At 48.6% G+C, this 71,625-nt stretch overlaps 1 protein-coding gene and 1 long non-coding RNA gene across 2 annotated transcripts; both read left to right on the forward strand.

Moving 5' to 3' along the window:
* Nucleotides 1-4,568: 4,568 nt before the first annotated feature.
* On the forward strand, nucleotides 4,569-50,049 carry LOC101427453 (cell adhesion molecule CEACAM7-like). Its single transcript, XM_071209282.1, has 8 exons — nucleotides 4,569-4,739; nucleotides 39,364-39,723; nucleotides 44,124-44,402; nucleotides 47,567-47,699; nucleotides 48,580-48,632; nucleotides 48,975-49,006; nucleotides 49,445-49,486; nucleotides 49,707-50,049. Exons 1-8 carry the CDS (start codon nucleotides 4,676-4,678, stop codon nucleotides 49,839-49,841), a joined length of 1,098 nt encoding a protein of 365 aa, XP_071065383.1. The 5' UTR covers nucleotides 4,569-4,675; the 3' UTR covers nucleotides 49,842-50,049.
* On the forward strand, nucleotides 13,931-15,362 carry LOC101427887 (uncharacterized). Its single transcript, XR_009181604.1, has 3 exons — nucleotides 13,931-14,271; nucleotides 14,714-14,755; nucleotides 14,977-15,362. It is a non-coding gene; the product is annotated as an uncharacterized lncRNA (long non-coding RNA).
* Nucleotides 50,050-71,625: the final 21,576 nt, after the last annotated feature.

Here is a 71,625-nt window from a genome sequence, read left to right on the forward strand (position 1 = left end):
AACACACAGCAAACGGACACAGAGAGCAGACAACAGGGGGGAAGGGGAGAGAAATAAACAAAATTAATCTTAAAAAAAAATTAAATGAAAATACATTATCTTCTGAGATATAAATATTTCAAGAACATCAAAACTGAGGTTAAAATATTAACCTTTGCTTCCGTGTTCAAGGAAGACAGTTATTTCAGATACAGAGTCCTGCAGGGGAATCTGAAACTCTAGCTTTCACATTGATGTTTTCTGCTTGGCAATCACTGAACCTGAAACAAGTCACTTCACTGTCATGAGGTGTAAGGAGGGGCTGGGCTCTGATGGTCTCAGTGAAGGCGCTGGTGGCATTTGGGTGGGAAATTCCTTGCCATGTGGGATGAGTCTTGCACAACATTTATTATCTCTCCCCCTGCTAATTACTGGAAACTTTTTCTTGGCATTGATAGAACCCCAAACTTCTCCACATGCTCATTTCCAAGTGCTCCCTGGGTGGGGTAAGGACAACCCCAGGGAGGAAAGATTTATAAATCTTTCACATTTGTTTTCTGAGTCCTCAGCCTTCTCTCAAAATCTACAATAATGACATTATGGGCCAAGGGTTTTGGGCTGGTGCCTCCCACAGTGCTTCCCACCAGTAGGGTCCCCAGAGGTGGGGATTCTGTAGATCCCGCTTCTTCAATTAGAAAATGAGGCCTGGGCCCACTGGGTGTGTAGAGGGTGGAGAATGTAGGGGGTGAAAGGGGGCCTCAGCTTCAGCACCACCCCCAGGACATGCCTTCCCATGGCTCTGGCTTTACCTGACCCATCCTGTGAGGCAGACTCTGTGCTGGGGGCTAGGACAGGGCTCAAAGTTCTGCACACCACACTCTGACCAGGATGAGACTTGCAGTAAGGACATTGCCAGGCTCAGGGATAGCACGAGGGTAAGAGTTACAGAGAGAGACTCCCAGAGACGGAGGAGCTGGTGGACAGGGTGGAGTTGGGTCCCTGCAGTTCAGAGGTACCTCTTTCCACTCCAGGAGAAGAGCTCTCTCCTGTGAGCCAGGCACCCCGGAAAGAGAACTCCCTCCAGGGACCTCCTTCCTGGTGACCCCCAGGGCTGCTCTCTAGGGTATTCCAGAAAGGACAGCACCTTGGAGAGCGCCACCGCGCCCTCTCCCTGCTTCCTTACAGGGATACAGGGGCTCAGAGGAAAGGGAAGAGTCTAGTGAAGCTGAGCAGATTGTGATGGGCGGGGACAGGGGGCGGGGTGGAAAGGCGAGGCCCTCAGCAGAGGCCCAGGGGAAGGGGTGCAGGACAGAACACGGGGAAATGGGAAGGGAGGAGAAAGGCGAGGAGGAAATCCAGACTCTGTGGGCGTCCACCCTGGCGTGAGAAGCCATCTCAGCACCGGGGACACCAATAGGGACAGAGCAGCAGCCACAGCCCTGCCCACGGGGACTTAGCAGGTGAGGACTCAGCATGGCCCAGGGTGCGCCTGAGCCCAGGTGCTGATGAGCGGGGGAGCTCCCGCCTACCTGACGCCGGCAACGGACAGGTGAGGGCGCTGTCTGCCCAGAGTCAGGACCCCTGCTCCTGCCCCAGGCCCTGGCAGGACAGCGAAGGCGGCTTCTCCTTCTCCCCCTCGCTCCCTGGCGCACACCCGCGCTCCTGACAGGCCTGGCTGCTGCTCCTCCCCTTCTGCTCCAGACCCTCCCCCGCCCCGCGCTCGGGCCTCAGACATCACGGCCCCCGAGGACATCACAGCGTAGCACGCCAGAGACGGAAACGCACTGGCCCGAGTTCCTAGAAATGTGAGTTGGGGTCATCTCACTGCGGAGGGGTCAGGCACGGACGGTGGGGCATTGACGTGGCATGTGGCCCCTGACACGTCTACAAGTTGACCTTGACTAAAAGCACGCAGCAGCGCTGGCAGGGGCGTCTGCGCCGCACCGTCCTCTTTGTCCACCAGGGGAGCAGCCGAGCGCCCCGCAGGGCGGAGCCTCCCTCAGCGGCGCCCACAGCCCGCAGGGTCCCACCCCCACCAGGTCACCTCAGCCCACGGTCGTTCCCGCTCTCGAATCTCCCCCAACACGGGACCCTGTCAGCTCCTCCAGCTGAAGGCTGTTGCTCTGCAGCCTCTACCCTCCACACCCACCATCCTTCCCTGACAACGTCCACTCGTGCTCCTGACCTCACCTAAAAGGTCACCACCCCAGGGCGGCTCTAGTCATGCCACAGGACACTTGGCACTTTCCCTTCAGTGAGAAGTCAGAAATCGCTTTGTTCCCAGGAAACTGACACACCCAGCCCATCTCTAACCTGTGGTCACTTCACTTCTCCAGGAGGAACTGAGCCCACAGCCCGAGTTCTTCCTCTTCTCACCAAGAACCTGACCTGACACACAACTCGAGATCCCAGGTCTAAGAGCTGCCATGAGGGGAGGAGCCCCGTGAGCACAGAGCAGTGAGGGAGGGTCGCCCAGCCCGGGACCCTGGACTGTGGAGAGCCCTGGCTGGTCCCTGAGTCCATCCCACCGGCTCCAGGAGTCGTGAGGATGTGGGAGCTTCACGTGCAGGCTGGGAACAGGCTCACACAGCACCTGCCTTTGTCTCCATCACAGAGGGGCTGAGGGGCCCCACGGGCCTCCCCTCCCTGACAGAGGAGCCCCAGGACCCAGTGAGTCTCCAGGGGAGCTGCTCTGGGTCTGGGGGCTGAGGAGGGACTAGAGGAGATGACAGAAGCGGAAGGGGTGGCTTTGATGCCACAGCCCAGGGCTGGGACGGAGGGAAACACGGGCCTTCAGGGCACCCGCTCCAGGCCAGCCCCACCCACAGCCTTCAGGGACACCCCAGGGCCCTGCCTTATCCTCAGGCACAGGGAGCTCCTCCTGAGGCAATGGTCCTCCTGACCCTCTGACAACACACGTCCACTCCGGGGCTCACCCTGCACTTGGGTGGAGTCGGGGCAGCCGGGGACCCCCAGCGAACATGACCCGGGGCTGACTCTGCCGCCTGGAGGTGGGAGCCCATCAGGACTCAGGGGTCAGGACAGGGCCCACCATGTGGAACCTGGGGCAGCCAGGGACGTTGGCTGCAGGGCTCTTCATGGACTCCAGGGGGCGCCAGCAGGACACACTGAACACCACAGGAAAGGATTCCCCTGAGGCCTGAACCTGGCCTTGGGTGAGGAGGTGAGAAGGAACCTGATTTCCATCCTGAGCTCCCACAGACACTTCTGGGAGCCCCCTGGGACCCTCTCTGACCTGCCTGCTCCTTCCTGGGGCCCCTGAGAGCCCTGTGAGCTGGTCCCTGGGCACCCCCTCTCTGCTGGGCCTCACCCATGGGAAGAGCGGGGTGGCCACAGGAGTCAGCAGGGCAGAGGCCAGAGGCCCCTGGACAGTCAGAGAGGACAGGGACAGGTTGTGCCCAGGGGTGAGCCAGACAGACAGGGAGGGTCTCACTGTCACCTTCCCTGAGGACATGGGGCCCAAAGCCCACCAGCCCCCACCATGCAGACCCCTCCTCCAGGACAAGGAGGAACCCGCCCCCACCTCCCCAAGTCCTGACAGTGCCTCTGAGACACCTGGACTCTGAGTCTCAGTCCCTGGAAGCAGAGGCCAGGCTGGTGACCCCAGAGATGGAAGGAGGGACCCCCTCACCCTCATCATCACCTGCCCCTCACGGCCCCCAGAGCCATGTCTGTGAGCTTCTCACTGGGTGGAAATTCAACCTTCCAGCACGTGTGAGAAAACTCGGAGCCCGGGGAGCCCAGCTGGGCCTCTGTGTCACACAGTGAAATGACCCCCTAGTGCTGAGAGTCCAGGAAGGAGCAGGGGGTCAGTGCAGGTGGGGGTGGGGTCCACTCAGGGTCCAGGGTCCCCACAGTCCTGCTGCAAACTGTGGTCAACCAGCCAGTGTTTCACTTCAGCTCAGAACCTGTTAGATGCAGAGGCTCAGGTGAGGCCATCACCTCTGAAACGGAATCTACATTTTACAGGATCTTCAGATCACTGTACAGAGGGGCTAGTGACTAGCCATCCCTCCTCCCCAGACCACTGGTTCTCATCCTGGATGGGCGTCCATAGTCCCTGATCACTGCTGAAGCAGCATTTCTGGGGCGTCCCCTAGGCATCTCACTCCCTGTTATAAAGTTCCACAGGAGAATCTGATGCAGATTCAAGGTGAAAACCCTGTGAGGAGAGTTCCTGATAAAACCCTCTGGACTCCAGCTCAGGAGATGGAACTTGGCAGCAGAGGAGGGGAGAGCCAGATCATAGGAAACCCCAAGACACTGAGGCCTGGGGTTGTGCACGCCCCAAACAAGGACAAGTGAGTGTGAGTGTGACTATGTGCAAATGTGAGCATGTGTGTGTTTGGAGAGGAGAATCATGGATGGAGAGAGCGGAGTCCCTGTAGTTCCCTGTAGTTCCCAGGGAAAGGAAATTGCACAGAAGGAAAGGGAAAGAAGGGGAGAAACAGAGGAGGCTGCAAGGGGAGGGGAGGAGACAAGGGCAGAGCAGAGCCCGCCCCGCCCACGTGACCCGGGAAGCAATCCTGCCTCCCCCACCCCCGAGGAGGCTCAGGGCAGAGGGAGGAAGGGCCCAGAGCCCGCAGGGCAGGAGCTGCTGTGTCTGCAGCTTGTCTGGGCCAGAATCTTCTCCACATCTCCACACAGGGACGCACAGTGCAGGCAGCAGAGACCCATGGAGCCCCCCTCAGGCCCTCCCCGCAGAGAGCGCACCCCCTGGCAGGGGCCCCTGCTCACAGGTGAGAGGGGACTGGACCCTGGTGTGGGGGGCGAGGAGAGCAGAGACTGGCCGGGTGTCCTGGGGGTGGGGGGAGGTCTGAGAGGGGAGAGAGGGCTGCGGTTCAGAGCCTTAAGGGAGGGGACGAGAGAAGAGTGGGCTCTCAGCAACAGCAAAATTCCATGAAAGCAATTGGCACCAGGGAGGAAAACAATAATTCCTTTAAGTTTTCCAAAGTTGTCATTACTGAGTCATAAATTTTGAACAATATGACAACTTATGTCACAGGGACACTCCAGAAGAAAACGACAAGGGACACCAACCAATGCCCTTATGCAGGAACCTCAGAATTGATCTTTATATTTACTGCTAAATAAACATCAAGATATGCAGGGCCCTGGGAACACACATTATCTCCTTCCCTCACAGCACAGTGTGTTCAGGCTTTGGGGAGTCAAGAGGGAACATGACAAACCCCAGCCCTCATGGAGCTCACGTTTATTGTGCATGAAGAAGAACAAGCAAACTGAGGAGAATGTGATGTCAGGTGCTGATGGCGCCTCGAGGAGACAGGGCAGGGGGGGTCAGAGAGGGGAAGAGAGAGGGGCTGGAGAGGAGGCCACAGGGAAGGCCCCTAGGACAAGCCCTGGTGTGAGCAGGTGCCTGAAGGGTGGAGAGACCTGCTCAGTCTCCAGGAGCCATCGCTCCACCCCAGAACATGCCCAAGGATTGACTTATTTTCTCTCTTCCCACCTAGTCTCACTTTTGATCTTCTCGAGCCGGCCCATCACAGCCCAGCTCATGATTGAATCTGTGCCAGCAGATGCTGCTGAAGGCAGCGATGTTCTTCTGCTTGTCCACAATCAGCCAGAGAATCCTGTAGGCTACAACTGGTACAAAGGGGACAAGGTGGACCCCAACTATAACATTTTAGCATATGTAACAAACACTCAACAAACAACCCCAGGACCTGCCCACAGTGGTCAGGAGACCATATACTCCAATGGATCCCTGCAGCTCCAGAAGGTCACCCAGAGTGACTCAGGAATCTACACCCTACTAGTCATAAAGAGAAACCTTCAGGGTGATGCAGCCTCTGGACAGATCCACATGTATGGTGAGTGACCTTCTGTGACCTCCGTGTGTTGGGAGAGAGGTGGGTGGATCGATGCTTTGCTGGGCCCACACCCCCTCTGCATTCCCTCCCTGTGTTGGGGTTTGAGCGTGGAGGGCAGGACCCACACAGGGGAGACAAACTGCATTAGATCAGAATTCCCTCCCTGAATCCAGACTCTGCAGACATTTGCTGCAGAGATAAGGCCCAGCCTGCTGGGAGTCACTTGGCAGAGGGAGCTTGATCTCAGGCCCACCCTCATGGACCCTGAGTCCCTCCCAATGAATTTGGCCCTGAGACACCCAGTAGGACTCACCTGGGTGCTGGCCTGAGGGACCCCTGGAATCCCATGGAGGAGCTCAGCCCGAGGAAGCCCCTTCCCAGACCCCTGTGCAGGGCTTCTGACTCCAGGTGACCTGGGGAGCCTATGGCCAGGCCTGGGTGTGGCTGAGGGCAGGGCTGACTGGAGCAAGGATTTCCCAGCTGCCCGAGCCCTGTGGCCCCTGGAGCTGGTCAGCAGCCAGGGCTCAGCCCTACGGGCTCCATCAGGCCCTGGCAGAGCTGAGGCCTTCCCTGAGACCCAGCAGGGAGAGCCCAGACACACACAGACACAAGCTGTGAGCTGACTGTCCTGGGGAGTGTGGGAGAGGCCCCAGGAAGGTCAGCATCCCCAGAGGAGGAACAGGGGAGAGAAGACACTCCTTGTCCATCAGTGGTCAGCCCAGGGAGCCCTCCACCGAGGAACATTATAACAAGTGCTGTTTATTTGTGTGGCTCCTCCAACCAAGCTTTGGATCAGGTGATTGTGAGGATTTTAAAGTTAGATCACAGACAACGTGGCAAGCCACATACCAGTTATCATATTTCCTGTTTTATGGAGGGGAAACTGAGGCACTGGGGAATGCCATATTCACTGAATTGGGGTCCCACAGGCCATGATGGGCAGATCACAGTCTTGGTCTGTGTAAGCCACAGCCTTGACCTTTCTTCCCCACGTGGCCTCATTACACATCTGCAGGTCCAGAGAGCAGCCTTTACTTCAGATCCTTTCCTCATGAACATTCCTAATGTGGAGGGAGAGATTTCTACCTGGGAAGTGAGAGCAAGTGGAGAACTAGCCAGTGTTAGACTAACTAGTTACTTCATCAACAGAGTCCATGCCTGGAATGTCCAGGCCCCTCCCTGGTGGCCTCTCCACATGTTCACTACATAGACAGGAAACCATGGGTTTGTTTGTTTGCTGATGTGTTGGTGTCACCCCCATTGGATAAAAGGATTTTGCTTTCTCTCTCCCCACTGCACACCCTTCAACCAGTTCAGGGTCCAACAAGAAACAAGCTCTCCATTGCTCTTTGATGAAGGAAGGAAGGAATGGTGACTGAATGATTGAATGAGCCACACTTTCTTCAGAGCTGGAGGCTTGGTGCAGATTCCTAGGAGGTTCTGGCCACCCTGGAGTCCTGTCCCTCAGGGCTGAGACCTCTGTCCCACACCTCTGACTTCCTGGGGCTGAGTCCAGGATGACCTGGGCTGCTTGGCCAGGTGGGGTGTTCAGGGCTGAGCTGTCCTGTTTCTGGGGCCACGTGGGGCTCTTGGTGGCTCTTTGAGTCACTTGTAACCCACCTGCTCATGCCATGGGCATTTCTGGCTCTCTCTGCTCCTTCCCTGTTCCTCATCTTCCTCCCCTTTCATTCCAGCTGGGAACTGCCCCAGCTCTGCACCACTTCCTCCTCCCCTTAGGCTTTCCCACGTAGTCCTGCTGATGGCTGACCATCCTGTTCCCTCCCCACCACCACCTGTAGCCAGGCCCACCCTCCCCGTGAAGCTCCATCATGAGCCAATTGACTGAAGTCAGCAGAAGGAGCTTCCAGTGTGTCCCTTCCAGGCCCTTCCCCTTGGTGATGCCAGCAAATGGAACAGGCCGTGTGCTGAGGTCATGTGACTTCTCAATCTGACTCACCAGAGACTCAGCAGCAGAGGGGAGAGGTCTGCCACCCCAAAGCACAAGGGCCCAGCTCACCCATTTTTCTTGTAACTCACATCCTGCACTGGAGTGAGGCTCACAGCTCTCCCCAGGGCTCCCAAGACCCTTCCCCTTGAGAAATAGTTCAGATCAGGTGCTGTCTGATGTCTCACTGTCCACTTCACACACCCATTTCCGCATCATAACACCATCATCGTAAGGTGGGTCTTCTCAGAGGGGAGCTGCCTGAGCCACTGGCATCTCACATGGTCACTGCTCAGCTTGGACCCATCCATGTCATTCCTGAGGTCAGAAGAAGTAAAAGAAAGCATTCCTCGTGCCTCTGCCAGTCTCCTCCCCTTTTCCTGCCTCTCCTTAGGAATTAGCACATGGATGCATTTTCTAATTTACTACCATGACACAAAATGTTTCAACTAATTTGGCTTCTTTCTTCCTTTTATATAATTGAGGCTCCTCAGAACTGCCCTCTGATCAATTCTCTCTTCCCAGGGGTCACTGAAGAACATCTTCCCTTTGGTCATAATGGGTACTTTGCTGGACTCAGAGCTTTGCCTAAGACCTCATAGCACTCTCTAGAAATATTCCTTCCAGTAAGTGGTCTTAGATCTTTGGGCCATTAATAAGCATTTTCACATATGGGAGAAATTTATTTCTCCCCAAATTTGTATCACAGATCTGCCCAATACAAATGGCCTGTGAGAGCCAGATGTCAGTAAGTTTATGCTCCCCTCTCTCTCCACCAGTCACCCCTTCTGCATTTGAAAACATTCCTAAGATTTCAGGAAAGATAAACATGATCCCTACTGGACCTCATCAGGGGAAGAAGGGAGTTTAAAGACCAAGGGCAGAGAGCAGGATTCTGCTGTCAAAGGCAGCCAGCTCCTGCCTGTTCCCACATTCTGTTCTGGCTCATTCCTCACACTCTGCTGTGTCTTGTACAGGGTTACAGCCTCTTGTTAGTCATCACCAACTCCCTGGGAAGAACTGCCTCCCATGTGGCCCCTCAGCCTGACCACAAAACTACCCACCAGGCTTGCTCTGGGTCTGCTGTGGGTTTTTCTCTCCCAACACCCAACTCCTGGCCAGGCTGCCCAGTGTCCATGGGTTCTTGGACAATGAGAGACCCACATTGCCCATCTCTCAGACACCTTTGAAGAATGAGGCTTATAGAACACAGTTAGCAGGACTGTACATTGTGCAGCTGGGGGGGACCTCAGCAAGTATATGTTAAGGTGAGGAGGCCCAGGTGGGGCTGGCACCATCTGGTCACTGCAGAGCCCAGGAGAGGTCCTGGGGATCCTGATCCCATCCTGCACCTTCTCTGACTCAATGCTGCCCCTTGTTTAGCACTGGAGAGGGTCTGTGCCCTCCTGGACAGAGAGCAGGGGGTCCTCATGTTCTCTGAGCACCCAGGCTGTTAAGCATTTTTCTAGTAGTACGAAGACCTGCCTTAATCTTTTAGAGACTCGGTGTTGGCTGAGAGGCGAGAGATGCCAACTCTGATAGGAAGATGCCTTTGGAGGATCCAGGTACTGAAGAGGGTCACCTTCTCTCTGCTGTCCACAGCGGCGTTGCCCACACCCTTCATCAGGAGCAGCACCTCTGACCTCATGGAGGGTCAGGGCTCTGTGGCCTTAACTTGTGAACCCGAGACTCAGAACAAAACCTACCGGTGGTCGATGAACAATCGAGCATCCCAGACAGTGCTGGGCTCCAGCTGTCCCTGGACAACAGGACTCTCACTGTACACAGTGTCACAAGGAAGGACACAGGACCTTATGAGTGTGAGACCTGGAACCCAGTGAGTGCCCTTCGCAGTGACCCCTTCACCCTGAAGGTTCTCTGTGAGTAACTTCTGTTCCTCGGTGGCACAGGCTGCTGCCAAATCCATGCTGCCAGGGGCCAGGCCAAACTGGTCCTCTCAGGTCCAAGTGCACAGACCCTCAAGTCCTGGACACCCAGGCTGCCCATGACTTCCTTCCCAGGCATATCCAAGCAGGCCCAGCCTTGCAGCCAAGGTAAGGGGGGGGTGTGTTGGTCCTGTCCTGAGCCCCTTGGGGTCAGCACCTGTGCTGGGAGAATCAGGTCAATGATCTCAGATCAGACTCAGTGAACACAGGGGCTTGTGGTGTGTGGACCTTTAAGGATGAGGGTGGTGTGGGACATGGTCGGAAGGACACTGAGGCCCTGACACAGACCAGGAGCTTCCCCTTCACCTGACGACGTCACTCTGTGGACTTATTCTCTTTGCTCCAGATGGTCCCGACACCCACCCCCTTATTTCCCCCCCCTGGCTCCAGTTACCCTCCAGGGGCAAAGCTCAGCCTCTCCTGCCTCGCGGCCTCTAACCCACCTGCACAGTATTCTTGGCTTATCAATGGGAGGCCCCAGCAATACACACAAGAGCTGTTTATCCTCAACGTCTCTGTGCATGACAGTGGATCCTACACCGCAATGTCCACAACAGCATCACTGGCCTCAACAGGACCACAGTCAAGATGATCACGGGCTCTGGTAAGTGGCCCCCTGGACCAGCAGCCCTGGGCCTTAGTTTTCCAGAATGATCCTGGATGAAGTCCTTTCCCAGACTGTGTTCAGTAGAAACCTGCAAATTCCAAATTCTCCCTACCCTGTCTTCTCTTGTTTGCCAAGGCGGATCTTGGTTCCATCTGGAATGTGGGGTGGGGATTCTCTCAACCCAGAGACCCCCAAATAGTGGAAAAAGATCCATAGATGGGAAGGGAAAGCTTCCTCCAGGTCAGGATGCTTCCTAATGCCACTACCATGCCTCTTTTGTTGTCTCTGATTTTTCCAAACTTCATGTCCCACAGGAACACACAGGCCTTTGAAACAAGCTCAAAATCTTGTTCCCCAGGTGAGGGGTTGACCAAGCTCGCTGAAGAGATGAGCAGGACAGAGCTCTGCCTCGCTCCTCTGCGCCCAGCCCTCCATGCCCTGACTATCCGACACAGTCTATGCTTGGACTGGAAGGCGGGGGAAGGACACATGTGCCTTTGTCCTAGAGTCTCTCATGAGTGCAGTCAGTGGACACCTGAGCCTCACTTGAGTAAAGCACGGGGGAAATAGGAAGAAGTAGCTCCAGAGCAGAACCATCTGCACAATGTCACATCTGTGTAATGCTGTGGACACTGGCCACATATGGTTCAGAAAAGAACAAAGATCAATATGTACAGACACATAGGTGGATGCACCCATGACAGACCTCTTGGGTGGAAAGGGCAGCACCCCAATGATATAGTTCATAGACACTGGTAAGAGTACTAGCTTTTCATGAACATGGAAACCACTTCTCTCTAGAGGTTTCCTTCACTGTGATGTTCAGTCAACAGCCAGATTGTCTTCTTTGCATGGGGAGAAACTTTAGGTGGAACGTTTAGAGACCCAAAGCTGGTCTGGGCCGTCCTCATTCCCTAATGACTCTTGGCACATTAGAAAGTGCCTTCCCTGCATGTGTAAAGCTCTCCTGGCCCCAGAGCTGAGCAGGGCTGGAAAGATGCCTACCGCAACATGCACAGAACTGTAGCCAAGGACAGGGGCCTGCTTTTTATAAGTCACAGAACTCTAGGAAGACCCAACTCCATGGAAGGCTAATTCTACCTGCAGAGGAGGTTGGTGCCCCCGTGGCTGAGAAGAAGTTCCCAGGGCTGATTCCCCAGAGATGCCGGGTGACCTGTCAGGGGAGCTGCCTCTCTTTCTTATCTTTGGAGGGGCAGGCCTCACCTACCCAGGTCATGTGAAGACAGACAGGTGACTGTCTGCAGGTCAGAGCTGTGCTCTGGTCACCTCAGGAGCTCACTGGGACCTGGAAGCTGGCTGAGGGCTCTGAGGAGGACAGAGCCCCCAGGCCCATTCCCTCGGTCAGTCTCAGCCTCCAGGGCAGGGCCTTCCATCAACCAGCAAGACCGTCACAGAAGGCAGGGCCTCCATGGTCCTGGCCTTCCTCACAGCCTCCACCCCGAAGCTTGTCAATGGGCAGAGCCTGCAGCTCACAGAGAGGGTGGAGCCCTCCTGGGAAACCGCATCCTCAGTCTAGACCGCGTGAGGATGGAGGATTCGGCAATTGTCAGTGTGCAGTTGCCACTGAGAGTCACGTCCTCAGGCTGAGCGAGGACAGTGAGTGTCCTCTCCTCCTGTCCCCTGAGCTATTATTAATCTTGAAATCACACTTGTCTTATCTGCAACAGTTGTTATGATGTACTGGCTTTATAAGTTTCCTTGTGAATGGCCAATGGATTTCAGGTGGGAAGGCCTGGAAAGTTTTGTGTTGAGTCCACAGGTGCTAAAAACCTTCACTGCCATTGTCATTACTGTAGGGCCACAGCCACCTTCAGCTCCAGATCCCACCCCATGGGTCCCAGCTGCATTATCTCTGCCACGGAACCAACATTTTCTCCCCATCAAGAGTTGCTGTGTCCTGTGCAGGAAGTGGGAGCACTGAGTTCTGCACCTGGATCACGATCCACCCCCAGGAATCACATATCTCTCTCCCATTGGGTGGGCATGGGGGGCAGTGGTACCAGATTAGATGGAGGACACCCGTGTGGTGATGGAGGCACAGCTGCTCATAGTGTGCCCCTCCCCGGGCTCCTGCCCCAAGAGGGCTGTTGGTGAGTTTGGATAAATGAGGTTCAAGCCTAGACCCTGGATGAGGGAGATCTGCTGAGGGTCAGGGATGACCTGGAAGGGGGTTCCCGTCCCTACCACCGATGCCACCCACTCAGCACACCTCAGGTTTCCTGTGCAGGGCCGTTTAGGAATCAGGGCCTCTGGGTTTCCTGCAGGGAGAGACCCCCCTAAGGCTGGCATTGACCAGGAAGGGACTGCTGCCCACAAGGCTGCACCCTCCCCTCAGAGAGATGCTCCCAGGGGCACCCGCTGGGGAGGGGGAGGCCAAGACTGAGTCCTGAGGGGGGGGTCCAAGCCCCCAGAGAGGAAGTCAGGCCTCAGTCTCCCTCTCTGTCCCTGCAGATGGCACGTCTGGAGGAGTCCCCAGCCCTTTCCTCTCTGCTGGGGCCATCGCAGGCATCGTGATGGGGGTCCTGGCTGGGTTGGCACTGACTGCAGTCCTGGGGTGGTTTCTGCTGCACAGGGACTCTGCAGGGTACGGTGGGCGTCCCAGGGCCTGAATCTCCCAGAGTAGCGATGCTGTGTGGAGCGGGGAGGGCTGCCCCCTGCATGAGGGGCCCTGCCCCCCGCCCCTCCTGAGCCCTGGCCCCCTGGAGGCTGCCCACTCCTCCCTGGCTCCTTCCTCCTCAGCCCTGAGCTCCCAGGCCGGGGGTCTCACTCCCCATCAGGGCTCAGAGGGAAGAGAGCTCCTGGGAAAGGAGGTCACAAGGGAGACGGTTGAGAAGAGGGAACCAGGGTCATGGTGAGGGCGGGAGGTGTGCGTGGAGGGCCCAGGGTCCCGGCACCTTAGATCTGCTGAAGCTTCAGGATCTAAGGTCCACGGCCAAGGTCACAGTGCTGATGTGCAGCTCCAGGCCCGGATGGTGCAGACAGGTGTCCTGGCCATGGGGAGCTGCGTCCTGGGCTGTCCTCCCACCTCTCGTCAAGGGGGATGGAGATCAGGGTCGGGCCGTTGGCGCATTTCCACAGCCCTGGCTGAGGGAGGGTCTGGAGCCGCAGGGGCACCACAGTCCCCGAGGGTCCAGGACACACCGAGGTCCCCGGTGTCCTGCACCAGGCACTACGGGCTCCCTGAGGCCTGACCTTAGCTCAGGTCACTCTGGCTGTCGGTTCCTCTCCTGTGCTCTGGGTCCCTCCACGTCAACATCCTCCTGGGCAACAACTGGCCAAGGGTCCCTCTCTGCCCCAGGCAGACATGCACACGTGGCTTCCAGATCTTTCCTCAGCTCCCCTCTCTAGATCCTGGCCCCCTCCCTGGGGCAGAGATGGAGAAAGGAGGTCTCCGGCGCTGCTCTGAACGGGGTCCCCTTTGCCCTCTGCTCTGACACCAGAGCTGTCACCTTACCCACACACTGCATACCTGAGCCTGACCTTCCCTAGGGCCAGAAGCCAGCAGGACCTCAGGGAGCCCCGGCCCCTGGCGTGCCCCCCAGGTGAGTGCAGGTCCAGCTGGGAGTGACTGGGCACCCAGGCTGCCCCGTGTCCATTCCCTCAGTAGCTCCTCGGGGCCTCGGGCCTGCGGGGGCTTCAGGGGAGTCTCAGCAGCATAAAGTCCTCACACGGGGCGCCCCAGGCTGCTGTGTCAGCCCAGACTGTGGGGCCTGGTTCAGGGTCACCTCCTGGGCTCACCTACTCCTTTGACCCTAAGATGGCTGTGAGTCTCCCAGGAAATGCTCTCCCAGGTCTGTGTCTCCTGGAGCTGAGGACCCCCCACACCTGGAGGAGGGGCCCTGCTCTGCTCACACACCTGGTGCTCACTGTGGTTTTTGCTCCCCAGGCCACAGACGTCTCCACAATCCTGCCTCTCAGGTAAGCCTGTCCTCTAAGCTGGGGGTCCAGCTGTGCAGACTCTGGGCAGGGGGACTGACTCACAGCTGAGACTTCCACCCTCCTAGACAGGTCAAGGTTAGCCCTGTCTGTCCAGGAGCTGGGCAGGGACCACCATGCCCTGAGCCCACCCTGTGGGAGAAACCTGGAATCCAGCACAGGGCACAGAGTGGGCCTGGGAGCATCACCAGGGGCCCTGGGTCAACAAGCACAAGGGTAAGACGCAGCAGGAAGGGACGGGGTGCTGTGTTCCAGTCTTGGAGACTGGCCCTTAGGGACAGAGGTGTCAGTCCTGATGAGAAGTGTTGAAAGCACATTCAGGGAATGAGCTGTGGCCTGTCAGAGGCAAGAACCGGGGCTCAGGCCTGACACCTGCTCACTTGGGCTCCTGCCAGTCCCCTGACGTCTGCTCTCCCCCTCCCAGGTCCCCCTGCACGACTCCAGGGCAGCCGTTCCCATCTACGAGGTGAGCTGGGTGATGCCCAGGACCTCCCCACCCCCACCCGGCTGTGCTTAGCAATTCAGATAACAGCAGCAATGGGGGGACAGGGGGTGGGGACCCAGGAGGGAGAGGCCTGAGGGCAGAAGCCTCAGAGAAGCCCCAGCTGGGGCCAGAGCCTGGGAGAAGCAGCACCTGCTTCTGAGAAGGTTACAAGGTGCTCAGAGGCCTTTTCTTTCCTTTTTCAGGAACTTCTAAACCGTGATACAACATTTACTGTAAGATCAACCCCAAAGCAGAAGAGGCTCCATACTTTCCCCAAAGAACTTGGGCAGCCGAGGGGAGGGACCACGTGAGACCACAGAGCCTGGGAAGGAGCTGAGCCTGTGCCCGAGGTTCAGCTCTGAGCCCGGGGAGCTGCTGGGTGCTCGGAGTGGAGACAGGTCCCTCCTGGACTCCTGGAGACCCAGAGAGGCAGCCCTGAGCTCAGGCTCAGCCAGGACAAAATCCTCCCTTCCCAACCCCTCTGGGATTGGGGGGCTTCCAGGAAACTGAAGGAGCCTATGACCCACCATGGATTACTTGGAAAGGATTTGAATAAAGAGGACCCTTCCTCTCATTTGGTTCATTTCTACTCACGGGAATGAAGTTAATTCACCTGAAACTCAGTTTTCCTCTAGCTCACACTGTGTAGTGTTATCTCTAATTTGCCCCACTTCCACCTCTACACTCTGGCAGGAAGGAGTTGGGGGGCAAAAGAGGTGGGGCTGTGTTAACATATTCCCAGAGCCTGGCCCACCCAGGAGAGTGCTGGGCCACCCCAGGACCACCCCCACCCTGCACAGCTCCCAGCACTTGCCCCTTTGAGCTCATAGCCCAGGGCCCAGGAACAAGGAAAATGGGGCCGACTGATGTCCACACAAAGATGGACATTGAAAGAGCAGCCACGGGCCCTGGGCACATCATGGGTGTGGCCCCTTCTCAGCCCCCATGTCCTGAGCCCCCAGCACTGTTCCACCCAGACCCTGGGGGCCCGCCTGTCATGCTGACCTTCTCAAAAGGACTTGCCTGTCTTAAGTCCTGATCCAGGCTGTCCAGCCCCAACATCGGGTTTCTCCTTGCTCCAAAGACCAGCCCCTGGGTCATCTTCAACCCTGGGTGGGTGGGGGAATCAGCCTGGGGCCGTCAGAGTGACCCATGTGAGGAAGGACCAGAATTCAGGACCCAGCCAGGCGAACTCCAGTCTCACACTTCCAGTAATCTTCCAAGGTGGATTACACTGAGATAAGACTTCTTTTGACACGTGAACGTCCAGCTCAGAGGCTCCAGGGCTCTCCCTATCCAGAACTCACCATGACTCCCTCTGGCTATAGGGCAAACATCCCCTCCTGACCTGGTACGCAAGCCTTCATCTTACCCCTTCACCTCCAGCCCCATCCAAGCCCCAGGACCACGGGACACAGTCCCTCCCTGAGATCTCCGTGGGAGGTGATGTTCTCAGGCAAAATATGCTCTGATCACATGTCTGCCATCCCACAAACAAAGCTGCTCCTTCCTAAGGCGCACAGCTCCCAAGGTCACACGACTGTTCAGACTTTGCCAAGAGTGTCAGGAAAAGAGAGAGCAGCAAAGTTTCATTTGATTTGGCCCTGACTGAGTCGTTGTCCAAGAGGCACTTGTAGTTGGATTGGAGAAGGTGACGCACCTTGTATTAGTTTCTTGTTGCTGCTGTAACAAAAGACCAGAAATTTAGTGGAATGAAACACAACTCGTGGCATGATCAGGGCTGCATTTTCTCTGGAGACTCAGGAGGAGACTCCATTTGTCTTTTCCACTGTCTCAAGGCCTCCTGCATTCCTTGACACTCAGCTCCTATGTTCTTCTTCAGAATCAGCAGCACAACATCTTCACAACCCTCTGTCACGTCTCCTTCTCTGATTCTCCCTCTTCCCCTTGCAAGGACCCTCCTGCTTACACTGGGTCCTCATCACTGCAGTGTATGCACACACTATGTAATCATACACGGGGATTTTTGCCCACTTGGGCCACCATATAGTGTGATACACTCACTATCTCAGTGTGACATAAATGCACTTTTCTCCCATATGCTCATGATTGAGTTTTGTATGCCTAAGAGATATTTTTTAAAAAGATTCATTTATTTATTTATTTCTCTCCTCTTCCCCCCCTCCACCCTGGTTGTCTGTTCTCTGTGTCTATTTGCTGCGTCTTCTTTGTCCGCTTCTGTTGTTGTCAGTGGCTTGGGAATCTGTGTCTCTTTTTGTTGCATCATCTTGTTGTGTTAGCTCTCTGTGTGTGCGGTGCCGTTCCTGGGCAGGCTGCACTTTCTTTCGCACTGGGTGGCTCTCCTTGTGGGGCACACTCCTTGTGCGTGGGGCTCCCCTATGCAGGGGACATCCCTGCATGGCATGGCACTCCTTGCGTGCATCAGTACTGCACGTGGGCCAGCTCCACACAGGTCAAGGAGGTCCAGGGTTTGAACCACAGACCTTTGTGTTAGACGGACACCCTAACTGCTGGGCGAAGTCCGCTTCCCTGCCTAAGAGCCATTTGTAGATTTTTTCGCTGTGAACAGTTGCCCACTTTCCTACCAGATTGTTGTTCTTATTAATTTTATGTGCTCTTTAGCCATGAACACTTTAGTTTTTGTTTATGGTAGCTGCAGACAATTTCAGATATAATTAGCTTTACTTATAGAGGCTTTGTTCCATGAAGATTTTTACAGTATTCAATTATCTGGGAAACAGATGTGGCTCAAGTGATTAGGCTCCCCCTACCATGTGGGAGGTCCATGGTTTGGTTCCTGGTGCCTCCTAAAGAAGATAGCGAGTTGGCACAATGGACAGGTATGGCAATTGGACACAACAAAATGGTGCAAGATGCTCAAGAAGAGACACAAGAAGAAAAATGTAATGAGAGATACAACAAAGCAGGGAGCAGAGATTCACAGTACCTCCTAAAGATGACAAGCGGGATGGCAAAGTAGAGCAATGGCAGGCACAGTGAGCTGATGCAACAAGATGAGGCAACAAGAGACAGAAGGGGAGAAACATAATGAGAACCACAACAAAGCAGGGAATGGAGGTGACTTAAGCAATTAGGCACCTACGTCCCACATCGGAGGTTCCAGGTTCAGTTTCTGGTGCCTCCTAAAAAAGAAACAAAAGAAAACAAACAGACACAGCAAGTGCAGACAATGAGGGGGTGGTGGGAGATCAATAAATCTTTTTTTAAAAATTCAATTATCAATTTTTCCTGTTTTGGCTACAACAAGAAAGCATTTCTGACTTTAAGGCTCTTCAGAAGTTTCAATATTACCTTTAATTTTTTATTCATTTACATGTCCGCATGTATATTGTTTTGTTCAAGATGATAACTAGTTACCCATGGATCACACAATGTCCACAATAATGTTTCAGAACTCTAGCTAACACACAAAACCTCCATAAGGTTAAAGATGATTTGAACCACACAATCAACAGGCTTCAACTAATAGACAACGGAACATGGTAGCCCAAATTACTGCATGATAGACATTTTCTAAACACATAGAGAACAATTATGAAATTGGACCATTACTCATCAGTCAACAAATAGCAATGCATCACTTTCATTGAACCACCCATTTTGTACACAGTGTGATCCAGTTAGTAATCAATAAGAAATAAATGAAAAGAGCTAAGTTTGGGCATTTAAAATATAAAAGTCAGAAAAGATACCATGGTGAATACATTTAAAGACTTAGAACTTGGTTAGACATAAATATACTTGCAGTAAAAGTTGTGGGATGCAGCTAATGGGGTACTCCCAGGGAATTGGAAAAGGTTGAATAAAATGAGTTCATCATCCATCTTAAGAAGTGAGAGGAAAAAAAGAACAGAATAAATGTAAAAAGAGTAGAAGACAGTAGGTAATAATCTCAAAGCAGAAAAATAATAACCAGAAGATGAACACACAGTCCAGCAGATCCACAAAGCCTGGGGCCTGGGCCTGGTGAGGGAGGCCCCGAGCCCTCTGCTCCCCTAGACCCTGAGCACAAGCCTGTGCCCTGGTGCTGACAGGTCTCTCTGATTCTTCCAGAGGAGGAAGCTCCTTGAAGGACCCGGGAGGCCCTGTCTCCCACTGGGGAAGGCCCAGTCTGGAATGTTCCAGGACAGCCCTGCCCAGGCTCCCTGCACACACCCTAAGGCAGGCTCTTCAGGGCCTCAGGTCTCAGCCCCTTCCCCAGTGTCCACACGTGGGCAGGGCAGCTGGGCCTGAGTGTCCAGTCCGTGCTGCCCACTGTTACCTAAGCCAACTCCACCCTCCTCCCCAAATGCCATGAGCCCCGGGGTTGGCTCTGGTCACCAGTCCACAGCTCCACAGTCCTCCCAGGTGAGTTTATCCTCTGGGGCCCCTGATGTCTGTCCCAGGAGCTTCACCCTGTGCCAGTCAAGAGTATTTGAGGGCTGTGGGTTGTGGCAGTAAAGAGCCCTCAAGCATTTGCATCAGGAGATGAAGAACTAACAGGAGCTCAAGTGGGAGCATGAGTGCCCCCTAGTGGCTCCTTCCTGCTAAATGAAAAATAAAAGGGGGACAGGATTATTGAAAGATTAAGTCTGACCTTGGACAAAGAGCAGATTCATATGGACTGGAACTGCGGAATGCAAGGGGAGGAGGATTGGAGATTGGGAAAGTGGTTGCAGATATGGAGGAAAGCAGGGACTGGGGAGCTCTGGGAGGAGCTGGAGCGTGGACAGTAGGTTTCTCCTCACAGTCACACTTTGGGCTGGTGATTCTTGGTCATGCGGAGCTGTTCTCTGTAACGTAAGATGATTAGCACCGTCCCTGGCCTCAACTAGATGCCGGTAGCACGAACTCTGCCCCTCCCAATTCTGACAACTAAAAATGAGATCAGATAGTACCACTAATGTACATTAAATTCTAATGTTAGCAAACTAAAGGAAATCCTTTATATCCTGCCATGGGAATAGGAGAAAAAACAGACATCTTCAATATCTATAAAGCAAATTTAAACTAACAATATGATTTAACCCTAGAAGTCATATTTACAGGTGATTAACTTTTGGCTGCTTCTAGTTAATTAGCAGGATATGAGTGGTGTTTCAAACAGTCTCTCCAGAGCACAGGCTGTCACCCACTGGGTTATACTGTAAAGCAGGACATGAGGAATTCTGAAAACACTGGGGAAAAAGTACATAAGAAAATCATACCTCATGCAATTAGACGGTGCACTCTGCTGCTCTTACCATCTTAAGAGGCATTTTACCTAAGAATGAACAGTCATTTCTATCACAAGGAAGAAATGTCTTATTAAGAAGAAAACTATAGCATGGGAATTTCTTTTTATACTCAAAATTGTCCACCTGAGGTTCATTCCCTAAATAAAAATCTACCCTAAAACACGGGATTTGTCAGTGCCTGGACAGTGGTGGGATCTCATTCACAGCACTGGTGGCTGGCGGCAGCCCTGCTCCCCCGACATGTGGCCCCTCTCTGAATGGCAGAAGCCTTGAAGCTTCCACATTACCTGAAGCAGTTCTGGGGCCTCCTTCTCAGGGCCCTTCCCATCCACCCTTCCTTCACTCTGGCAGGTTCTGTTGACCATCCATGAATGGATGTTTCTGTCCTTGACCCATCCAAACCCGTGACAGGTCCCATAGTTTGCACAAGCACTTGATTTTGAGGGTGAAGTTCTCTAGAACAGTTTTTTCCCCATCACGTTGAACAGGCTTCCACATGTGTGCCATTGATCAGTTATTCAGCAGCCTTTGGACAGTTGTGTGGTATAAAAGAAATTTTGGAACCAGATGCTTTTCAACTATAGGTGGAAAATATGACTTTACTTTGTTTACAGGGATTAGCAGACGTGGTAAAAGAGAAATTGCATTAGTGTTCAGAAAAAAGACTGCCAATATATGAATGTGTGAAAGCTTAATACTACAGTAAGTTTCACAAAAAATAAAAATTGGCTCTTGTTTAAACATAAACCATGGATGGATTTCACCATTTCCTTCAGAGGAAAATTGAAAAGATGACTTTAACAACAATTCTAGAAGAAGAAAATGTGCACCACATTTACTAGTAAAGGTAGTTATTTGCTTCTTTCCTTAGAAGGGCATTGGAATGTATTACATTCATTATTACCGTAGGAAAAAAAAAGTAGTCTTTTGTCAATTGTACCTACAATCATCATGCCTTGGTAGAAATTATTCTTTCTTTAATCCCAGGTACAAATGTAGAGGCAGCTCCTAGGCCCTGCTCTCCAGAACCAAAAGTGTGCACACAGCAGTGAAAATGCTGAAGCGTAAGAATCCCTGTCCTCAGGGTGTGTGTGTGGGGGGGAGGGTACAGGTGTGCGCTGGGGACCTGGAGCTACAACTGTGCCCAGGAATGTCCAAAGTCTGCAGGTGCCAGCTTGGTGGGTGGAAGGTGCGCAGGCAGAGGGCCCACGGCCGGAAGGTCTCTGGTGTGTTTTCCTCGTGCTGGATCTCAATGGTCACTGAACCCTGAGCACTTCCCCTCAGGCAGTGCCCCCACACATCAGAAATTTCTGGAGGCCAGTGTCCTACTGAGGGCACCAACCCCACCACCCCACTCCTTGTGTGCAGCTGGCTCCCTGTCCATGCCACAGCCCTCCTGCCACCCTATTGCCCAGGGGCCCCCACTCCATGGCCGAGCCCAGCCTGGAGTCTGCTCAGTGTCAGCATATCCAGTGTGTGCCCTGGAGGTGCTCAGTGGGCTCCAAAGGGCCTGCCATCTCCCTATTAGCAGGGACTCAATATGAGGAGAGGAGAGTCATTAGGGGGTGTGGGAGCAGGAAGGTGGGGAGTGGAGGACTCAGCATTCCAAACAATATCCTTTGCTCGGGGACTCCACAGAGGAAGAACAGGGTGGAGGGAAAGGCGGGGAGCCTGGGGTCTGGGTAGACCTGTCATCTGGAACAGAGGTAGATGGCCCGTGGGGTCAGTGACATTGTTGGGGAGAACCCTGGCTCAGCAGGATGTGAGCACCTGGCGCTTGAGTCTACAGAGGGGCCTGGAAGACCCTGGCCCTGCAGAGTCAAGGGGACCAACAGATGACGTCCTCCTGGGAGACCAGGCTGAAAACTGGCTGCTGCTGTGGGCTGGATAGGGGGATTCAGAGGTGACTGCTATGGGGTAAAGCGTTTCTTTCTGAGTGATGAAAGTGCCCTAATATTGACTGCGGTGATGAATGCACAATTCTGTGATTATTCCAAAACCCACTGATGGTACACTTTAGATGGACTGCATAGTTCGTGAATACGTTTCAATAAAACTTATTTTTTAAAATGAGGAAATGACCTGAACTGACAGTTCTGCAAAGAAGATATCCAAAAGCCACTGAAGTCCTTGAAGAAATGCACTTTATTAGTCATTAGGGAAATGCAAAGCCTTGAGAAGCCAATTCACATAAATACATTAAAGGGCTATAATTGAAATGATGGATAAAAACGTGTTGTTGAGAATATGGAAGAATTGGAACTCTCATTCACTGCTGGTGGGAATGTACAATGGTGCAGCCATTGTGGAAAGCAGTCTGGCTATCCCTCAAGTGGTTAAACATATAGTTACCATATGACACAGTAATTCCATTCCTCAGTACATACCCAGGAGAAATGAAAATACATGTTGTTAGAGGTTTGCAATAATTAACAAGCTGTAGCTCAGTTTCCCCTGATACGCACTGGGAAAAAGGCAAACCCCCTCCCCATGTCTGAGGGCTACGCACTTTCCCACAGGTTAAACAAAGAAACCTCACAGAGACAGGAATAAAAGGAGATAGAGATCTTCACCATCTGCACATCAGAGGGAGATGGAGCTCTTTACTACCTCTACCTGCATATCAGAGGGAGATGGACACCTTCACTATTTACATATCAGAGGGAAATAAAGAAACCCTTTAAAACCCTACAAATCAAAAGAAACATTTGCTCCTGTGGCATTCCAAGAAACCATAAACTCCCTGACCCATTATCAGGGAAAATTTCCACCTCTAGAACTTCCTGTTGGCCCCTGCACCTCACTTGGACCCTCATCCCCCTCCCACTAACTGTCATTTCCCCGCCTAGGAAATTTCTGTATAAATTCAAATCCCCCCTTCCAGGAGTGGGCTGAAGTCTCTCTTCAGACCCCCACCATGCTGGTGGGAGGACTGAAGTCTGTTCTTCGGACCCCCTCCGTTGAGAGACCTTCTCAATAAATTCTTTTTCTGCCTGTGGTCAGTCAGTCTCCCTGTCCCAGTAAGTGCCATTTTTCTCCAACATAATGGTGCCAGCACCCCTGACTTACTGCTTCCTCCTCCTTTTCCCCCACATCTCCCTGTGCTCCCTTTTCCCACCCACCATCCATTCTCAAGCCCAACTCCCCACTCTCCAGGCTCCTTCCCCAGCTCCTGTCCTCCCTTCTCCAGGAAGTGGCTGAGGCAAAACCCCACACCCTTCTCAATCTGATCTCTCCCAGATCAAACACCTTCTCAGATCCTATTCCTCTGATCCCTCTCAAATTACCAATACCCAGCTGTCCCTTCTAACCTTCCTTAACCTACAATTTCCTGCCTCTTACAAGGAAGCTTTCAGCTGATTCCTAAGTCTAAGTATATTCCTAAAAGGCAATAATCCAAAATATATGTGCTAAATATCTATCTAACCTGTTAAAATTTAAATGCATGTATCATGCTTGAATATTCCTGTTGCTGATTACTAGTAAACATGTTTCCAAAAACAAAATTGCATATTACCAGCAACACTGATTCCAAAAAATCTTGAAAGCAGTAAAATAGTCATACCAAAGGAGTGAGAATTATGAGTCAAATTAATGAACTTGTTGTTTCTGCCTGTGTGCTGTAACTCTTTTTGTGTTTGTGTGTTTGTTCACTGGCAGTATATATAGTTTAATACCTCTGGATGGTAATATTAATTCCTAAAAGGCTCTATTCAAATGACCAAAAATTAAACAAGTGCTTATATTAATAAATAGGTATGAGTGATGAAAATTGCAAGAAAAAACCAAAGTGCAAAACAAGAACAATGAACTGTTGTAAGCTGCCCTCTGTGGAGAAGAGAGATCTGTGGAAAAACATCTGGAATGCCTGCCAGCAGTGACAGGTAATTGTCTATCGTGTCCTGCCCCCTCCTCTAACACCTGTCTTGAGACTGTTAAGGCAGATGCCCTCACGAAGATCCAGAGCCATACCATTGAAACCCAAAAAGCAGCCTAGCGGCTCCACAAAAAAGCCAGCATCATGGATACCAGCCCTTGTGCTGTCTAGTCCAGCAGTTCCAATTGCCTCTCAGTCACCAGCAGCTCATGAACATCACCCATGAGTGTCCATCGTGCTCACTCCAATGACTGTGACAATTACCTCACTGGAAGAGACATACTGACCGAGCACAGACTCCAGCAGCAAGATGGCAAGTGGATTACATCGGCCCCCTCCCTCTCTCAGAAAGGGCGAGGTGTGCTTTCAGTGCTGCAGACACTGCAATGGGTCTCTTGTAACCTTGTAACTGAATCCTTACAACAATGGACTAAGTCTAAATTACAAGTTAATATAAATTACGAGATGCTCCAAGCCCCAAAAGGGAAGTAATAATAATTGGTTGATGCCTATGCACCAAACAATATAAAATGAGAAAAATGTGGTCATTTTGATCACTGTACTGATCTAAGCAGCTCTGCTGGTTGGGAATCTTAAATCCGTAAAAATCACTCAAAAACACTGTTATAAAACCACAGTTAATAATCTAAAGTCTCCTATTTCAGCTAAAACTCTATATGTATAAGCCCATCAAATCATATAATTTCACTGTCAACCATTAATGCCATTGTTTAATGCTGAATGTATAATCTTATTATTCCTTTTCCACCTCAGACTCCTGAAAGTGATAACCTCATAGTCCACCCTCAATTTCCTGACTAATTCCTATCTTTACCACGATCACAATTCTCATTCTCCTCCTATCAGCAGGTCCACTCATCTTCATGCAATAGCTCAGTTTATCCAGACAGCCACCCAAGATGTCACCCATAATCCACTACATGATCTTCTGCTGCAAAAATACAGGGCCTGCCGCCAAGCCAGAAGCCAAAATATCTCAACGTCTGAATCCCACAATGCCTTCCTGCTCTCCCTCTCCACCCAAACCATATCAAAGAGAGTTGAAAATCTTAGTTGTCCTCTGCTCCAATAACAGATAACCCCAAACCCCCACCCCTGTCCCTAATCCAACAGGATGTACTAGGCACCTGTGCAATCATAAATGAAACTTGTTTTTACATTAACAGAACTGGTCAGGTTAAAAAAAAAATCTTAAAGTCCTGAAAAAAAACATAGAAATCATTCAGAAAGCCCAAAATAACAACTATAAAAATCAATCATGCCTATCCTCATTCCTTTCTTATTTTTCTTCACCCTTAAAAGCAATCCTTTTACCCATTATAACACCATTATTAATAGTATTGCTTCTTCTTTTTTGTCCTTGTCTCTTACAGCTTCTTGCCTGATTCATACACGGAATCATACAGTCAACAACCCAGAAATACATAAATGGCATCTTTCTGCTGCGTGAACAATGATACCAACCCTTGCGGTACCTGAAACCACAGCCCACAACACAGGCTGGAAGGGAACTTCTTTTCGCCACCCCTTGACAACAGGAAATAGCCAGAATTGAGCCAACACCCCAAATCCCCTCACCCTCCCATCTTGCCCAGTACCATATGCCCCAATATCCAGGTCCCCCTATATATGTATCAGCAAAGAGTTAGGAACATTAAGGTTCCAATAATTAACAAGCTGTAGCTCTGTTTCCCCTGATATGCACTGGGAAAAAGAACCCCCTCCCCTGTACCTGAGGGCTCAGCACTTCCTCATGGGTTAAATACAGAAACCTCATAGAGACAGGAGTAAAGGGAGATAGAGAGCTTCACCATCTGCAAATCAGAGGGAGATGGAGCTCTTTACTACCTCTACCTGCATATCAGAAGGAGACAAAAACCTTCACCATTTACATATCAGAAAGAAAAAAAGAAGCCCTTTAAAACCCTACAAGTCAAAAGAAACATTTGCTCCTGTGGCATTCCAAGAAACCATAAACTCCCTGACCCATTATCAGGGGAAATTTCCACTCTAGAACTTCCTATTGGCCCCTGCACCTCACTCGGACCCTCAACCCCCTCCCACTAACTATCATTTCCCTGCCTAGGAAAGTTCTGTATAAATTCAAATCCCCCCTTCCAGGAGTGCACTGAAGTCTCTTCTTCAGACCCCCTCCATTGGGAGAGCTTCTCAATAAATTCCTTTTCTGCTTGTGGTCAATCAGTCTCCGTGTCCCAGTGAGTGCTGTTTTTCTCCAACATATGTCAACTCAAAAACTTGTTCGTAGCAGCATTATTCTTATTAGCCAAAAACTGGAAATGACCAAATATTCACCAACTGATGAATGGATATTATTATCCATATACTGCACTATTATTTGGCATAAAGAGAAATGAAGTATTGCTATATGCCATGACACAGATGAACCTTGAAAAATTAAGCTAAGTGAAAGAAACAAGTCACAAAGTGAAAGCAGCGAGTTCCTCCAAGATGACAGACTAGAAAGTCACAGGACTCTTGTTTCCTCCAGAAAAAGAGCTAGAAGATAGGCTGGAATAGCCTGGAAAAGGTCTTCTAGGGTTTAGAACACCAGGCAAAGGCTGGACACTGCTGAGAGGAGAAAGGGACAAAGGAGGGGAATCATGAAGGCAGAACAGTTAGTTGAAACTCACGGCTGCCGCTGCCGGCACCCTCCCCACACTAAAGACACTCGAATTCTCAGGGCTCTGGGCCTGGGGCTACAGACAAAGGGGGTTCCTGGGATCTACCACACAGGAAAGGGGAGAGAAGGGACACAGCCTAAGGCCGACTCAGCCTTTGACTCACATATTTGGTCTGCTGTGTCCCAGGAGCCCTTCCAGGCTGGGTGGGCTGCACCATTGCTTGCCCTGGAGCCAGCAAGGACTAAAGATATATGACCCTCCCAACCTCCTCCCCTACTAACAGGGAGTGACTGTTGAGGACTCAGAGGGGAGTGGAAATATTTCCTAGCTGGGAAAAGGGAAGGGGCTCCAGAGAAGGCTGGAGAACTATCTCAGAGAAAGATTGAATTACTAGGCTCTAACCTCCAGATAGGAAGTCCTGTCACTCTGATCCCTTCTGTGCGGCAACAAACACGCTCTGACCAGGCACTGAACTGAGAGCTGCCAACGATCGCCATCTACTGGCAGACCAGGGAAGCACAATGAGAAAATTAAAAATAAGTAGGAGAGGCTTTTTTCCAGCCTTTATAACTCCCCCAGACCCCACCCCCACCCCCATCCAAGACCCTAGGAAGCCGGTCTGAAACCAATTACTGGGTCTGGAGCCCAGTTTTGAACAACTAGCAGGGGCAATCCTAACAACCAAGGTCAAGACAAGAATCAAAAAGCGGTGTTAACACACAGCCCCCCACCACTAAATTCCTACAAAAAAGAAAGAAATTGAGCATCTGAGGAAACTATATCCTAATCAGATGCTTAGACATCAGCAAAAAATTCTAAGTCATGGTAAGAAAATATAAGACATGGCCCAAGAAAAGAAATATATTGAAGACCCAGAAGAGATATAGGATTTGAGAGAACTAATTAACAAGATGCACACCAATTTCCAAAATCAAATTAATGAGGTGAAAGACAATATAACTAAAAAGATAAATGACATCAAGAAGACATTGAGCAAGAGCAAAGAAGAATTTGAAATCTTGAACAGAAAAGTAACAGAGCTCATGAGAATGAAAGACACATTAAAGGGAAGCAGACTTGGCCCAATGAATAGGGCGTCCGCATACCACATGAGAGTTCCATGGTTCAACCTTGGGCCTCCTTGACCCGTGTGGAGCTGGCCCATGCACAGTGCTGATGCACGCAAGGAGTGCCTTGCCACACAGGGGGCTCCTCGCGTGGGGGAGCTCCATGCACAAGGAGTGCACCCGGTAAGGAGAGCTGCCCAGCACAAAAGAAAGTGCAGCCTGCCCAGGAATGGCACCACATACAGGGTAAGCTGACACAACAAGATGACGCAACAAAAAGAAACACAGATTCCAGGTGCTGCTGATAAGGATGGGAGCAGTCATGGAAGAACACACAGCAAATGGACATAGAGAGCAGACAACTTGGGGGGTGGCGGGAAGGAGAGAGAAATAAATAAAAAATAAATCTTTAAAAAAAAAAAAGGAAAGACATATTAGAGGCATACAATGGCAGACTCAAAATGAGAGAAGAAAGAGTAGCTGATACCAAACACAGAAGAACTAAAGTTTAAGAGAGAAAAGAATGGGAAAAATTGTGTGGGGGCAACAGAGTTGAATGACAACACAAAATGCAGCAACACACATGTCAGGGGAGTTCTAGAAGGAGAAGAGAAGGGGAAAGAGGCTGATACAGTACTTGAGGAAATAGTAGCTGAAAATTTCCCAACTCTCAAGAAAGAAATGAATTTACATGTCCAAGAAATGCACAGTACCCCAATCAGAATAAATCCAAAGAGACATACTCCAAGACACATACTACACAGAATGTCAAATGTCAAAGATAAAGAAAAAAATTCTCAGAACAGCTAGGGAGAAGCAACCCATCATGTAAAAGGGACGTCCAGTAAGACTTAGCACAGATTTCTCTTAAGAAACCATGAAGGCAAGAAGACAGTGGTATGATACAATTAGGAGACTGAAAAGAACCGCCAACCAAGAATTCTTTATCCAGCAAAATTGTCCTTCAAATATGAAGGTGAGTATAAAATATTCACAAACAAACAGAAACTAAGAGAGTTTGCAAAGAAGAATCCACCTTTGCAGGAAACAGTAAAAGAAGACTTGGAACTTGAAATAAAAAGACAGGAGAGAGAGATCTGGGGGAGAGTAGAGAAGAATGAATAGAGTAAGGATTAAAAAGAGAGTAAAAAGATAAAAATATGATTTCACATAAGAAAACCAAAGAAGGGCGGCGGACTTGGCCCAGTGGTTAGGGCGTCCGTCTACCACATGGGAGGTCCGCAGTTCAAACCCCGGGCCTCCTTGACCCATGTGGAGCTGGCCAATGTGCAGTGCTGATGCGCGCAAGGAGTGCCCTGCCACACAGGAGTGCCCCCCGCATGGGGGAGCCCCACGCACAAGGAGTGCGCCCGTAAGGAGAGCTGCCCAGCACAAAAGAAAGTGCAGCCTGCCCAGGAATGGCACCGCACACAAGGAGAGCTGACACAACAAGATGACGCAACAAAAGAAACACAGATTCCCGGTGCCGCTGATAAGGATGGGAGCGGTCAGGAAAGAACACACAGCAAATGGACATAGAGAGCAGACAACTGGGGGTGGCGGGAAGGGGAGAGAAAGAAATAAAAAATAAATCTTTAAAAAAGAAAAAAGAAAAGAAAACCAAAGAATTAAATGGTGGAAGTAAATAATGCATTTACAGTAATATCATTGAATGATGCCCCAATCAAATGATACAGGCTGACAGAATGGATAAAAAGAACATGAGCCATCCATAAGCTGCTTACTGAAACTCACCTTAGATGCAGGGATACAAAACAGCTGGAAGGGAAAGACTGGAAAAAGATTCTCCCTGCAAACAATAACCAAAAAAGAGCCAGGGTAGCGATACTAATACCAGACAAAGCAGACTTCAAGTGCAAAAAAGTTTTAAGAGATAGAGAAGGCCATAATATATTAATAAAAGGGACAATCCGGTAAGCGGATTTGGCTCAAGTGATAGAGCACCAGCATACCACATGGGAGGTCCAGGGTTCAAACCCCAGGCCTCCTGACCCGTGTGGTGAGCTGGCCCACGTGCAGTGCTAATGTGCACAAGGAGTGCCATGCCACACAGGGCTTTCCCCCATGTAGGGGAGCCCCATGCACAAGGAGTGCACCCTGTAAGGAGAGCCGCCTCACATGAAAAAAAGTGCAGCCTGCCCAGAAGTGGCACCATACACATGGAGAGCTAACGCAGCAAAATGATGCAACAAAAAGAGACACAGATTCCCAGTGCCGCTGACAAGAATGCAAGTGGACACAGAAGAACACAGAGCAAATGGACACAGAGAGCAGACAACATGGGGAGGGGGGAAGGGGAGAAAAATAAATAAAAAGTAAATCTTTTTTAAAAAAATAGGACAATCCCTAGTTATAACTATATTTTCACCTAACCAGGGTGCCCCAAAATACATAGGACAAACTCTGGAAAAAATGAAAGGAGAAATAAACATCTCTACAATAATCATTGGAGACTTCAACACCCCACCCACATCATTACATAGAGCAACTAGACAGAAGATCAACAAGGAAACAGAGAAGTTGAACAACGTGATAAATGAGTCAGACCTAAAAGACATACACAGAATGCTGCAATTAAACTCAGTGGGTTATACAGTCTTCTTAAGTGCCCATGGATCTTTCTCCAGGATAGACCACATGTTAGAGCACACTGCAGCTCTCAATAAATATAAAAAGATTGAAATTATACCAGGCACCTTCTCAGATCATAATGAAATGAAACTGGAAATCAATGATAGACAGGAAAAAAGTAAATTCGCAAATCTGTGGAGGCTAAAAAACACACTCTTAAATAATCAGTGGGTGAAAGAAGAAATTGCAAGTGAAATCAGTAAAATTATGGAGACAAATGAAAACAAGAACACAACATATAAATACTTATGGGATACAGCAAAAGCAGCCTTGAGAGAGAAATTTATTGCCCAAATGCCTATATTACAAGAAAAAAAGAAAAAAGAGAAACTTATATAAAGATTTAGCCGAAAAACTAGAAAAACTAGAAAAAGAACAGCAAACCAATCGCAAAGCAAGCAGAAAGAAAGAAATAATAAAGATGAGAGCAGAAATAAGTGAAATTGAGAATAAAAAACGAAGTAGAGAAAAACACAAAACCAAAAGTTGGTTCTGTGAGAAGATCAATAAAATTGACAAACCCCTAGATGGACTGACAAAAAAGAGAGAGAAGATGCAAATAAATACAATCAGAAATGAAAGTGGAGAAGTTATGACTGACTCCACAGAAATAAATAGGATCATCAGAGGATATTATGAGAAACTGTATGCCAACAAACTAGACAACTTAAATGAAGTGAACAAATTCCTAGAAACACACAAACAACCTACATTGATGCTAAAAGACATACAAGAAATTAACAAACCAATCACATTTAAAGAGATTGAATCCAACATTAAAAATATCTCAGCAAAGAAAAGTCCACGACCAGATGATTTCACAGGCGGATTCTACCAAGCATTTCAATGGAATTAATACCAACCCTGTTTAAACACTTCCAAAAAATTGAAGAGGAGGGAAAATTACCCAACACATTTTATGAAGCCAATATCATCCTACTACCAAAGCCAGATAAAGATACTACAAGAAAAGAAAATTACAAACCAATATCTCTAAAACAAAGATGCAAAAATTCTCAACAAAATGCTTGCAAGTCAAATCCAACAGCATATCAAAAGACTTATACATCATGACCAAGTGGGATTTATTCCTGATCTGAAAGGCTGACTCAACATAAAAAAATCAGTCAATCTAATACACCACATTAACAACTTGAAGGGGAAAAAACACATGATCATCTCAATCGTTGCAGAAAAGGAATTCAACAAAATCCAGCAGCCATAAAAACACTTCAAGAGATAGGAATAGAAGGAAATTCCTCAGTCTGATTAAAGGCATATACGAAAAACCCACAGCCAACATCATATTCAATGGGGAAAGGTTGAAAACTTTCCCTCCAAGAGCCGGACAAGACAAGGATGCCCACTGTCACCACGGTTATTCAATATTGTACTAGAGTTCTAGCTAGGGCAATTAGACAAGAAAAAAAATTAAAGGTATCCAAATAGGAAAAGAAGAAGTAAAACTCTCACTGTTTGCAGATGACATTATCCTGTGTTTAGAAAATTCTAAAGTATCCACGACAAAGCTACCTGAGCTAATTAATGAGTTCAGCAAAGTGGCGGGATGCAAGATCAACACACAAAAACCAGTGATGTTTTTGTACACTAGTACTGAACAATCTGAGGAGGAAATAAGGGAGGAAATTCCATTTACAATAGCAACAAAAGGACTCAAATACCTAGAGATTAATTTAACCAAAGAAGTACAGGACCTATATGAAGAAACCTACAAAACAATGCTAAAAGGAATTTTAAAAGACCTAAACAAATGGAAAGACATTCTGTGTTCATGGATTGAAAAAATAAATATAGTGAAGATGCCAATCTTACCCAAAATGTTTTATGGAATCAATGCAATACCAATCAAAATTCCAACAGCCTACTTTACAGAATTAGAAAAGTTAATTACCAAATTCAATTGGAAGAGAAAGTGCACCCAAATGCCCAAAGGCATTTTAAAAAAGAAGAGCGATATGGGAGGAATTTCACTGCCTGACCTTGAAACATATTACAAAGTAACAGTGGTCAAAACACCATGGTACTGGCATAAAGATAACACAACAATCAGTGGAATAGAACTGAGAATCCAGAAATAAACCCTCACCTATACAGTCAATTGGCTTTTGACAAACCTACGAAGTCCATGTTAATCAGACAAAACAGTTTCTTCAAAAAATAGTGCTGGGAAAACTGGGTATCTATAATCAAAAGAATGAAAGAGAACCCCTATCTCACTTCCTATACAAGAATCAAATCAAATGGACCAAAGACCTAAATATGAAAGGCAGGACCATAAAACTCTAGAAAAAAATGTGGGAATTATCTTCAAGACCTTGTAGTAGGTGCTGATTTCTTGGATCTTACACCCAAAGCAATACAACAAAAGAAAAAAATAGATAAATGAGACCTCCTCAAAATTACAACCTTTTTGCACCTCCCAGGACTTTGTGAAAAGGATGAGAAGGCAGCCTACTCAATGGGAGAAAATATTTGGAAATCACATGTCAAATAAGGGTTTAATATCCATGATCTATAAAGAGATGTTACAATTCAACAATAAAAAGACAAATGACCCAGTTAAAAAATGGGCAAAAGACTTGAATAGACAGTTGTCCAAAGAAGAAATACAAATGGAGGGAAAAAAAACAGGTGAAAAAATGCTCAACTTCACTAATGATTAGGGAAATGCAAATCAAAACTACAGTGAGATATCACTTCGCACCTATCAGAAAGTCCACTATTAAAAAGACCGAACTACAAGTGTTGGAGATGATGTGGAGAGATAGGAACACTAATTCCCTGGTGGTGGGAATGCAGAATGGTACAGACATTATGGAGGACTATTTGGCAGTTCCTAAAGAAGCTTAATACAGACTTGCCATGTGACCCTGTAATACCACTACTGGGTATATACCCAGAAGAACTGAGAGCAGTGACATGAACAGACATCTGCACACCAATGTTCATAGTAGCATTATTCACGATTGCCAAAACTTGGAAATACCCAGGTGTCCATCAACTGATGAATGGATAAACTAACTGGGGTGTATTCGCATGATGGACTATTATGCAGCTACAAGAAGAAATGAAGTCATAAAGCATAAGACAATATGGATGAACCTGGAGGACATTATGTTGAGTGAAGCAAGCCAGACACAAAGGGACAAATACTGTATGATTGCATTACTATGAACCAAATATATTGTGTAACATATTATATGATTTTTTAAAATTTTATATGTATCCGGTACACTTAATTTGAGAAATGTATGCTTTCATTCAACTGTTCTCTTCTTTTTAATTATTGTTTATATTTTCAATTATTAAATGTACAAAATTAAGTTTAAAATTTCTTTTAAAAACCTGAAAGAAGCAAGTAGCATTGTATGATTTCATTTAAATGAAATGTCCAAAATAGGTGAATCCACAGAGACAGAAAGTAGATTAGTGGTTTCCTAGGTTTGGGGGGAATAGAGAGATTGGGGGTTGAAGGCTAAACGGTGCAGGGTCTCTTTTCAGGGTCATGAAAAGTTTCTGACATTGCAGTTATGGTTACACAACTCTCTGAATATACTAAAAGCCACTGCATTATACAATTTGAGTGGGTGGAATGTATGATATGTGATTTATTTTTTTTAAAGATTTATTTTTTATTTATTTCTCTCCCCTTCCCCCACCCCCACCCCAGTTGTCTGTTTTCTGTGTCCATTTGCTGCGTGTTTTTCTTTTTGTCTGCTTCTGCTGTTGTCAGCAGCACGGGAATCTGTGTTTCTTTTTGTTGCGTCATCTTGTTGTGTCAGCTCTTCGTATGTGCAACACCATTCCTGGGCAGCCTGCACTTTCTTTAGCGCTGGGCGGTTCTCCGTACAGGGCACACTCCTTGCTCGTGGGGCTCCCCTACGCAGGGGACACCCCTGCGTGGCACAGCACTCCTTGCGCACATCAGCACTGCACATGGGCCAGCTGCACACGGGTCAAGGAGGCCCGCGTTTTGCACCACGAACCTCCCATGTGGTAGATGGATGCCCTATCCACTGGGCCAAGTCCACTTCCCGATATGTGATTTATATCTCAATAATGTCATTTTTTTAAAGTGAGATGGCTTGAGGACTGGGAACTGGAATCATTTGAGACTGTGCATCAGGAAATGACACAGGTCACTGTGTGGCTGGGCTTTTCACAGCACGGTGTTTGGGGTACCAAGTGTAAGGGTCCCTTGGGAGCACATCTTGTATTTTCACATGAAATGCCCAGAATATACACAAAATAACAGGAACAGAAAGCATGTTGGTGGTTGCCGGGGGAGGAGAGGGAGATCATGGTGGGGGGAGTACATAATGGCTATAGGGTGTTCTTCTGGAGTAATGAAAACATCTAGAAACTAGAGAGAAGTGGTGGTTGCACAGCATCGTGAACACACTGAAGGTCTGGTCTGTGCATTGGTTAAGTGGATGTTCTGTAATTTCCACCTGAAAACACTGAGGATAGGATCCACTGAGGACAGAGGATGGAGAACTCTGCAGGAGGAGGAGAGGGGTTGAGGGGCGTCAGCATCAGCACCACCCCCAGGACCCCCCTTCCCATGGCTCTGACTTTATCTGACCCGTCCTGTGATGCACACTCTGTGCTGGGGGCTAGGACAGGGCTCGAAGATCTCCACACCACACTTTGACCAGGCTGAGCCTTGCAATAGGGACTTCGGCAGGCTCAGGGATAGCACGAGGGCAAGTTACAGAGAAAGACTCCCGGAGACGGAGGAGCTGGAGGACAGGGTGCAGCCGGGTCCCTTCCCACTCCAGGAGCAAAGCTCTCACCTGTGAGCCAGGCACCCCCGATGGAGAACTCCCTCCAGGGACCTCCTTCCTGGTGACACCCCAGGGCTGCTCATTTGCAAAACATCCAGAAAGGGCAGCACCTTGGAGAGCACCACCGCGCCCTCTCCCTGCTTCCTTACGGAAATACAGGGGCTCAGAGAACAGGGGAGGGCATAGTGAAGCCGAGCAGATTGTGATGGGCGCGGACAGGGGTCGGGGTGTATAGGGGAGGCCCTCAGCAGAGACTCAGGGGAAGGGGTGCAGGACAGAACACGGAGAAATGGGAAGGGAGGAGGGAGGCGAGGAGGAAACCCAGGCCCTGTGGGCGTCCAGCCTGGCGTGAGAAGCCATTTCAGCACCGGGGACACCGATAGGGACAGAGCAGCAGCCACAGCCCTGCCCACGGGGACTTAGCAGGTGAGGACTCCGCACGGCCCAGGGTGCACCTGAGCCCAGGTGCTGATGAGCAGGAGGGGAGGAGCTCCCGCCTACCTGACGCCGGCAACCGACAGGTGAGGGCGCTGTCTGCCCAGAGTCAGGACCCCTGCCCCTGCCCCAGGCCCTGGCACAACAGCGAAGGCGGCTTCTCCTTCTTCCCCTCGCTTCCTGGCACAGACCCGGCCCTCCTGACAGGCCTGGCTGCTGCTCCTCCCCTTCTGCTCCAGACCCTCCCCCGCCCCGCGCTCGGGCCTCAGACATCACGGCGCCCGAGGACGTCACAGCGTAGCACGCCAGAGACGGAAACGCATTGGCCCGAGTTCCTAGAAATGTGAGTTGGGGTCATCGCACTGGGGAGGGATGAGGCACGGACGGTGGGGTATAGACTTGGCATGTGACCCCTGACACGTCTACAGGTTGACCTTGACTAAAAACACCCAACAGCGCTGCAGGGTCCTCTGCTCCGCACTGTCCTCTTTGTCCACCAGGGGGCGGCCGAGCGCCCCGCAGCGCGGAGCCTCCCTCAGCGACGCCCACAGCCCGCAGGTCCCACCCCCACCAGGTCACCTCAGCCCACGGTCGTCCCCGCTCTCGAATCTCCCCCCACACTGGACCCTGTTGTTAGCTCCTCCAGCTGAAGGCTGTTGCTCTGCAGCCTCCACCCCTCCACACCCGCCATCCTTCCCTGACAACGTCCACTCCAGCTCCTGACCTCACCTAAAAGATCACCACCCCAGGGCGGCTCTAGTCATGCCACAAGGACACTTGGCACTTTCCCTTCAGTGAGAAGTCGGAAATCGCTTTGTTCCCAGGAAACTGACACACCCAGCCCATCTCTAACCTGTGGTCACTTCACTTCTCCAGGAGGAACTGAGCCCACAGCCCGAGTCCTTCGTCTTCTCACCAAGAACCTGACCTGACACACAACTCGAGATCCCAGGTCTAAGAGCTGCCACCAGGGGAGGAGCCACGTGAGCACAGAGCAGTCAGGGAGGGTCGCCCAGCCCGGGGCCCTGGGCTGTGGAGAGCCCTGGCTGGTCCCTGAGTCCATCCCACTGGCCCCATGAGTTGTGGGGATGCGGGAGCTTCACGTACAGGCCGGGAACAGGCTCACACAGCACCTGCCTTTGTCTCCATCGCAGAGGGGCTGAGGGGCCCCACGGGCTTCCCCTCCCTGACAGAGGAGCCCCAGGATCCAGCGAGTCTCCAGGGGAGCTGCTCTGGTTCCAGGGGCTGAGGAGGGACTAGAGGAGATGACAGAAGGGGCAGGGTTGGCTTTGATGCCATGGCCCAGGGCTGGGATGGAGGGAAACATGGGCCTTCACGGCACCAGCTCCAGGCCAGCCCCACCCACAACCTCCAGGGACACCCCAGGGCCCTGCCTTATCCTCAGGCACAGGGAGCTCCTCCTGAGGCAATGCTCCTCCTGACCCTCTGACAACGCATGTACACTCCCGGGCTCACCCTGCACTTGGGAGGAGTCGGGGCAGCCGGTGACCCACAGCGAACATGACCCGGGGCTGACTCTGCAGCCTGGAGGTCGGAGCCCATCAGGACTCAGGGGTCAGGACGGGGCCCACCATGTGGAGCCTGGGGTAGCCAGGGACGTTGGCTGCAGGTCTCTTCATGTTCTCCAGGGGGCGCCAGCAGGACACACTGAGCAGCACAGGAAATGATTCCCCTGAGGCCTGAACCTGGCCTTGGGTGAGGAGGTGAGAAGGAGCCTGATTTCCACCCTGAGCTCCCACAGACACTTCTGGGAGCCCCCTGGGAGCCTCTCTGTCCTGTCTGCTCCTTCCTGGGGCCCCTGAGAGCCCTGTGTGCTGGTGCCTGGGCGCCCCCTCCCTGCTGGGCCTCACCCATGGGAAGAGCGGGGTGGCCACAGGAGTCAGCAGGGCAGAGGCCAGAGGCCCCTGGACAGTCAGAGAGGACACAGACAGGCTCTGCCCAGGGCTGAGCCAGACAGACAGGGAGGGTCTCACTGGCACCTTCCCTGAGGACATGGGGCCCAAAGCCCACCAGCCCCCACCATGCAGACCCCTCCTCCAGGACAAGGAGGAATCTGCCCCCACCTCCCCAGGTCCTGCCAGTGCCTCTGAGACCCAGAAACTCGAGATTCAGTCCATAGAAGCAGAGGCCAGGCTGGAGACCCTGGAGATGGAAGGTGGGACCCCCTCACCCTCATCCTCACCTGCCCCTCACGGCCCCCAGAGCCATGCCTGTGAGCTTCTCACTGGGTGGAAATTCAACCTTCCAGCACGTGTGAGAAAACTGGGAGCCCGGGGAGCCCAGCTGGGCTTCTGTGTCACACAGTGAAATGATCCCCTAGTGCTGAGAGCCCAGGAGAGTCCACAAAGGAGCAGGGGTCAGTGCAGGTGGGGGTGGGGTCCACTCAGGGTCCAGGGCCCCCACAGCCCTGCATCAAATTGTGGTCAACTGGCCAGTTAGATCCGCTTCACCTCAGACCTGTTAGGTGCAGAGGCTCAGGTGCGCCTCACCTGGCGGGCACACACGTCCCTGGGCAGCTGCTGTAACAGCACTTCTGAGGTGTCCCCTGGTTGTTTTACTTCCTCATAAAGTTAAAGGCTGATGGGATGAGAGGAGAAAGCAGGGGAGGCTGAGCCAGATCCAGGGAAGCACACAGGGAAACTGAGGCTCGTTTATTCTCGACCCAAACAAAGGCGAGTGTGTGCATGTTTGGGGTAGAGTGTGTGCGTGTGTGTGGGTGGGACTGTGCACAAATGTGAGTGTTTCTCTGTGTGTTGGGGGTGGAAAATCATCGATGGAGAGAGCAGAGTCCCTGGTAGCTCCCAGAGAAAGGAAACTGCACAGAAGGAAAGGGAAGGAAGGGGAGACACAGAGGAGGCTGCAAGGGGAGGGGAGAAGGCAAGGGCAGAGCAGACCCCGCCCCACCACGTGACCGGGGAAGCAATCCTGCCCCCGAGGAGGCTCAGGGCAGAGGGAGGAAGGGCCCTGAGCACGCTGGGCAGGAGCAGCTGTGTCTGAAGCTTGTCTGGGCCAGAATCTTCTCCACACAGGGAGGCACAGCGCAGGCAGCAGAGACCCATGGAACCCCCCTCAGGCCCTCCCTGCAGAGAGCGCACCCCCTGGAAGGGGCCCCTGCTCACAGGTGAGAGGAGACTGGACCCTAGTGTGGGGGGCGAGGAGAGCAGAGACTGGCCGGGTGTCCTGGGGGGCGAGGTCTGAGAGGGGAGAGAGGGCTGCGGTTCAGAGCCTTAAGGGAGGGGACGAGAGAAGAGGGGGCTCTTGGCAACAGCAGAATACCAGGAACGCAATTGGCACGAGGGAGGAAAACCACAATTGCTCTAAGTTTTCTAAATTAGTCATCACTGGTCATATATTTTGCACAAAAATGATTTTTGTCACATGGGCATTCCAGAAGAAAATGACAAGGGGCACCAACCAATGCCCATCCAGGAGCCTCGGAATTGATCTTTATATTTACTGCTAAATAAACACCAGGATGTGCAGGGCCCTGGGAACATGCATTATCTCCTTCCCTCACAGCACAGCATGTTCAGGCTTTGGGGAGTCAACAGGGAACACGACAAGCCCCAGCCCTCATGGAGCAAACGTTTATGGGGCATGAAGAAGGACAAGCAAATTGAGGAGAATGTGATGTCAGGTGCTGATGGCGCCTCGAGGAGACAGGGCGGGGAGGAGTCAGAGAGGGGAAGAGAGAGTGGCTGGAGAGGAGGCCGCAGGGAAGGCCCCCAGGACAAGCCCTGGTGTGAGCAGGTGCCTGAAGGGTGGAGAGACCTGCTCAGTCTCCAGGAGCCATCGCTCCACCCCAGAACATGCCCAAGGATTGACTTATTTTCTCTCTTCCCACCTAGTCTCACTTTTGATCTTCTGGAGCCGGCCCCTCACAGCCCAGCTCACGATTGAATCTGTGCCAGCAGATGCTGCTGAAGGCAGCGATGTTCTTCTGATTGTCCACAATCAGCCAAAGGATCCTCAAGCCTACCACTGGTTCAAAGGGGAGAGAGTGGACGCCAGCCAAAAAATCTTATCACTTAAAACAAACCCTCAACAAACAACCCTAGGACCTGCTCACAGCGGTCGAGAGACCATAGACCCTAATGGATCCCTGCTGATCAAGAATGTCACCCAGAATGACTCAGGAATCTATCATCTACAAATCATAGATACAAACTTGGATAGTCATAGCGCCTCTGGACAGATCTGTGTGTACTGTGAGTGACCTTCTGTGACCTCTGTGTGTTGGGGGAGAGGTGGGTGGGTCAATGCTTTGCTGGGCCCACACCCCCTCTGCATTCCCTCCCTGTATTGGGGTTTGAGCATGGAGGGCAGGATCCACACAGGGGAGACAAACTGCATTAGATCAGAATTCCCTCCCCGAATCCAGACTCTGCAGACATTTGCTGTAGAGAAAAGGCCCAGCCTGCTGGGGAGTCACTCAGCGGAGGGAGCTTTTTCTCAGGCCCCCTTGGTGAACTTGGCCCTGAGAGACCCTGTAGGACTCAGCTGGGCACTGCCCTGGGGGGCCCCTGGAATCTCACGGAGGAGCTCAGCCCCAGGAAGCCCCTTCCCAGACCCCTGTGCAGGGCTTCTGACTCCAGGTGACCTGGGGAGCCTGTGGCCAGGCCTGGGTGTGGCTGAGGGCAGGGCTGACTGGAGCAAGGATTTCCCAGCTGCCCGAGCCCCGTGGCCCCTGGAGCTGGTCAGCACCAGGGCTCAGCCCCAAGGGCTCCATCAGGCCCTGGCAGAGCTGAGGCCTTCCCTGAGACCCAGCAGGGAGAGTCCAGGCACACACAGTCACAAGCTGTGAGCTGACTATCCTGGGGAGCGTGGGAGAGGCCCCAGGAAGGTCAGCGTCCCCAGAGGAGGAACAGGGAGAGAAGACGCTCCTTGTCCACCAGGGCTCAGCCCAGGGAGCCCTCCACGGAGGAAAATTATAACAAGTGCTGTTTATTTGGATGGCTCCTCCAAGTAAATTTTGTGTCAGGTGAATGTGAGGATTGTAAAATTAACTCAGACAACATGGCAAGCCACGTACCAGTTACCATTTTTCCTACTTTACTGAGGGGAAACCGAGGTGATGGGGGATGCCGTAGTAACTGAATTGGGGTCACGCAGGCCATGATGGGCAGATCTAAGTCTTGATCTGTCTGCAGCCGCAGTCTTGACCTTTCTTCCCCACGTGGCCTCATTAAACATCTGCAGGTCTGGAGAGCACCGTTTACTTCAGATCCTTTCCTCATAAACTTTCCTAACATGGAGGGAGAGGTTTGAATCTGGGAAGTGACAACAAGTGGAGAATTAGTCAGTGTTCAGTGGAGAACTAGTTACTGCATCAACAATCAGAGTGTGTGCCTGGAATGTCCAGGACCCACCCCCGTTGGCCCTTCCACATACTTGCTACACAGACATGAAATCATGTATTGGTTTGCCGACATGTTCTGACACTCCCACTGGATAAAAGGACTTTGCTTTCTCTATCCTCACTGTACATCCTTCAACCAGCTCAGGGCCCACAAGAAACAAACTCTCTATTGCTCTTTGATGAAGGAAGGAAAGAAGGAATGGTGACTTAATGAATGAATGATCCACATTTTTTTCAGAGCTGGAGCCTTGGTGCAGATTCCCAGGAGGTTCTGGCCACACTGAAGCCCTGTCCCTCAGGGCTGAGGCCTCTGTCCCACACCTCTGAACCCCTGGGGCTGAGTCCAGGGTGACCTGGGCTGCTTGGCCAGGTGGGGTGTTCAGGGCTGAGTTGTCCTGTTTCTGGGGCCATGTGGGGCTCTTGGTCTTTGGGGTCTTTGAGTCACTTGTAACCCACCTGCTCATGCCATGGGCATTTCTGGCTCTCTGCTCCTTCCCTGTTCCTCATCTTCCTCTCCTTTCATTCCAGCTGGGAACTGCCCCAGCTCTGCACCACTTCCTCCTCTCCTTACACTTTCCCATGTCCTTCTGCTGATGGCTGACCGTCCTGATCCCTCCCCACCACCACCTGTAGCCAGGCCTACCCTCCCCATGAAGCTTCATCATGAGCTAATTGACTCAAGTCAGCAGAAGGAGCTTCCTGTGTCCCTTCCAGGCCCTTCCCCTTAGTGATGCCAGCAAATGGAACAGGCCGTATGCTGTGGCCATGTGACTCCTTATCTGACTCACCAGAGACTCAGCAGCAGAGGGGAGAGGTCTGCCACCCGAAAGCACAAGGGCCCAGCTCACCCATTTTTCTTGTAACTCACATCCTGCACTGGAGTGAGGCTCACAGCTCTCCCCAGGGCTCCCAAGACCCTTCCCCTTGAGAAATAGTTCAGATCAGGTGCTGTCTGATGTCTCACTGTCCACTTCACACACCCATTTCCACATCATAACACCATCATCATGAGGTGGGTCTTCTCAGAGGGGATCTGCCTGAGTCATTGGTACCTCACATAGTCACTGCTCAGCTTGGACCATCTATGTCATTTCCTCAGGCCAGAAGAAGTAAAAGAAAGCATTCCTCATGCCTCTGCCAGTCTCCTCCCCTTTCCCTGCCTCTCCTTAGGAATTAGTGCATGGATGCATTTGCTAACTTACTACCATGACACAAAATATTTCAATTAATTTCACTTCTTTCCTCCTTTTATATAATTGAGACTCCTCAGAACTGCCCTCTGATCAATTCTGTCTCTTCCCAGGGGTCATTGAAGAACAGATTTCAGCATCTTCCCTTTGGTCATGATAGGTACCTTGCTGGGCTCAGAGCTTGGCCTAAGACCTCATAGCACTCTCTAGAGAAAGATTCTTTCCAGAAAGTGGTCTTAGAACTTTGGACCAGGGAAGTAGACTTGACACGGTGGTTAGGGCATCCATCTACCACATGGAATGTCTGCGTTTCAAACCCTGGACCTCTTTGACCCATGTGAGGCTGGCCCATGCACAGTGCTGATGTGCAAAAGTAATGCCGTGTCATGCAGGGGTGTCCCCCACATAGGGGAGCCCCACACGGAAGGAGTGCACCCCATAAGGAGAGCTGCCCAGCACAAAAATAGTGCAGCCTGCCCAGGAGTGGTGCCCTACACACAGAGAGCTAACATAGCAAGAAGACGCAACAAAAAAAGAAACCCAGATTCCCATATGGCTAACAACAGCAGAAGCGGACAAAAAGAATGACAGGCAGCAAATGGACACAGAGAACAGACAATTGGGGTGGGGGGGGATGGGGAATGGGAGAGAAATAAATAAAAATAAATCTTTAAAAAAAAAGAACTTTGGGCCATTAATAACCATTTTCAGATATGATAGAAATTTTTATAAGATCTATTTTATTTATTTCTCTCTCCTCCCCTCCTGTTGTCTGCTCTCTGTGTCCATTCATTGTTGTGTCCTTTTCTGTCCGCTTGCATTCTTGTCATGTAGCACAAGGAAACTGTGTCACTTTTTCTTATTCTTGTTGTGTCATGTTGCTGTGTATGCTTTCCGTGTGTGTGGCGCCACACCTGGGTGGGCTGTGTTATTTTTTTTCACAAGGGGTGGCCCTCCTTGAGGGGTGCACTGCTTGTGTGGGGGGCACCTCTATTCTGAGGACATCCCGGTGTGGCACGTCACTCCTTGTGTGTGGCATCACTGTGCATGGGCCAGCTCAACACACAGTTCAAGAGGCCCTAGGTATCAAACCCTGGACCCACCATATGGTAGGTGGACCCTGTATTAGTTGAGCCACAACTGCTTCCCTGAAAGAAATTTAATTCTCCCAAAATTTGTATCATAGATCCACCCAATACAAATGGCCTGTGAGAGCCAGATCTCAGTAAGTTTATGCTCCCCTCTCTCTCCACCAATCACCCTTCTGCATTTGAAACATTTCTATGATTTCAGGAAAGATAAACATGATCCATACTGGACCATGGGAAGAAGGGAATTTAAAGACCAAGGGCAGAGAGCAGGATTCTGCTGTCAAAGGCAGCCAGCTCCTGCCTGTTCCCACATTCTGTTCTGGCTCATTCCTCAGACTCTGCTGTGCCTTGTACAGAGTTACAGCCTCTTGTTAGTCACCATCAACTCCCTGGGAAGAACGGCCTCCCATGTGGCCCCCCAGCCTGAACACAAAACTACCCCCCAGGCTTGTTCTGGGTCTGCTGTGGGTTATTTCTGCTCCCAACACCCAACTCCTGGCCAGGCTGCCCAGTGTCCATGGGCTTTTAGACAATGAGAGGACGCACATTGCACATCCCTCAGAAACCTTTGAAGAATGAGGCCCCCAGGACACAGTAAGCAGGACTGTACATTGTGCAGCTGGGAGGGACCTCAGCAAGCATATGTTAAGGTGAAGGGGCCAAGGTGGGGCTGGCACCATCTGGTCCCTGCAGAGCCCAGGAGAGGTGCCAGGGACCCTGATTCCCATCCTGCCCCTTCCCTGACCAAACGCTGCCCCTTATTTAGCACTGGAAAGAGTCTGTGCCCTCCTGGACAGAGAGCAGGGGGTCCTCATGTTCTCTGAGTGCCCAGGCTGTTAAGCATTTGTCTTATAATACGAAGTTCTCCCTTGCGTTGTCTGAGAGGCGAGAGACGCCAACACTGATAGGAAGACGTCGTTGGAGGATCCATGTACTGAAGAGGGTCACCTTCTCTCTGCTGTCCACAGCGGCGTTACCCACACCCTTCATCAGGAGCAACACCTCTGACCTCGTGGAGGGCCAGGGCTCCGTGGCCTTAACTTGTGAACCTGAGACTCAGAACACAACCTACCGGTGGTCGATGAACAATCAGAGCCTCCCAGACAGTGCCAGGCTGCAGCTGTCCCTGGACAACAGGACTCTCACTATACACAGTGTCACAAGGAAGGACACAGGACCTTATGAGTGTGAGACCCAGAACCCAGTGAGTGCCCATCGCAGTGACCCCTTCACCCTGAAGGTTTTCTGTGAGTAACTTCTGTTCCTTGGTGCCAGAGGCTGCTGCCCAAATCCATGCTGCCAGGGGCCAGGCCACACTGGTCCTCTCAGGTCCAAGTGCACAGACCCTCAAGCCCTGGACACCCAGGCTGCCCATGACTTCCTTCCCAGGCATATTCAGGCAGGCCCAGCCTTGTAGCCAACATGAGGAGGGGGGTTGCTCCTGTCCTGAGACCCTTGGGGTCAGCCCCTGTGCTGGGAGAACCAGGTCAGTGATCTCAGAACCAGACTCAGTGAGCACAGGGGCTTGTGGTGTGTGGACCTTTAAGGATGAGGGTGGTGTGGGGCATGTTCAGAAGGACACTGAGGCACTGACACAGACCAGGAGCTTCCCCTTCACCTGACGACGTCGACTCTGTGGACTTATTCTCTTTGCTCCAGATGGTCCCGACACCCCCTCCATCTCCCCACCCTGGCTCCAGTTACCCTCCAGGGGCAAACCTCAGCCTCTCCTGCCTTGCAGCCTCTAACCCACCCTCACAGTATTCTTGGCTTATCAATGGGAGACCCCAGCAATACACACAAGAGCTGTTTATGCTCAACGTGTCTGTGCATGACAGCGGATCCTACACCTGCCATGTCCACAGCAGCGTCACTGGCCTCAATAGGACCACAGTCAGGAATATCACGGTCTCTGGTAAGTGGCCCCCTGGACAAGCAGCCCTGAGCCTGGTTTTCCAGAAAGATCCTGGATGAAGTTCTTTCCTAGACTGTGTTCAATAGAAACCTGCAAATCCCAAATTTTCCTTACTCTGGCTTCTCTTGTTTGTCAAGGCAGATCTTGGCTCCATTTGGAAAGTGGGGAGGGGTTCTCTCAACCCAGAAATCCCCATGTAGTGAAAGAGAAGCCATACATGGGATGGGAAAGGTTCCTCAAGATCAGGTTGCATCCTAATGCCACTACCATGTTCTTTTTTGTTGTCTCTGATTTTTCCTAACTTCGTGTCCCACAGTAACATTCAAGCCTTGAAACAAGCTCACAATCTGGTTCCCCAGGTGAGGGGTTGACCAAGCTCACTGAGGAGATGAGCAGGACAGGGCTCTGCCTCGCTGCTGTGCCCCCAGCCCTCCATGCCCTGACTGTCTGGCACAATCTATGCTTGGACTGGAAGGTGGGCAAAGGACACATGTGCCTTTGTCCTGGAGTCTCTCACGAGTGCAGTCAGTGGACACCTGAGCCTCACTTGGGTCAAGCATTGGGGAAATAGGAAGAAGTGAGCTCCAGTGCATCACCATCTGCACATAAAAATGTCACAGCTGTGTAATGCTGTGGACACTGGCCACATATGATTCAGAAAAGAACACAGATCAGGATGTACAGACACATAGGTGGATACACCTCTTAGGGGAAAGTACTGCACCCCAATGATATATAGTTCACAGACACTGGTATGAGGACCAGCCTTTCATTAATATGGAAACCACTTCTCTCTAGAGGTTCTCTTCACTGTGATGTTCAATCCACAGCCAGATTGTCTTCTTTGCATGGAGAAAAACTTTAGGTGGCATCTCTAGAGACCCGAAGGCTGGTCTGGGCCTTCCTCATTCCCTAATGACTCATGACACCTTAGAAAGTGCCTTCCCTGCACGTGTAAACCTCTCCTGGCCCCAGAGCTGGGCAGGGCTGGAGAGATGCCTTTCTCAACATTCACAGAACTATAGGCAAGGACAGGGGCCTGCTCTTCATAAATCACAGAACTCTAGAGAGATCAAACCCCATGGGAGGCTAATTCTACCTGCAGAGGAGGTTGGTGCCCCCGTGGCTGAGAAGAAGTTCCCAGGGCTGATTCCCCAGAGATGCCGGGTGACCTGTCAGGGGAGCTGCCTCTCTTTCTTGTCTTGGGAGGGGCAGCCCTCACCTACCCAGGTCATGTGAACAGAAACACGTGATCATCTGCAGGTCAGATCTGTGCTCTGGTCACCTCAAGAGCTCACTGGGGACCTGGAAGCTGACTGAGGGCTCTGAGTAAGAGAGAGCCCCCAGGCCCATTCCCTGGGTCAGTCTCAGCCTCCAGGGAAGGCCTTCCATCAACCAGCAAGACCGTCACAGAAGGCAGGGGCTCCGGGGTCCTGGCCTCCCTCAAAGCCTCCACCCTGTGGCTCATTAACAGGCAGAGCCTGCAGCTCACAGAGAGGGTGAAGCCCTTCCAGGAAACTGCACCCTCTGCATAGACCCCATGAGGGTGGAGGGGTCGGTGATTGTCAGCGTACAGGTGCCAATGTGTTCCCTTCCATTGAGAGTCACCCGCTCAGGCTGAGCGAGGACAGTGAGTGTCCTCTCCTCCCATCCCCGAGCTATTATTACTCTTGAAATCACACTTGTCTTACCTTCAACAGTTGTTATGATGCACTGGCTTTGTAGTTTGCTTGTGAATGGCCAATGGATTTCAGGTGGGAAGGCCTGGGAAGTCTTGTGTTGAGTCCACAGGTGCTAAAACCTTCACTGTCATTGTCATTACTGTAGGGCCACAGCCACCTTCAGCTCCAGATCCCACCCTGTGGGTCCCAGCTGCATTATCTCTGCCATGGAACCAACACCTTCTCTCCCACAAGGGTGGCTGTGTCCTGTGCAGGAAGTGGGAGCACTGCGCTCTGCACCTGGAGCACGATCCACTCCCAGGAACCACAGCTCCCTCCCCCAGTGGGTGGGCATGGGGGGCACTGGTACCAGATTAGATGGAGGACACCGTGTGGTGATGGAGGCACAGCTGCTCATAGTGTACCCATCCCTGTGCTCCTCCCCCAAGAGGGCTGTTGGCGAGTTTGGAGAGATGACATTCAAGCCTAGACCCTGGATGAGGGAGATCCGCTGAGGGTCAGGAACGACCTGGAAGGGGGTTCTCGTCCCTAACACAGATGCCACCCACTCAGCACACCTCGGGTTTGTCTGTGCAGGACCTTTTGGGGATCAAGGCCTCTGGATTTCTTGCAGAGAGAGGACCCTGGGCTGAGACCCACCCAAGGCTGGCATTGACCAGGAAGGGACTGCTGCCCACAGGGCTGCACCCTCCCCTCACAGAGATGCTCCCAGGGGCACCTGCTTGGGGAGGGGAGGCCCAGGCTGAGTCCTGAGAGGGGTGTCCAAGCCCCCAGGGAGGAAGTCAGGCCTCAGTCTCCTTCTCTGTCCCTGCAGATGGCACATCTGGAGGAGTCCCCGGCCCTTTCCTCTCAGCCGGGGCCATCGCAGGCATCGTGATGGGGGTCCTGGCTGGGCTGGTGCTGACTGCAGTCCTGGGTTGGTTCCTGCTGTGCAGGGACTCTGCAGGGTATGGTGGGCATCCCAGGGCCTGAATCTCCCTGGGCGGCAATACTGTGTGGAACAGGGAGGGCCGCCCCTCTGCCTGAGGGGCTCTGCCCCCTGCCCCTGCTGAGCCCTGGCCCCCTGGAGGCCGCCCACTCCTCCCCGGCTCCTTCCTCCTCAGCCCTGAGCTCCCAGGCCAGGGGTCTCACTCCCCATCAGGGCTCAGAGGGAAGAGAGCTCCTGGGGAAGGAGGCCACAGGGGAGACAGTTGAGAAGAAGGAACCGGGGGAGTGGTGAGGGCGGGAGGTGGGCATGGAGGGCCCAGGGTCCCAGCACCTTAGATCTGCTGAAGTCTCAGGATCTGAGGTCGATGGCCAAAGTCACAGCGCTGATGAGCAGTTCCAGGTCCCGGATGGTGCAGACAGGGGTCCTGGCCACGGGGAGCTGCGTCCTGGGCTGTCCTCGCACCTCTTGTCAAGGGGGATGGAGATGTGGGGATGGGCCCGTTGGCGCATTTCCACAGCCCTGGCTAAGGGAGAGTCTGCAGCTGCAGGGACACGGTGGTCCCCAAGGGTCCAGGCGCTACGGGCTCCCTGAGGCCCGACCTTTGCTCAGGTCACTCTGCCTGTCGGTTGCTCTCCTGTGTTCTCTGTCCCTTGGCATTAACATCCTCTTGGGCCACAGCTGCCTGAGGGTCCCTCTCTGCACCCAGGCAGACATGCAGACGTGGCTTCTAGGTCTTCTCTCAGCTCCCCTCTCTAGACCCTGGCCCCCTCCCTGGGGGGCAGAGATGGAGAAAGGAGGTCTCCAGTGCTGCTCTGAACAGGGTCCCCTCTGCCCCCTGCTCTGACACCAGAGCTGTCACCTTCCCCACACACAGCATAACTGATCCTGACCTTCCCTAGGGCCAGAAGCCAGGAGGACCTCACGGAGCCCCAGCCCCCTGCGTGCCCCCCAGGTGAGTGCAGGTCCAGCTGGGAGTGGCTGGGCACCCAGGCTTCCCCCAGTGTCCATTCCCTCAGTCGCTCTTTGGGGCGTCGGGCCTTTGGGGGTCTCAGGGGAGTCTCAGCAGCATAAAGTCCTCCCAAGGGGCACCCCAGGCTGCTGTGTCAGCCCAGACTGTGGGGCCTGGTTCAGGGTCACCTGGACTCACCTGCTCCTTTGACCCTAAAATGGCTGTGAGTCTCCCAGGAAATGCTTTCCCAGGACTGTGTCTCCTGGAGCTGAGGACCCCCACACCTGGAGAAGGGGCCCTGCTCTGCTCACACACCTGGTGCTCACTCTGGTCTCTGCTCCCCAGGTCACGGCTGCCCCGACAATCCCAACTCTATGGTAAGCCTGTCCCCTCCCCATCGGGGTCCCAGCTGCACAGACTTGGGACAAGGGGACTGCCTCACAGCCCAGACCCCCGCCCTCCTGAGAGGTCAAGGTTAGTCCTCTCCAGGAGCTGGGCAGGGACCACCACGCCCTGAGCCCACCCTGTGGGAGAAACCTGGAGTCCAGCATGGGGCAAAGAGTGGGCCTGGGAGCATCAGCCAGGGGCCCTGGGTCAACAAGTAGAAGGGTGAGATGCAGCAGGAAGGGACGGGGTGCTGTGTTCCAGGCTTGGAGACTAGCCCTTAGGGACAGAGGTGTCAGTCCTGATGAGAAGTGTTGAAAGCAGAACCAGGGAACCCACCTGTGGCCGGGTAGAAGCAATAACCTCAGACTCCAGCCCTAGGCTCACTTCTGCCCCTGCCTGTCCCCTGATGTCTGCTCTCCCCCTCCCAGGTCCCCCTGCACGACTCCAGGGCAGACGTTCCCATCTATGAGGTGAGCTGGGTGATGCCCAGGACCTCCCCACCCCGACCCGGCTGTGCTGAGCAATTCAGGAAAGCGCAGCAATGGGGGGACAGGGGTGGGGACCTAGGAGGGATGGTACTGAAAGCAGAAGCCTCAGAGAAGCCCCAGCTAGGGCCAGAGCCTGGGAGAAGCAGCACCTGGTTCTGAGAAGGTTACAAGATGTTCAGAGGCCTCTTCTTTCCTTTTTCAGGAACTTCTAAACCGTGACACAAACATCTACTGTCGGATCAACCCCAAAGCAGAAGTTACTCAATACCTTCCCCAAGGAACTTGGGCAGCCAAGGGGAGGGGCCACGTGAGACCACAGAGCCTGGGAAGGAGCTGAGCCTGTGCCCGAGGTTCAGCTGGGTGCTCGGGGAGGGGGCAGGTCCCTCCTGGACTCCTGGAGACCCAGAGGGACTGCCCTGAGCGCAGGCTCAGCCAGGATAAAATCCTCCCAGCCCACCTCTCTCTAGGATTGGGGGACTTTCAGGAAACTGAAGGAGCCTGTGACCCACCATGGGTTACGTGGATAGAATTTGAATAAAGAAGACCCTTCCTCTCATTTGGTTCATTTCTACTCACGGGAATGAAATTAATTCACCTGAAATTCTGTTCTCCTCTAGCTCACACTGTGAAGTATTATCTCTAATTTGCCCCACTTTCACCCCTACACCCTGGCAGGAAGGAGTTGTGGGGCAAAAGGGGTAGGGCCGTGTTAACAAGTTCCCAGAGCCTGGCCCACCCAGGAGAGCACTCAGCCGCCCCAGGACCAGGGGACCCTGCACAGCGCGCAGCACTTGCCCCTCTGAGCTCACAGCCCAGGGCTCAGGATCAAGGAAAATGGGGCCGACTGATGTCCACACAAAGATGGACACTGAAGGAGCAGCCACGGGCATTGGGCACATCATGGGTGTGGCCCCTTCTCTGCCCCCATGTCCTGAGCCCCCAGCACTGTTCCACCCAGACCCTGGTGGCTGCCTGTCATGCCGGCTTTCTCAAAAGGGCTTCCCTGTCTTCAAGTCCCAGATCCAGGCTGTCCAGCCCCACCACGGGGTTTCTCCTTGCTCCAAAGACCAGCTCCTAGGTCATCTTCAACCCTGGGTGGGTGGGTGGGCTAAGCGAGGGGCTGTCAGAGTGACCCTTGTGAGGAAGGACCCAGAATTCTGGACCCAGCCAGGAGAACTCCAGTCCTGCACTTCCAATAACCTTCCAAGGTGGATTTCATTGAGACAAACCTCCTTTCAACACGTGAATGTCCAGCTCAGAGGCTCCAGGGCTCTCCCTATCCAGAACTCACCATGGCTCCCTCTGGACTTAGGGCAAACATCCCCTCCTGACCTGGCAGGCAAGCCCTCCTCTTACCCCTTCACCTCCAGCCACATCCAAGCTCCAGGACCTCAGGGCTCAGTCCCTCCCTGAGGGCTCTGTGGGAGGTGATGTTCTTAGGGTGGGGTTCACTCCGAACATGTGCCTGCGATCCCACAAACAAGGCTGCTCCTTCCTAAGGTGCACAGCTCCCAGGTCATGAGACTGTTTAGGTTTTGCAAAGAGTTTCAGGAGGGAAGCAGATGTGGGTCAACTGATAGAGTGTCCGCCTACCATCTGGGAGTTCCAGGGTTCAATACCCAGGGCCTCCTGACCCGTGTGGTGAGCTGGCTGACACACAGTGCTGATGCCCTCAAGGAGTGCCCTGCCACACAGGGGTGCCCCCACATAGCGGTGCCCCACGTGCTAGAAGTGCACCCTGCAAGGAGAGATGCCCTGTGTGAAAAAACTTTTTCACACACACAGAAAACTGATGCAGCTAGATGATGCAACAATAACAACAACAACAAAAGCACAGTTTCCCAGTGCCGCCTGACGATGCAAGCAGATGAAGAACACACAGTGAATGGACACAGAGAGCAGACAATGGGGGAAAGGGGAGATAAATAAATAAAATAAATCTTTAAAAAAAGAAAAGCACTTCAGGAGATGAGAGAGTAGCAAAGATTTGCATGATTTGGCCCTGACTGAGTCATTGTCCGACACGCACTTGTAGTTGGATTGGAGAAGGTGATGCACCTTGTATTAGTTTCTTGTTGCTGCTATAACATGATCACAAATTTAGTGGAATGAAACACAACACGTGGCTTGATCAGGGCTGCAATGTCTCTGGAGACTCAGGAGGAGAATCCATTTGTCTTTTCCACTGTCTAAAGGCCTCCTGCATTCCTTGTCTCTCAGACCCTACATTCTCCTTCAGAAGCAGCTGCACAGTAACTTCAAATCTCTGTCACTTCTCCTTCTTTGACTCTCCCTCTTCCCCTTGCAAGGACCCTCCTGCTTACACTGGGTCCTCATCACCACAGTGTAATCAAACATGGGGATCTTTGCCCATTTGGAGCCACCACATAGTGTGACACACTCACTATCTCAGGATGACATAAATGCACTCCTTTCCCATATGCTTATGGTTGAGTTTTGTATGCCTAAGAGCCATTTTTAGATTTTTTTGCTCTGAAGAGTTGCCCACTTTTCTAGCCAATTGTGGGTCTTATCAATTTCATGTGTTCTTTATCCATGAGCAAATTTTCTTTTGTTTGTGGTAGCTGCAGGCATTTTCAGATATTATTTCCCTTATTTAAAAAAGCTTTGTTCCATGGAGATTTAAAATATACCAATATCAATTTTTCCTTCTTTGGCTGCAACTAGACAGCATTTCCAACCTCGAGGCTCTTTAGTGGTTTCTATTGTACCTTTAAATTTTTATTCATTTACAACATGCCAGAGATATATTGTTCTGTTCAAGATGGTAGTTAATCAACCATGGACCACGCTTATTTTTTTTATTTACTTTTTTAAGGTACTTAATTTATATAAAATGATACATTAAAAAAATGATGAGGGATTTCCATATGCCCCCCTCGCCCACCTCCCACTTCTCCCCACATTAACAACTTCTTTCATTGGTGTGGTATAATCATTGCATTTGATGAACACATTTTGGAGCATTGCCACTCATCATGGATTATAGTTTACATAGTGCTTTACACTTTCCTACTCAATTCTGTAGGTTATGGCAGGATATATAATGGCCTATATCTGTCATTACAATGTTATTCAGGACAATTCTTAGTCCCAAAAATACCCTCCAAATTACACCTCTTTTTCCCTCTCCCTTCCTTCAGCACCTCCAGTGGCCACTGTCTCCACATCAATGATATAACTTCTTCCCTTGCTAGAATCACAAGTCTACAGTAGAATACCAGTACATCCACTCTAGTCCATATTTTATTCCCCATTACTGAAAATTCTGGGATGATGATGCCCACTCCACCTCTAATTGAGAGGGGGCTTTGACCCTATAGATGTGAAATTATACCTCATTGTAACTTTGATTTGCATTTCCCAAATCGCTGATGTTGAATATTTTTTCATGTGTTGTTTCGCCTTTTGTATTTCTTCTTTGGACAAATGTCTAGTCACAATTTTTGCCCATTTTTTTAATTGGGTCATTTGTCTTTTCTTGTTGAGTTGTAGCTTCTCTTTATATATAATAGATAATAAACCCTTATTTGATATGTGATTTCCAACTATTTTCTCCCATTGAGTTGGCAGCCTATTCCCCTTTTTGACAAATTACTTTGATGAGCAAAGTGTTCAGTTTTGAGGAGGTTCCATTTATCTATTTTTTCTTTTGTTGCTCATGCTCTTGGTATAAGACCTAAGAAACCACCACCTACCGCAAGATCTTGAAGATGATTCCCTACATTTTCTTCTAGTAGTTTAATGTCTTGGCTTTTATATTTAGGTCTTTGATCTGTTTTGAGTTGATTCTTGTATAGGGAGTGAGACAGGGGTCCTCTTTCATTCTTTTTTTTTTTTTTTTTTTTGGCTTTTAACATTGGGAATTTATTAACTTAGAAGCTTACAGTTTTGAGGCTGAGGAAAATGTCCAAATCAAGGCATGAAGGCAATGCTTTCTTCCCAAAGACCAACTACTAGTGATCTTCTGCCACACAGCCACATCTGCTGGTCCTTCCTTTCTCTTACCAGTTTCGCTGCTTCCAGCTTCTTGCTTTTGTGACTTTGTCTGAATTTCATTCTCTTATAAAGTACTCCAGGAGAGGATTAAGACCCACCCTGAAAGAGGCAGGTCACACCTTAAGATCCTACTCACCAAAAGATGCTACTCTATTAGGTTGGTGCAAAAGGAATTGTGGTTTCAGACAGTGAATTTTAAATCATTGTAACTAGGCTCGAACACATCTTTATTAATTAAAAGAGGAACCACTACAATCAACACATTTTTGCCAATGAGAAATAAGCTTGTTTATTCCTATAGTGTAAAAATCCGTGCTTCAGGATTCAACAAACTCTTGGAAAGCATTTTCTGCATCCTGCTGGTTGTGGAAGCTTTTTCCCTGCAAAAAGTTGTCGAGATGCTTGAAGAAGCGGTAGTCGGTTGGCAAGGTCAGGTGAATATGATAGATGAGGCAAAACTTCACAGCCCAATTCATTCGACTTCTAAAGTGTTGGTTGGGCAACGTGCAATCATGCGTTGATGTGGGGAAGAATCGGGCCCTTTCTGTTAACCAATGCCCGCTGCAGGAGTTGCAGTTTTCAGTGTGTCACATCAATTTACTGAGTATAATTCTCAGATGTAATGGTTTGGCTGGGATTCAGAAAGCTGTAGTGGATCAGACTGGCAGCAGACCACCAAAGAGTGACCATGACCCTTTTTTTTTGGTGTGAGTTTGGCGTTGGAAAGTGCTTTAGAGCTTCCTCTCAGTCCAATCACTGAACTGGTCATTGCCAGGGGTCATATAAAATCCACTTTTCATGCCGTCACAATCCGACTGAGAAATGGTTCGTTGTTGTTAAGAGTAAGAGAAGAGGACACTTCAAAACGACATTTTTTATTTTTTTTTGGTCAGCTTGAGGCACCCATCGATTTACTTCACCTTTTCAATTTGTTTCAAATGCATAACGGCCACAGAATAATCAATACTGAATTCTTCATCAACTTCTCATGTATTTGGAAGAGGATCAGCTTCAATGATTGCTCTCAACTGATCTTTGTCAACTTCAAGACTCTATGCTCATCTTCAAGACTCTCATCTCCTTTGCAAAACTTCTTGAACTACCACTGCACTGTATGTTTGTTAGCAGTTCAGGACAAATGTTTTGTTGATATTGTGAGTTGTCTCCACTGCTTTACGGCCCATTTTGAACTCAAATAAGATTAACTGCTTGAATCTGCTTTTTGTCTAACATCATTTCCATAGTAGTTGTGAGGCTATGAAAATGTCCAAATCCAGGTATCATCAGCGATCCTGTCTCACCAAATTGCAGCAGAGGGTCATCAGGCACATGGCAAGACATAATGGAGGCTTCCTCCTCTCCCCTCTCTCCTCTAGGCCTGTCCTCTTTTGCTTCAAGCTGCTCTTGGTCCTAGCCTCCTTGGGGGTCTCATTGCTTCAGCTTCAGCTGCTCTCTGATTCCAGCCTCCAGCCTCTCTCTCAGCTTCTCAGGGTTTCTCTATTTTTCTGGAGTTGTAGGCAATCCTGCCTCTTTCATTCTTTTGGTTATGGATATTCAGTTCTCCCAGCACCATTCTTGAAAAGACTATTTTGTCCTGTTACCATGGATTTGGCAGGTTTGTCCAAAAACTAGTTGGCCATTAGAGCCGAGGGTTCATGTCTGGATTCTCAATTGCACTCCACTTATCAGTGGGTCTATCTTTACACCAAATATGCAGTTTTGACAACTGAAGCTTTTAATATATTTCAAGATCATGCAATGAAGCCCTCCCTCATTGCTCTTCTTTTTTAAAATGCCTTTGGTTACACAGGTGCACTTTCCCTTCAAAATCAATTTGGTAATTGTCTTTTCTATATTTGGGTAGTCTTCTGTTGGAAATTTGACTGGTATTCCATTGAATCTATAAATCAGTTTGGGTAAGATGGATATCTTCATGATATTTAGTTTTCTAAACCACAAACATGGACTATCTTTCCTTTTGTTTAGATCTTTGATTTTTTAGCATTCTTTTGACCTTCTCTTGTGAATATAAATCTTGTGCTTCTTTGGTTAAATTGATTCATAAGTATTTGAGTCTTTATTGTTATTATAATGGAATATTTTTCCTGTTTCTCCTCAGATTGTTCAATAGTAGTGTATAGAAACATTACAGGGAAACGGACTTGGCCCAGTGGTTAGGGCATCTATCTACCACATGGGAGGTCCACAGTTCAAACCCTGGGCCTCCTTGACCTGTGTGGAGCTGGCCCATGTGCAGTGCTGATGCACGCAGGAGTGCCCTGCCATGCAGGGGTGTCCCCCGCATAGGGGAACCCCATGCACAAGGAGTGCGCCCCCTACGGAGAGCTGCCCGGTGTGAAAGAAAGTACAGCCTGCCCAGGAATGGTGCCACCCACACGGAGAGCTGACACAACAAGATGACACAACAAAAAGAGACACAGGTTCCCGTGCCACTGACAACAGAAGCAGACAAAGAAACAAGACACAGTAAATAGACACAGAGAACAGACAACCTCGGGGGGGGGGGGGAATAAATAAATAAATCTTAAAAAAAAAAAAAAGAAACATTACAGATTTTTGCATGTTGATCTTGCATCCTGCCACTTTGCTGAACTCATTTATTAGCTCAAGTAGTTTTTCTTGTAGACACTTCAGAATTTCCTAATATAGTGTCAAGTCATCTGTGAATAGTGAGAGTTTTACTTCCTCTTTTTTTATTTGGATGCCTTTTTTTCCTTGTCTAATTGCTCTAGCTAGAACTTCTAGCACAATACTGAATAACAGTGGTGACAGTGGGCATCCTTGTCTTGTTCCTGATCTTGAGGGAAACCGTTCAACTTTTCCCCATTAAGTATGATATTGGCTATGGGTTTTTTGTCTACACCCTTTATCATCATGAGGAATTTCCCTTCTATTCCCATCTTTCAAAGTGCTTTTTACAAGAAAGGATGCTAGATTTTGCTGAAAGCCTTTTCTGCATCAATTGAAATGATCAAGTGATTTTTACCTTCAATTTGTTAATGTGATATGTTAATTGATTTTTTTTACCTTGAAACACCCTTGCACACGAGGAATAAATCTCACTTGGTTGTGGTGTATATTTCTTTTAGATACGTGTTGGATTCCTTTTGCAAGTATTTTGTTGAGAATTTTTGGATCTATGTTCATTAAAGAGATCGGTCTGTAATTTTCTTTTCTTGTAGTATCTTCATCTGGCTTTGTATTAGGGTGATGTTCGCTTCATAAAATGTGTTGGGTAATTTCCCCTCATCCTCAACTTTTTGGAAACATTTAAACAGGATTGCTGTTAATTCTTTTTGAAATTCTCTCCAGAATTCACCTGTGAAACCATCTGGTCCTGGACTTTTCTTTGCTGGGAGATTTTTGATGATGGATTCAATCTCTTAAATGTGATTGGTTTGCTAAGTTCTTGTATTTCTTGTACCATCGGTGTAGGTTGTTTTTACATTTCTAGGAATTTGTCCATTTCATCTAGGTTGTCTAGTTTGTTGGCATGTAGTTTCTCATAATATCCCCTTATGTTCCTTTTTTTCTTATAGGGTCAGTCATAACTTCCCTCCTTTCATTTCTGATTGTATTTATTTGCATTTTCTCTCTTTTTTCCTTTGTTAGTCTAGCTAAGGGTTTGTCCACTTTATTGACCTTTTCATAGAAACAGCTTATGGAATTGTTGATTTTCTCTTCTGTTTTTGTTCTCAATTTCATTTATTTCTGCTGTGATCTTTATTATTTATTTCCTTCTGCTTGCTTTAGGATTTGTTTGCTGTTGTTTTTGTAGTTTCCTCAGTTGTTCAGTTAGAGCTTTGATTTTAGCTCTTTCTTTTTTTTTAATATAGTAGTTTTAGACTATGAATTTCCCTCTCAGCACTGCCTTCACTGTATCACGTAAGTTTTGATATGTTGTATTCTATATCTTGATTGTGCTTTTATGAACTAAATGTAATGTGTAAATGCATGGAGCTAATAACTAGAATATGGGTCACCAGAAAATAGAGTGAGTTTAGAGAATGGAAAGTTGAGGATTAAACTGTGCAGAATTGGTAAAAAAGTTGTGTGTTAATCTTTGGAAATTAAAAAAGGTGAAAGCACAACATAATATTTGTAACTAGCAGTGCTATTACATAGGCATGTCAGTGGTTGAAAGGGAGAGAATGAAATGATTTTTTTCTACAAGAAAACCTAAAATTTTACACGGAGTTGTATAGCATAGTGAAACCACAAGTGAAATATGAAAGTGAGTATTATTACATATTAAGACTGTTTTTTTTTTCCTGAAACTGAACAACTGTGATGTGTATGACTGTTACAAGATGTTCATATCTGGTAAAAGAAACCATTACATTAAGTGCAAGAAACCAGACACAAAGCACTACATACTGTAGGATCCATTTATGTAAAATGTAAATATAAATTAATTAAAAGGTGGAATTAGATTAGTGGTGCTGTAGGATTGGGTAAGGATAGAGAGACTGAGAGGTGACTGCTAAATAGTGTGGGGGTTTTCTCTTTGGTGTCATGAAATTGTCCTCAATTTTTTTGTGGTGATGAATGCACAACACTGAGTATGCTAAAAGTCATTCATTGTACACTTTGGATAGAATGTGTGGTATGTGGATATATCTCAATAAAGCTTCTTTTTAAAAAAAGTAAGCCCATTTCTGGTATATTGCCTTGGCAGCCTTTAGCAAATGAAAACAGTCTTCACCAGGTAAATAAGAAATACCAGCCCAGCGCATCATGTGAAGAAGGTAAGAAACCTGCTGTCCCATCCCTGCTTTTTCTCATCTTCCTGAACCACTCTCCCCATCCCCAATCCTCCTCCCCTTACGTTCCTCAATTCCAGTCCATCTGAACCTGTCCTTTGTCCAAGGTCAGACTTCATGTCTCAACAACCCTGGCCCCCTTAGGCCCTTCCTTTAGCAAGAAAGAGCCACTAGGGGGCACTCGTGCCCCCGCTTGAGCTCCTGTTGGTTCTTCATCTCCTGATGCAAATGTTTGAGGGCGCTTTACTGCCACAACCCACAGCCCTCAAATACTCTTGACTGGCACAGGGTGAAGCTCCTGGGACAGACATCAGGGGCCCCAGAGGAGAACCTCACCTGGGAGGACTGTGGTGCTGTGGACTGGTGACCAGAGTCAACCCCGGGGCCCAAGGCATTTGGGGAAGAGGGTGGAGTTGGCTTAGGTAACAGTGGGCAGCACGGACTGGACACTCAGGGCCCAGCTGCCCTGCCCACGTGTGGACACTGGGGAAGGGGCTGAGACCTGAGGCCCTGAAGAACCTGCCTTAGGATGTGTGCAGGGAGCCTGGGCAGGGCCGTCCTGGAACATTCCAGACTGGGCCTTCCCAGTGGGAGACACAGCCTCCTGGGTCCTTCAAGGAGCTTCCTCCTCTGGAAGAATCAGAGAGACCTGTCAGCACCAGGGCACAGGCTTGTGCTCAGGGTGTACGGGAGCAGAGGACTCAGGGCCTCCCCTCACCAGGCCCAGGCCCCAGGCTTTGTGGATCTGCTGGATTGTGTGTTCATCTTCTGGTTCGTTATGTTTCTGCTTTGAGATTATTACCTACTGTCTTCTACTCTGTCTACATTTATTCTGTTCTTTTTTTCTCTAACTCCTTAAGTTGCATCATGAGTCCATTTAATCAGCGTTTTCTGATATAAGCATTTACAGTCATGAATTCCCAGGAAGAACTACTTTAGCGGCATGCCACAAGTTTTGGTATAAACATATTTACTTATTTATTTTTACTTATAAATACAAATAAATTAGAAAGACGGAAACAATAACAGCTATGCACAGCAAGGAAAGCATAGAGAGATTCAGAGGTCATTATTAAGGGGTAGAGCATTTTTTGTTTGGCTGTTTTTTATTTGGCTGGCTGTTTTTTATTACTTTTATTTTTTTATTGGAATAATGAAAATGCTCTAATAATGACTGAAGTGATGAATGCACAACTATGTGATTATACCAAATACCGTTGAATGTACATTCTGGATGTATTGTATGTTTTAGTAATATGTAACAGTAAAATTGATTGAAATTTTTAAAATGGCCCCACTCAAAACTTGATTGGATTTAAAGGCTCCAAAATTATGAGAAAATAAATTCCTGTTTAAGCCAAATATATATGTGTATTTATTTTTTAAAGATTTATTTATTTATTTATCTCCCTCCCCGCTCCCCCACCCCAGTTGTCTGTTCTCTGTGTCTGTTTGCTGCATCTTGTCTGCTTCTGTTGTCAGCGGCACAGGAATCTGTGTTTATTTTGGTTGTGTCATCTTGTTGTGTCAGCTCTCCATGTGGGCAGCGCCATTCCTGGGCAGGCTGCACTTCCCTTTGCTCTGGGCAGCTCTCTTTATGGGGCGCACTTCTTGTGCATGGGGCTCCCCTACATGGGGGACATCCTTCCGTGGCACGGCACTCCTTGCGGGCATTGGCGCTGCGCATGGGCCAGCTGCACACAGGTGAAGGAGGCCCGGGGTTTGAACTGTGGACCTCCCATGTGGTAGACTGACACCCTATCCACTGGGCCAAGACCGCCACCTATGTATTTATTTTTAATTAAGTACTAGATCTTTAAAAAAATTCACCAACCCTCTGTTTCCTCATTTACTTTTTTTTTTAATGAGGTTATTTTATTTTTTCTTCCACTTCCCCTCCCCTGCCCTGAGGTTTTTGTGTCTTTGCCCATTCACTCTGTGATATTCTGTATCTATTTCTGTTTTTCCTTCTCGTCTTGTCTTTCTTCTCTAGGATTCACTGGGATTCAGTCCTGGTGACCTATGATATGGAGAGAGGTTCCCCATCAACTATACCACCTCAGTTCCTGGTCTTTGCTGTGCTTTGCTTTGACTTCATCTATCTTTTGTTGTACCATCACCTTGCTGCATGATTCACTTGCACGGGCACTGGCTCACCATGCAGGCACTTGGTTTGCCGTGCAGGCACTTGGCTCACCACGTGGGCACTGGCTCACTGCACAGGCATGCTTTCTCTTCTTCTTGTTCACCAGGAGGCCCCAGGGATTAAATCCAGGTCCTCCCACATGGTAGGCAGTGTCTTTATCACTTGAGCAACATCCGCTTTCCAGAAATAACACTTTTTATACCAAAAATATATTGGATAAAATCTTATGATGAATGGCAGTTTTTTAAATATATGAAATGAATTTAGCTTTATTTTAAAAAAAAAAAAAAACAACTTTATGCTGTGTGTTTTTCCCATCTTTCTCCTCAGAGCAGTACAACTTTGTGAATGACCATATGTGGTTCAAATGCTCTGCTTTAGACTCTGGCCTGGCTCCCTGCCTGTCCTGCAAGGTGCCATCACCTAGGAGGCATTTCTTAAATGTTCTTTGATAATAAAAATGATAGGGATGGTATGGGTTTATAATATTTATCACAGTTAGGAAACTCCATGTTAGAGATACAGAGGACTTAAACTGCTTTTCCAAGGTCACACTACTTATAAAAGGGGCTGGGGTTGGATTAAAGTTTTCCTTTCCAGGTTCAGAGTCCTTTCCCCTTAGGCCACAATGACTTTGACCAAGGAAGTCTAATGGGATGTCTCTTGTTTGCTTGGGGGAACATGTTAACCTATCCAGATGAGAAAGATACAATATCATAATTCAGGGACTTACTACCAGACATAAAGGTAATATCAACCCAAGAGATCTCAGGACATTTGTGGGTGTCAGTCTTAAGTGGCAAGAAGGCAGCCTAAGGGGAAACAGAGTTTGGGGTAAGAGAGACCTAGGAATGTGTTTGCATGATGAAAAACATTCCATGATGAAATGGTGTGGCCAACCTCCTTTTATGCTGATGCTAATCAAATTCTTGAATTCTAATCTGGCAAGCCTTGACAGGCTTTATTTATTTATTTATTTTTGCTAATTCTATTTTTAAAAATTTATTGAAGTATATCACTCATACATAAACATACCTAAACCACAACTGTATAGTAATAATTCTGAACTTACAAAACAAACATACATAGCAACATAAAGAACTCTCATAACTCACCCAACCACCAACAGCTTGCATTGCTGTCAAACATTTTTAACTAATAATTAAAGAGCATTGTCAAAATATTACTACTAACCAAAGTATTTTCCTCCAACCCACCCTGTTATTATTATTATCTTTATAACATTTATATATATTATATACTTATTGTTTATACATAAACAACAAGTGTATAGTAAAAATTGTGGATTTACAAAGCAAACATGCACAACATCATAGAGGGGTCCCATACATCAACTTTCTACCAACATCTTGCATTGTCATGAGACATTTGTTACAGATTATAAATGAGTATTGTCAAAATCTTACTACTAATTATAGTCCTTATCTGACATTTGGTGTATTTCCTCCAACCCCCCCATTATTATTTTTTAAATGCATTTTTTATGACAGAAGTTGTAAACTTATAAGACAATCATGGATATGTGCAGAATTCCCAAACAACATCCATCTCTCAACACACCACACTGTGGTGGAACATTTGTTACAGATAAAATAATATCATCTGATTGTTACCATGTCCATAGTGTACATTTGGCACACATTCTTCATATTGCCCCATTATCAACACAGTACATCTTTGGCATAGATGCAAGCATATTACATTATTACTGCTAACCACAGTCCATAGGTCACTCCAGTTGTGTTTTTCCCAGGATTCTCCACATTTCCACCACGCTGCAATAGTGATGTATATTTGCTCTAGTTCACAAAGGACACTCTTGCATTTGCACCATCAACAGCAATTCTCATCCTCCTCTTGTTTACTGTGCTATTCAGTCCCTAGATCATCCTCTGTGTTCTGTCAATTGGCATTTTTACATCCCTAGACTACCACTTTCAGCCACATCCCCATTTATAAAGTAGCTGCTACTCACTATTTGTTACCATCCACTCTATACATTTCCACACTTTTACATTAAAGCTCATTAAACCTTCTACATACATTAAACATCAGTAACCCATCTCAGTCCTCCTCTTATCTCCTTTAAGAATCCACCACCTACCACCAGGGCTTGAAGATATTTTCCCACAATTTCTTCTAGAAGCTTTATGGTTCTTGCTTTGATTTTTAGGATTTTTATCCATTTTGTGGTAATTTTTGGATAAGGTGTGAAATAGGGGTCCTCTTTCCTTCTTTTGGCTATGGATATCCAGTTCTTTCAGCACCATTTACTAAATGGACTTTCTGCCTGAGCTGTGTGGGTTTGACCAGCTAGTCAAAAAATCACGTGACCATACATGTGAGGGTCTGTTTCTGAATCATCTGTTTGGTTCCATGTGTCCGTCTTTATGCCAGTACCATGCTGTTTCTACCACTGTAGCTAGGTAATATAATATAAAATCTGGAGATGAGAGTTTGCTTTTCCTTTTTAAGATGTTTCTGGCTATTCAGGACCCTTTACCCTTTCAAATAAATTTAATAATTGTGTTTTCAATTTTTTAAACAAATGCTGGTGGACTTTTCATTGGGAATACATTGAATCAATTTGATTATCAATTTGATAATAGATTAAATTGATAATTTAATGTATCAATTGATATATCAATTTGAGTAGAATTGACATCTTAATGATATTTAGTCTTCCAATCCTTGAGCATGGAATGTTCTTCCATTTATTTAGACCTTTTTTTTATTTCTTTTAACAGTGAGTTGCACTTTTCTGAATAAAAGTGCTTTATATCGTGCATTAAGTTTATTCCTATTTGAGTTTTATCTGTCATGTTTTATTTTCCCCACTCTTTTGACATTTTTGTTTACTTTTCTTGATATAATCTTCATTTCTAGACTCTCTTCCAGACCTTTTTGTCCTGTCTTTTATTTTCAGGCTATAGCAACCCTTTGGCATTTCCTGAAAATCTGGTATCTTGGTTAGAAATTCTCTCAATTTCTGTTTATCTGTGAATATACTAATCTTGCCCTCATTTTAAAAAGAAAATCTTTCCAGATATAATTCCTAGCTGGAACTTTTTCTCTTGTAGTACCTTAAATATATCATATCATTGTCTTCTTGCCTCCATGGTTTCTGGTGAGAAATCAACACTTAATCTTATTGGGTATCCCTTATATGTTATGCAATGACTTTCTCTTGCAGTCTTTGTCTTTGACATTTGACATTCTGATTAGTACATGTCTTGGAGATGATCTGTTTGGATTTTTTCGTAAGGGAGTATGTTGTGCTTCTTGGACATGGGTATCTATGTCATTCAATAGGGTTGGGAAATCTACCATTATTTCTTCAAATATTCCTTCCATCCCTTTTCCCTTCTCTTCTCCTTCTGCGACACCCATGACACGTATGTTTGCATGTCTTTTTGCTGTCATTTATTTCCCTGAGCCCCTGTTCAGTATTTTCCATTGTATTCTTCATCTGTTCTTTTGTAAGTTCACTTTCAGAAGCCATTTCTTCAAGCTCACCAATCCTTTCTTCTGCCTCCTTGATTCTAATGTTTTTTAAATTTCATTTACTGTGCCTTTCATTCCCATAAGATGTGCTATTTTTCTATGTACGCTTTCAAATTCTTCTTTGTGCTCATCCAATGAATTCTTAATATCCTTAATCTATTTAGCCATCTCATTGAATTTATTATCTCCTTAATAAATCACAGATATTTATTTGAACATCTATGATTAGTTGCCTCAACTCCTCTATGTCATATAGAGGCTTATCTTGTTCCTTTAACTGGGCCATAGCTTCCTGTTTCTTAGTGTGGATTGTAATTTTTTGTTAGTGTCTTGGCATCTGGCTTACAAGAGTATTTATTCTGGGTGCAGATTTTCTCTTTAGTTTAGGACTTCCTGCCCTTTCTCCCTTGCTGGTTGTGCAGAAGGAACCAAAGATGTAGTTGGTGCTCTAAGCTGTCAAGGCTCAAGCTGCCTTCATTGCCCGTAGGAACGATGAAGCTTTTTCCAACTTTCTCCTTTGCCAGGGAAAGGACAGAGTCACAGCGGTGTGGAATAATCCAAGTCATGCAGGCCTAGACTGTAGTTGCCCAGAGAGACTAAAAAGGCTTCATGCCCCTATCTCCCGAGCCTGGGGCAGGGATGGAGCTTCAGGTATGGGCAGCAATCTAAGCAGTGCAGGTCCAAGATGACTGCAGTTGCCCTGGGAAACTTTGATTATTCAGTCTGTTCCAGTCAAATGTACCTGCTGTTACCTGGATAGCTTGGTATAGGGCCCGCCAGCCTCCTCCCTGCCAGAGATAGTGCTGAAGCCTAGGCTAAAGTGGCAGACCAATCTTGGTGAAAGAAACTGGTTCCTACCATCACTGTGATTTTCAGTCAGCCAGGCTGAAGAGTAAAAATGACATCCACCAGCCTCTTTCCAACTCAGACAGTTTCAAAATTTAACTGTTCCTAGGGTTATACCTTAGCCAGCCAAGTCTACTAATCAGTAGCCAAAATCAGTGACCAAATGTCTCTTCCTCCCCTATTTTTGGGAAATGGAGCTTCCAATTCCAGCCACAGAATAGCTCCTGGGGCAACCTGTCCTGCCAAAGCAGGATAATCGCTTGCCTCTGCCGCTTGGCCAGTGATTTCCCATAGAGGCTGGAGCAGGTCCCCCTAGCTTCCTCCCTCCCAGAGGTGGGGCTGGGCTTAGGCTATAGCTGCAATCTGTTCTGGATGAAAAGAAGCTGGTCCCCACTATCACTAGGGTTTTCAGTCCACCCGATTCCCCTCGTGCCAGGTGGGGAGTTAAGGTAGCAGCTCCCGGCCTCTTTCTGACTTGGACAGACTCAAACTTCAGCTGTTCTCAGGATTATACTGTAGCCCACTGAATTTACTCATCAGGAGCTGAAGTTGGTGACCAGCTGTCTCTTCCTCCCTTATTTTTGGGAAGTGGAGCTTCCAATTCCATCCATGGAACTGCTCCCGAGGTGGTTTGTGCCTCCAGTGGAGGATGGGCACCAGCCTCCGGGCATGGAGCACTCTACTTATGGATCTTCTCTGCAGATGGGCAGTCTCCTCCTTCCATATCTTCAAGGAGTGGCAGAATGCTCTTCTAGTCTCCTGGAGCCCCCAAACAGGTGCTTCAGCTAGCTCCAGAGAGCTCTGGGTGTTTACTAACTGCCCTGTAGCAGGAGCTGACTCTAGGAGCTCCTTATTCTGCCGCCCTCTTGCTGGTTTCTCCTCATTTACATTTTATTGATCAGTAACTTGATTGCACTCTACACGGAATAGGTGATTGGATGAAATGAAGGTAATGCTGCTGGGGTCCCTCTGGGTCTTGCCTGGAGCAGATGAACTGGAGTCCACACCGGGAAGGTCCTGAGAGGAGGCAGGTCTGTAAATGCCTGTGGAAGGACAGGGGGGTTTCAGTTTCAAATCTGCCTTCCCCAAACCAGGAGGACAGGTTTTATATGGAATCAAACAGGGGAGGGTGACGTGGTCACCATCACAAGGGGAGGATACACGAAGGTGAGCCTAGTTTTGAAATAGCCATAAACAAAGGTAAGGGCAGTTTAGGGAGTTTTAGTAATTTCAGGTATTAACTTTTGGCTATTCTTAATTACTGGGAAAGTAAGAAAAAGCATTCATATACTATTTCAGTAATCATCATTATCAATTCTTAATGCTCAGTTACAGATTCAAGCTTCATTTTCACTTCAAACTAGGCACTTTTGATGAGCAACTAAGTGACTAAAGTATTCTAACGTTAGGTTATGGAGGACGGGCTGCTTCAGTCGAGACCCTGGTGTTTGCAGAAACCAAGATGGGGCAGAATTAGATTGCTATTGTGATACTGGAGTGATAAATGATTTTACTAACCATCTTGAATAGCTAGAGCTTCCATTTTATCCAGGGAAATATAAAGAGGAAATGGACGTTAACTGAGGCAACCTAACATATGAGTAATCCTTTGTGGTGCTGATAAAAGCCCTAACCCAGCCTGGGAGCAAGGACAGTAACCAGGAATTCAAGGTGACACCAGCAAAGTCAGCTCATCTTCACCAAGTGGCCACAAACTTATGTCACAGTTATGCTTGCTAAGTAAGGATCTGGGCCTCCAGGACACCCTGCCCAAACAGCCCCTCCAGCCCCAGCACTAACCATAAATTATGACCCCTTCACTCCCCCCTTTCCCCACACCTTCCCTTTGTTTCCAGCAGACACATAAGCTGTTCCCCAGCTCATTCCTCTGAGCAGAAACCTTTTTTGGTCCTGCTCCTGCATTAATGCCACTTCAGCTCCATAAACTTGATCCACACCCCTTTTTTTTTTCAATCACACCCTCTTTTTAAGTAGGTTTATTTTATTTACAGCACCACACTACTTGATGAATACAAATAGAATCCCAAGGTGGACGCAGGGAAGACGCCTCCAGCGGCTCCAAGAGGAGCCATGGACCTCGGGAATCCTGTGTGGTCCATCCTCTCAGGGGTCCTCTCTGGGGGTCACCTCCCCTCTGGGATCTTTGAACTCCTTCCATGTGGCAGTTGAGGTCAAAAGCTCTTTCTTGAGCTCACGTCTGGGTGGGCCCTCTGGCACAGCGTCCATTTTCGGCCATCAGGTAAGAGAATTCTCGTCTGTTTGTTTCTTTACTGTTTCTCTAGTCATGGGAAACGGCAAATTTTCTAATCTGTACTGTCTTTCTGTGGTTTGTGTCTGATGTTTGTTTAATGTATATTTTTCTACCTCTGGATGGTAATACTAAAAGAACAAAAATTCTTAAGAGAACTCTATTCAAATTGCCTAAAGATAAACTAATACTCCAAGAGTCCCAGAAATCGGAGGGGCTGAGCTTCTGGTGCTCTTTAAAAACCCACGTCTTCTCCCTCAGGTTCTAACTTTGCTTAACTTCCCTTCTTTAATAACAAGATTTTCCATATCCTCATGAAAATTCAGTGGGCTTCATAAACAAGTCAGTCTTATCATTCAGATTTTAAGCCTGAATACTCCAACCTTTTCCAATTAATTTAAGGACTGCTGGGAAAAGCCATGCAACAATTTAGATAAACCAAGCCAATTGGAAAAGCAAAGAAAAGGTGTTTTTCAATACACTGCAATCTAAAAATCTTATTATATAATAAGTATAATCTAAAATAAATGTTAAATGCTAATTATGTGTTTATAAATAAAAGTAATTCATTTAAGGAAAAGATTTCTCTACAGGCTTGCACAAATTAAATTTGTATATATACTTAATTACAAAGGATTTAAGAAAACTCTAAAGAAAAATACCTTCATGAATTTCAGAATTCATATAAAATTAAATTGTATATATTACAGGGCATTATATTGTGCTTTTTGAAACAGTGTAAGACGTATATGTGCCATTAATCCTTGTTATAAAAAATTGTGTTCTATAACTGTTTTAAAGAGCGTCAACTAAGGTGTTTTAGGTATTTAAAAAATCTGCTAGTCAAAACGTGTTTTCATAGCTTCATTTGTATAATTTTGCTGTATTATTTAGAAAAAAACAAGGAATGATAGTAAAAACGTTAACAACATTAATGTTTTCTGTTCTCTTTCCATGCTACTTGTAACTAGACCTGGATAGCCACATTAATAAAATTGGTGCTGTTAACGGTTAGTAATTTTAAAATGAATACTTAAAAAAAAAAGTTTTTCTAGGCTGCTTCACCTCCCTGAGCCCCCAGGACTTTCCCTTTGAGAGAGCAGTGGGGGAAGGGCTGGGTGCCATGAGATCAGCTTAGAACTCTGACTACTAGGCCTGGAAATTAAGGATGATAGGGATGGAGGAAATATTTACAGAACAAACCTAATTTGCATAGTTGATTAGTAATTCACTGATTTAAATTTTTAACAACCATGGGATGAAAGTAATTCATAATCCAATTGCTAAATTTCAGTGAGTTTAAAAAAGTTCCTTAAAAGCTTTAGAAAGATTTCTTAAAATTATGATTAAGACCAATTAAACGATTATAATTTATTCCAGAGACTGGTAGTCAGCGTACTTTTGAGGTTGTTCTCAATTTTAAGAATATCATGGGGAAAAAACAAGGTTTTAGTCTTCAATGGAGGGAAAGAAAATATTTCTTGCACAAACTATAATTGTTTCAATTTTATTCAATTGAGGTGTGATCTCTGCCTGTCATTGGCCAAATGCAGCACTAACAAGGGCAAGAACAGGAAGAGATTGCTGAGGGTTGGGCTCTGTGGGGAGGGGAAGTCAGGCCCTGGTCCAAGCTGGGAGACCTTGTAATCCAGCCAGCCAGTGTAGACAACACCACTGGTCAACTTGGGTACTGCACACCTCAGGAACAGAGCTGCTGTGGACCTAGGGGAAGGCTGGACCAGACAAATGCTCGAAACAAACAAACCAAAAACACACTAAAAGGCTTGAAATGATCAAGCTAACCCACGAATAAATTAACTAAATGGCAGCACAAAACACTCTTCAAAGCAAGGCTTCTTAACCTTTTTTGTTCCACAGACCCCTTTGCCAGTCAGGTGAAAACCACGTTCCCCTTACTAAGTCCCCATGACTATGTACTATTTAATAAATACATCACACCCACACCAACACATCCCCACAACAATAATGTCTTTTCTGAATTTCAGTTCAAGCTCACAGACCCCCTGGTAAGAAGCCCTGCACTGCAGCCTGCGTCAGGAAGAGGAACTGCTCCTGCAATGCAGCAAGTCTCCTATGAATAAGCAAAAACAGATGGGCATTTGGAGAAAAGGGGATGTGGAAACTTCCAGAAACTTGTATAAAACAGTAAGGGAGGGGCTTCTTTGAAGACTGGGCAGTTTAAGAACCTCATCTTCTCCTCCAGCCCTCCTTCCTGCCCTGTGCCCCAGCCACACGTCACTTTTTTCATGATATTTTGAAGAATGATTGTTCTGATGAAAGTTCCTGACCAAAATACTGCAGCTGACAAAGAAATCTGGTTGACTCTTTAACAGGCCGAACACTGTAAGATCTAAAAACTCAACCTTGGAAGGGTTGTGCTGAAAATAAAATAATCAGACTTTTAAAAAGGAGTGCAGAGCAAGTCTATTGAGCTCAGGTGGCATAATGCAGGAGCAGCACCAAAAGAGGTTTCTGCTCAAAGGGATGAGCTGGGGAAACAGCTTATACGCCTGCTTGAAACAAGGGCAAGGTGTGGGGGAATGGGGGGAGAAAATCGGGACATATTATCTGGTTACTGCAGGAGCTAGGGGCGCTGTTTGGGCAGGGTGTCCTGGAGGCCCAGTTCCTTAATTAGCAAGGGCAATGTTTATGTAAGATTTTGGCCAATTAGTGAAAATCATCACACCTTGCTGGTGACAGCTTGAAATCTTGGTCACAGTTCTTGCTCCCAGGGTGGGGTAGGGGCTTTCACCAGCACTGCAAAGGATTATTGGTATGTCAGGCTGCTTCAGTTAACCTCTGTTTCTTCTTTATATTTTCCTGCATAAAATGGTAGCTCAAGCAAATCAAGATGGTTAATAAAATCCTTTATCATTCCAATTTCTCAATATCTATTCCAAAAATTATATAACATACCTAAAGATTTGTCAATGTCCAGAAGATATCTTAGTACTAATCTGCCTCCTATTAAAGAACATGATGTTACCAGACATAATTTCAGTTATTCTTAAATATGCATTATATACCACAAAACCTACATTGATCCTAATAATCTCTCATTAAATAATTCACTTTTATAAAACAGTAATAAGTTAATCAGAGCCATCATATGTCTTTTTTAAAATTAATAGATCACTGTGCCACTGACAACAACAGAAGCGGACAAAGAAGAAAGACGCAGCAAATAGACACAGAGAACAGGCAACCGGGGCGGGGGGCTGGGGGGAAAGAAGAGAGAAATAAATAAATAATAAATAAATAAATAAATCTTAAAAAAAATAGATAACAAGGAATGTTACATTAAAATACATAAAAAAACAAAAAACATAAGAGGTTCCCATATAACACACTCCCCACTCTCCACCACATCATTTTTGTCAGTGTATTTTTTTGAAGATACATACATCACACAAAAAAATGTTACATTAAAATATATAAGAGGTTCCTGTATACCCCCTACCCCCATCCCACTCCTCCCCCACCAACAACCTCCCTCATCATTGCAGCACCCTCATCGCACTCAGTGAACACATTTTGGGGCACTGCTGCACTACACAGATAATAGTTTACCCTGTAGTTCACATTATCCCCCAGTACATTCAGTGGATTACGGCAGGATATATAAAGTCCAGCATCTAACCCTGAAATATCATTAAGGCAACTAAAAATCCCAAAAATGCCCCCACATCACATCTCTTCTACTTTCTCCCTGCCCTCAGCACCTGCTCTGACCACTTTCTCCACCTTGATGCTAAAATTTCTTCTATTACTCGTCACAATAGTTTTACAGTAGAATATCGGTAAGTCCACTCTAGTCCATATTTTATTCTTCCATTCTGTGGATGCTGGGATGGTGATGTCCACTCCACCTCTAGATCAAGAGGGGGCTCAGATTCCACATGGATGATGGATGCAATTCCTCTGCTTACAATTGTAGGCACTCTTGATTCCCTGGTGTGGTGGTTGACCATCTTCACCTCCCTGTCAGCTGACCTGTGTAACACCAACGAACCAGAGAGTGGGAGTCGCCACTCTGCTGAGGCTCAGGGCCCAGCTGGCACATGGGCAGTCCAGAGAGTCAAGTCTCCTGAGTATACACCATCCCTACCACCAACCACAGGTTCAGTAAAAGTGACAGAAGAGGCATGTGTAGAAAAGTCACATCTGAGTCCAGCTCCATCACACTCAGGAGCACAAATTCCAAAGTAGGGCCCTCTGACATGGCACAGAGCTCCAAATCCATCTGGCATAATTATGTACCCTGTGGATCTCCATAGCCTTCAGGAGAACCAGTACCTAGGGTTGTATCTATTTTGGCTTTTCCTGGGGTCCTGCTGAGGTGTGCATAAGCGTGACCCCTCTGATGACCTCCCGATTCTTTTTTGGAAGACTCTTAGCCATATCAACTCATTTGTCTTTGCCATTTCCCCCTTTTATTCAAGATCATAGAGCAGTTTTTTAACACTTGATCCAACATGTAGGCTGAGATATTCTGCTGGTCTGAGTTGAC

Source organism: Dasypus novemcinctus, chromosome 18 (assembly GCF_030445035.2).
Source record: "Dasypus novemcinctus isolate mDasNov1 chromosome 18, mDasNov1.1.hap2, whole genome shotgun sequence".
Classification (NCBI taxonomy): domain Eukaryota; kingdom Metazoa; phylum Chordata; class Mammalia; order Cingulata; family Dasypodidae; genus Dasypus; species Dasypus novemcinctus.

What these genes read in the sequence shown, in the direction of transcription:
- LOC101427453 (XM_071209282.1), top strand. Translation starts at nt 4,676, where the DNA reads ATGGAGCCCCCCTCAGGCCCTCCCCGCAGAGAGCGCACCCCCTGGCAG. An exon ending in CTGTGCAGGGACTCTGCAGG is followed by an intron (nt 47,700 to 48,579) that starts GTATGGTGGGCA and finishes GACCTTCCCTAG; the next exon opens with GGCCAGAAGCCAGGAGGACC. An exon ending in GCCCCCTGCGTGCCCCCCAG is followed by an intron (nt 48,633 to 48,974) that starts GTGAGTGCAGGT and finishes TCTGCTCCCCAG; the next exon opens with GTCACGGCTGCCCCGACAAT.